General features: G+C 36.7%; 1 protein-coding gene across 5 annotated transcripts; it reads right to left on the bottom strand.

The window, feature by feature from the left end:
- Window positions 1-3,977: 3,977 nt before the first annotated feature.
- Window positions 3,978-54,478, bottom strand: NBN (nibrin). Of its 5 annotated transcripts, none has more exons than XM_039240570.1 (16): window positions 54,353-54,474; window positions 52,379-52,509; window positions 51,102-51,250; window positions 50,499-50,658; window positions 47,827-47,930; window positions 37,794-37,911; window positions 36,336-36,529; window positions 29,831-29,928; window positions 26,624-26,750; window positions 24,610-24,882; window positions 22,017-22,461; window positions 16,497-16,568; window positions 14,687-14,842; window positions 13,030-13,143; window positions 5,304-5,353; window positions 3,978-4,112 (listed from the first exon to the last, which is right to left on the bottom strand). In XM_039240570.1, exons 1-16 carry the CDS (start codon window positions 54,387-54,389, stop codon window positions 4,082-4,084), a joined length of 2,259 nt encoding a protein of 752 aa, XP_039096501.1. In that variant the 5' UTR covers window positions 54,390-54,474; the 3' UTR covers window positions 3,978-4,081. The 5 variants fall into 5 exon arrangements, with proteins under 5 accessions (XP_039096501.1, XP_039096505.1, XP_039096502.1 ...); XM_039240574.1 differs by lacking the exon at window positions 54,353-54,474 and adding an exon at window positions 54,175-54,242; XM_039240571.1 differs by lacking the exon at window positions 54,353-54,474 and adding an exon at window positions 53,186-53,271.
- Window positions 54,479-64,481: the final 10,003 nt, after the last annotated feature.

Raw genomic sequence — 64,481 nt, 5'->3', positions numbered from 1 at the left:
AAAAAAAAAAAAAAAAAAAAAAAAAAAAAAAAAAAGAAATGCTAGCTAGAGCAATCAGGCAAGAAAAAGAAATGAAAAGGTTTCACAATTGGGAAAGAAGAAGCAAAATTGTCTCCATTTGCAGAAACATGACTTTATTAAAAAATACTAAAGACTCAACCAAAAAACTTATATTTAATCAACAAATTCAGAAAAATTACAGGATACAAAACAAAATTAACTTACAAAATCAGTAGCATTTCTATACAGTTAACACAAATTTTTCTGAAAAATAAGTAGATCCCATTTGAAATGGCACCAAAAATACTTAGGAACAACATTAAGGAGGTAAAAGATCTCTACTCTGAAAACTACAAAACACTGAAGACAGAAACTGAAGATACAAATAGAAAAGTTTATGGACTGAATAATTAATATCGTTAAAAATGTTAATACTACTAAAAGGCATCTACAGATTCAATGCAATTCCTATTAAGATTCCAATGGTATATTTACAGTAGAAAAAGCACTGCTACAATTTATATGGAACCACAAAAGACCCCAAATAGCCCAAAAATTCCTTAGAAAGAGCTAAACAGTAGGCATCACAATTCCTTATTTCAAGCTACAGTATAAAGCTATAGTTAGCACAGCAGTGCAGGGGACCAGCCTCTGCAAGCCAGGGTTGGCCCGGAGAGTGATGGTTGGCGTCGGCAAAAGAAGACACAGAGCCAGCCTCTTCAGGTGGACTGCTCAAATTTATTTTTCAGCTTAGGGTTTTTATATAGCAAATTCAAACAATCATGCTTAAACAATTTATATTTTTTGAGTACAGTCATAGGAATTAACATTTTTAAGTTTTCTTGGCAACAGTGATTTCACGGTACATAATTTCTACTTCAACCAATAAAATTTAACCAGGTAGTCATAAGAAGTTTTATATATTTTTTATTACATATGACAGAGTATCTAAGGATAAGTGAAGTATATTGCTAGAATACATGAGATCACAATGTCCTTTGTTTAAATTCAGTGGGCATGCAAAAATAGGATATACTTGTACCCGTGGTGTAGGTAACAAGACTCTCACAACTCCTAAGAAAGAACAATGTCAACATTTATCATAGATGACGTATGGACATTTTTACGTGGATAAACTAGAATTTGGTCTCTGCATTTACCAATCTCATTCTTTGGCCAGAACAATCCATAAGTTGCCTTACAGGCTTGAGGTCAGCAGGCAAATTTTTCTCTAACACTTTTTTGAGAAAGCCCTCCAAAACTATTAAGTCTTGTTTTTGTCTTTGCTTATGGCATATGTATTCGTACTGGCAATTAGACTCCTACAAGGAAAATGAATTCTATGTCTCTTATAGACCCAATGCATACTGGACTGTCTCCAATTTTGATAATTGCTACAATATTTATTAGACAACATCTGATTGAGGGGGCGGACATGATATTTAGGTACATTCCATTTTGGAGGAAGGGGGGAACTTTGGGCGATTCTGGTTTCATATTAACCCTAGAATAGACTAACAGCAGAAGTGAGAGTAAAAAGTACAAAGTAGAGAAGAATTCTTCTGGGGGTTCTTCTGACTGCACTGCAGTCTCTTCCCTGGGCCTTGCCATCAGGGATGATCTGCGCAGTCCTTTCACACAGGTGTTTCCCTGGGCCTTGCCATCAGGGATGACCTGTGCAGTTTCGGTCTCCGGCACAACAGTATGGTACTGGTATAAAAACAAATACATCAAGACAAATACAGAATCAAGAGCCCAAAAATAAACTCAAGTATGTATGGCCAACTAATATTTGCTAAGGGAGCCAAGAACACTCAATGGAGAAGGGTCTCTTCAAAAAATTGTGCTGGAATAATTGGATAGTCAGACGTGAAAGAATAAAGCTGGACCCATACTAAAACTCTTCAGAGCCAAAGCAGTCTTGAGAGAGAACAAAGTTGGAGGCATATTTCCTGATTCCAAAGTATATTACAAAGCTGTATTAATAAAAATTATTTGCTATTGGCATAAAGACACATAGATCAAAAATTATAGAGAACCCAGAAATAAATGCATTTGTGCTCAATTTTTGACAAAGGATCCATGAGTATATAACAGGGAAAAGATAGTCTCTCCAAAATGATTGTAGGAAAACTGAACAGCCCCCACACACATAGGAATGAAACTGGACTATCTTGCCCCATATACAAAAATCAACTAAAAATGGATTATAGACTTAAATGTAAGGTCTGAAGCCATGAAACTCCTAGAAGAAAACAAAGGAGTTAATAAGTTTCTTTGTATTAATCATGACAATGATTATTTTTGGATTTGATACCAAAAGCAAAATCAACAAAATAAAAAACAAGTGCAACTACATCAAATTAAAGAGCTTCTACACCTCAAAAGCAGCCATCAACCAAATATAAAGGCAGCCTAAAAAAAAAACCAAACAAACACAAAGGCAGCCTATGGAATGGGAGAAAATATATACAAATCATGTATCTGATAAGAGGTTAATAACCAAAATATATAAAGAACTCCAACTCAACAGCAAAAAGCAAACAATCCAATTTTAAAAACAAGCAGAGGAACTTAATGGAGGGACCATAGGGGAGAAGGGNTTTTTATTTTATTTTTTTTTACAAATAGTTTATTGTCAAATTGGTTTCCACATAACACCCAGTGCTCATCCCCACAAGTGCCCTCCTCCATGCCCATCCCTCCCTCCCCCCCACATCCATCAGTCCTCAGTTTTTGTCAGCATTCAAGAGTCCATGAGAGACTCTTGAATGCTGAGAACTGACGGATGTGGGGGGGAGGGGGGAGAAGAGCATGGAGGGGGGCACTTGTGGGGATGAGCATTGGGTGTTATATGGAAACCAATTTGACAATAAACTATTTGTAAAAAAAAATAAAATAAAAATAAAAAAAAGGGAATGCCTGAGCAAATAAATAAAAAGCAGAGGAGCTGAATAGACCTTTGTTCAAAGAATACATGCAAATGGCCAACAAATACATGAAAATGTGGTCAATATCAATAATCTTCCATGAGGATCTAGCAATAGTACATACATTTATTTTTTTAGTTTTGAGATCAGGGGGAGCAGGAGAGGGTAAGAGAGGGACAGAGAATCCTAAGCAGGCTCTGCACCAGCAGCACTGACCCAATACAGAGCGTGAATCCACAAACCATGACCTGAACCCAAACCAAGAGTCAGACACTTAACCAAATGAGCCACACAGGCACCCCAAGACTACTATAATTCTAATGTATAGTCAAAATTGTCTTTATTACAAAATTTGAAATAAAGACATTTTTTTCTGTCTCCCTTTAACACGAAGACAGTCCTCTCTCTTCTGCTCTCCAGATAGGAAAACCAGGGCTCTATGAAGCTCAAAACACAGGTACACCCAGCTCAATAAGATCACCAAATAAGTCTTCTCATTCTAGTAAGATCTACCCTCAAGCTTGAAGAAATCTTCTATATTGTCTTTTCTAGTACTAGAATGGTATGTGGGTGACATCTTCATCACAGAAATCCTTTTCATTTGGGTCACTTCAGCTCAAGGAAGGCTACAGTATAATGTGGGGAAAGGTATGCTCCAAGTGTATAATCTTCCAATCTAGTCAGCAAGATGCAGAATACTGTATATGTTCTCATTTTTGTAGGAAATTATTGAAAAATTATATGCATAGAAATTTTAATAGGAAGCAAAAATCTCCAGAAAGACTCATAAGAAACAAGGACCATGGAATTTTATTTTTTTTAGGGGAATCAAATAGCTAGGGACTTTAATTTCTTATCCTTTTGTAGTTTTAGCATTTTGAATTGCAACTATATTAAGTACTCAATAAGTAAAAATCCACATTTAAAAATAAAAAAATTGCCATAAGAGATGAGATGACAAAGACTGAAAACGGAATAATACTGTCACACACAAAAGAAATGGAGTTTTATGCATTTTATTCAACAAATTTAGGCCAAAAACATTTGTAATTTAAATCTCTTCTGTATACTTTATTCATTTATCCCAGAGGAAAAGGACATAAATGCTTGATGGGAAATGTTGTTCTGTGGCTTCTTTATAAAATCCTCAGTTATCTTCTCCTTCTTACATTAGGATTGTATCTGTAAAGAAAGAAATAAAGTTAAAGAATTAGATAAATGATGGTATATCTTTCACTTTTAAAGTTAAAGGGCTTTCAAAATATAGTCACACTTTGGCAAACAATGAGAATGCCAATTTTATCCTTAGGATCAGATATTAAGCACTGATATTTTTACTTTATCATTTTGATGTTGGCTAGATGAATATTTGGTAAAAATAAAACATCAACAATAACAAAATGTCCCGTAAAAGCATTAATTAATCAAAACAGTTTAAAAATAAATGTTTCCACCTTTGCCCGTATGGCTTCAGACTCCTCCAACTCCCAACTACAGTATAACATCTGCGTAAGAGTGTATAATGAGTCAAAAAGAGACTTATTTATAAAATGTTCTCCTACAGTAATTCAACAAATTTAGCCAGTAACCAGATATTTTCCTTTTTCCTTAAGAAAAATCAGCACTGTATGTCACCATTTCCACCAATGATATATACTGTCAATAATAAAATTAAAGAATCAAATTAGCTGCAAAACAGACTCAAAGTACTTCTCGGTTCTGCCTTTAAGTAAATTTGGGAAAATGTTATTCTCCCCTAGCCAGCATCTACCTAGAAGTAGGTAAAGTAATTTTATTTTATACTATTTGTTAGTATTTGAGAGCTAATTATTATAAGGTTTTGGGCCGGCAGGAATGCTAAAAATGTGTTAAGTCAGAATTAAATTATAATCGCCCATTATAAAGCCTCTAACCCTCCCACAAAAACCTGATTTGAAACTCTAATCCAGCCTCTTGTTTTTATGCTTGTGCCAACTAAAACTAAACAAATGCTCTGGTATTTTATTTGTCTTACCTCAAAACCCACTCATTCATAATTCTACTCAGAGCTGGAAATCTCACAAATGTACCAGCCAAATTCACCAGTGCAGGACTCTTCTTTTGCATGAATGCCCCCATAGAAATTTTAAATATACTGTGATACAGGTTCAACTGAATCAACCTCAAACCTCAAAGAAATATCCAGCAAACCTAATTGAGAGGTGCTCAAAATAAAAAAAAAAAAAAATACATACATTAAAAACAAAACATTCTTTAGGTGAAGGCACTAAATGTCTACTTCTAAAGGCAGAAGAAATGAATATTTAATCTCCACGAAAACAGTATTTTATATACATCTCAAAGATTCAAGAGAAAACTGAAATTAAACTTTACCTGAAGAGATCGTCAGCAAGAGACTCTTCTTTTGCATGTTGATTTTGCACCTGTCAAAATTGACACAATTTCAAACATTTGTTCAATGATGAATGTATGGTGAACCAGCTGCTATATACTGGGTAGTCACAGTCATCTTTGAGATTTCAACATCCATCCAGAAGGTCACCACGTTTATGAGTTCTTGCCTCTACCGATATCTCCCCCATTCACCAGATTCTCTCCATTTTTACTTCTTGCCAAAATTACTGCAAAAATTCTCTAATTAAACGACCTTCTCCAGTTAATCCCTTCCCAAAGGCAACCAACATAAGTGTATATTGCTAGCTTGTTGAGTTTTTAACTATTTTTTTTTCCAACAGAACCCTTTAAACAAAGTACGTGTTTTGAGGTCACAGGACTAATGAAGGGGATGAGATGACAAAATCTACCCTCATCTTCAACCAGAGCAGCTTCCATATGACATAGTTTGCTTCCCCAATGTCCCAAGTCAGGCTCTGAGGCTATGTTTAATTACTTCAGTGACAAAAGTAATTTCAACACAAACTTGCCAAACTCCTAATGCACCATTGAGAGGTAGGAAGAGAAAAACTCTGTGCTGGATGCACCTTTAAGTGTAGCTATCATGTGCCATTCAAAACCCTTCAGTGACTTCTTTCACCTAGCAAAGAAAACACAAACTCTTGAGTTTGACCCCTAAAATGAGAAAAACCCTTCATAACCTGGCTCCATTCTACATTTCCCTCTTCATGAACCCTGTGAAGGCAGTTAAAACTGAATCACAAACCAACCACCCAACCAGAATCACCTCCTAACAAACATCTCGTCTCTCTCTGCTTTTGTTCATATTTTTCTCTCTGCTCAGAAAATTACCTGTTTTCTCTTCTCTTCCTGTATCTGACAATCTTTCAGTGTGCATTCATTCAATAACAATTTAGGGTCTACTATGTGTCCAAAATCATGTTCACCTCTTTACCAATGATTATCCAATTGTCTTCATTTAAAAATAACGTCTGCTGTGAAGAACCCCCGTACAACTTCAGCTCTACAACTCATCACAGACCTATCATATCACTTTCCACCCTCTGTTATAATTCTCTAGATCATATCTTCCCTAAAAGACCATAGATTCCTTGAATGTATATACTGTTTATTTTTACTGTTAATAACTCACATTTATTTCCAGACACTATCTTACTACAGATTATAAAAAAATCTCAATCTTCATATAAGTTCATTACTACTATTAGACTATTATCCCAGTTTTAACCACTAAAGCAACAAAGAGTTAGGTTAAGTAATGGAAGGCTGTCATATGAAGAACAGGATTTGACCAGGTCTTCCTAAGTAAGAAGAGCACCACCAGGTCTTAATGAGGCTATTACAGTGTTTCTGAATCCCTGGAAAGGGCCTAGAAGAATGACTTGCAGGGAATCTTCCAGAATGATTTTCTATTCATACAGGGAAATATCAAAATGAAATTATGTCTCTCCATATTTTCTAATAGGTATAACAGCACATAAATGGGAAGACAATGATTTTTATAAAGCAGCTGTCAAAAAAGCGGCTGACATCATTATTGTAATTATCCTTAAAGGCTTTCTGGCAGGGGATACTAACTTTAAAGTTATAATAAAGAACAGTTGTAAGGAAAAATCAGCTTTATGTGTCTTAGTAAAAAAAATTAAGTAAAATAGTATTAAGATAAAGAAATCCTCATATTACTGGCTTTTTTTTTTTTTTTTTAAAGGTTTGGGGGCATTACATCTCCAGTCTTTCAAAATTCAAATCCGGATGGATAGTGTCTCAAAGAATTATTATGTTTAATGCACAAAATGAAAATAACCTAAACTGAAGGAAACTTCAGGAGGAGACTCAGTGATTATGAAAACAAAGACTGGACTACAGCAGAGGTACCAAAAGAAGAACTGAAAAAGAACAAAAGGCAAAAGATGCGTAAGAACAGGAGCCGGGACAAGCCTGGGGCAGGAGGAGTGAAAGCAGTGGTGTGCCTCTATACAGACGCTGTCCCTGCACAACGAAGTCAACTCCATTGTCTTCAGAGGTGAATCCAACCTAGTGCACCTAAAACTGCTCTCACGTAGGAATAAATCTAGAACACAGACTCTACTAATTCTAATCAAATAAACAAAAGGCTGAAAAAAGTCAGCGGCTACACTGTCAGTCTCTCAACCCTCCCGATCCAAGAATAAACAAAACCTTACAGCCGTGATAATTAAGGAGCCACAGACTTGAAAAAAGTGGCCTGCAAAGAGCCAAAAGATTGATGCAACTGTTTCTAACACTGCCCCAGAGCATGAAACAATGCTACAGAACTAAACTCAAACCCGGGAATGCTTACTAATACTCCACTGTAGGGAAAAGCAGCCTGACGAGGCACGAGAGAACACTGCAGGTGGGCTGCCGGGAAGGGACAAGTGGCATGGGGAAGTGAGTGGGACCGACACTGAGCAGGCACAGGCTCCACACATCCCTGTCAAATCAGGTCAACGACCTAAAATGGCATGTGACTGCCATGCGGGAGAAGATACACTCCCTGGTACACATTTAATTCCAACCCCAGGAAGGAGCCGCACAGGCCCTGCTGAGCCCCTCCTTTCCTGGATTCAACGTCTCAAGTCAAGGCAACGGGAACCAGACGGGAAGTGCCCTGCACCTGTGGGCGCGCTGCCACACTGCCGGTACGGAGGCACCAGGGGCTTTCTGTTCCCCACCAGAAAGCTAAGAGCTTGGGTGGCGGTCATTTCAATTACATTCACTTTTTGCCTCACAAAAGGTCTTTAGATTATAATCCCTGCATAAAATAGCACCGGGTGCTTCACACAGCAAACAGTATCTGGACAGGGTGTTTTACTGCAAACAGCTGCAAGACCAAAGAAAACCGCAAACTACTCCATATACTAAAGGGAGAAAAAAGACAGCAACTGGAACAGAATATGCAAAATAAATGAAGAACCTAGTCTGCAAGAAGTAACAATCCAAGGATAAAAAAATGAAGTGAGTAAGAACATGAAATCAATAAAATGAGAACCAAAAAGTCAGATGACAAAACACAATGACAATGAGAAGGGAACAAACGCTAACAAACTGAGACCTATTAATAACTCCATTTCAGAATCCGTTAAATTAGAAATTGCTAACATTACCTCTTTCCACTGTTATAAATGCTTTATAAGTAGCATCTTACTTAATCCTCACAAAAATTCTGGGAAACAGAGGTACTATTATTGTTCCCATTCCACACAAGAAGAAACACAAGCATAAGGCAATAAACTAATTTGCCCAAGATCACATAGCCGATGAAGAATGAAGACACAACCGAAATCTGAATTTCTGACACAGTGAAAAGAACTTAAGAAACCCAAGGGAGTGCAGGAGAAATGGATACAGAGGGTAAAGGTGATCTAATAAAAGGTTAGTTACGTCTTAAATGTAGAGAACCCAGCAAACAGAAAAATGCTCTCAAAGATATAACACAAGAGTTCCTTGAAATAAAAAGAAACGCGTCTGCACACCAAAACAACATACTGTGTTTGAGGGAAAACAACGCAGCACTGGTGAGCACGGAGACACATCTGTTTCCCACTTGGAAGCCTACGAAGGAATGCTGCGGGCGCGCAAGTCACCTTTAAAAAGGGGGGAAAGAAAGGTCTGTCAGAAGATGCGGGGCTGGAAGAGGCCGAGGACAATGGAGGAAGTAACAGTTCCTCACTGTTGACAGCAGGGAGCCAAAATATAGATCTACAATCAAACAGGCAGTTTGAAACTGAAACAAATACGGATTCTAATCGGATAGTGGCTTTTTGTTTTTTTCCTATTTATCACCCTTCGGTCTTAGAGGCATCTCAAAAAATAAAATATCTTGAGAAGAAACATTTGCAAAAATTCAGCAATGCTTTCAGCTTTACTTCCTTCTCTCGCTCTCTCCCTCCTTCCCGCTCTGTCCTGGCTATTACTCCTCCGCAATAAAGAGATGTCTGGAACAATTTACTGAATGGTTAAATGGGTCATTTCTGGACTTTAGGATTTTAACCTCATCATTCTTCTGGGCACTACCATAATTCTTTGACATGTACATTTTAAACAGTAAAGCCATTTATTCTTTCAAAAAAGAAAGGAGACAAGGATATGATTTCTAGTTTTCCATTTTTTGACACTACATAATCCTGAGTGACCTTAACAACCTAACTTTTTTTGGTGATCTTTGTAACAGTTTTTTGATTAAAAAGCATTTTTAAAAACAAATTGCTGAAGACTGCATTAAACCCACAATGAAGCAAAATAAAAACGCTGAGAAATTAAGTAACACAGCCAGCTTTTGCCCTCCGGTATCCACAAACCATAAAAAATCTGGGCTCAGCCCTTGGTGTCTGTATGGGTGATGAGTGTTATGAAAGAAAATCAAAGATGAGGAATCTAAGAAAAGACTCTAGCATTAATGGGAGAAAGAGGAATAAACTCTACAACACAAAAGAAGGTAAGAAAGAAACTTGTCTGCCTTGACCCTAGGACAGGGTAAAGGAGAAAAAAACTCTCAAGTTTATAATGATAAGCTGGCCTTCACTCAGGTTTTTGAGTATCTTAGGTGATCCTAGGTGTTAACTACCTAAGTAATCCAAGAAAATCACAAGCTCAGGCTAAAGTGGTCTCCTGTTAGTAGAACAATACTGGCGGATACAAATATATCTTTTCTGGAGGAATAAACCTGAACTTAGGACTCAAGGAATTCCCAGAGATCAAATTTTAAGGAAAATGAACGGTTCACATAAAAAGATCATAAAATATATACTTGGAAACAAGCTCCATAAGAGATGACTAGCAGAAACCTATCAACAAGCACATTAGGCAAAGAATACAAAAGAGGAGCTTAAAAATATCAGCAGGGAACAAGAAGGTTTAGAAATGAATGAAACAGACATCCAAAACTGAAAAAAATACACAGTCTAAATGAAAACTCAATGAATGGGTGGGAACCAACTAGATAGAGTGGAAGGGAAAAGTATCAAACTGGAAGATATCGTGGAGAGATATAAATTTCTTCCAGAAATAAATTTCAGAGAAAAAAAAAGAGATAAAATATATAGACATAATAAGAGAAGAAAGTGATTATCAAATTGTGGGAGTTCAAGAAAGAGAAATCACCCTCACGCCTCAACTACTAGGCGGCCCTACTTCAAACAGCCTGCTGAGACAACTTATCTGGAGCCCACCTTTGGTTTCCAGGAGCACTGGACAATCAGGCAATACAAAGACTAAAAAGAAAACATTCTAACCCTGGAGGAGGCCTTTGATTGTCTCTCAATTCAACAGTCATATGTTTCTGAAATCTTAACGTCCATGCAGTAACTTCCTCAATGGCAAAAAGTTATCCACTTTACTGAGTTTTATCAAATTCTCCAGTTAAAACAAAAGTAAGGGGTTGAAAGAATTATGAATCAGGTAGATGGTCTTTTTACACAATATCCACTAGGACTCAAAACACCTAGGGAGAAAGTAAAAAAAAAGAGAGAGAGAGAGAAGCATAGGGTGCCTGGGTGGCTCAGGTGGTTGACCATCCGACTCTTGATTTGGACTCAGGTCATGATCTCACAGTTCATGAGACTGAGCCCCATGGGACTCTGCACTGACCATGCAGAGCCTGTTTGGTATTCTTTTCTCTCTTTCTCTGCCTCTCTCCCATCCCCATGCACATGTGTTCTCTCTCAAACATTTAAAAGAAAAGAGAAGCTTATTTGTATCATTTTTCTTGTGAGTTCTCATTATAGTAGTATATAAATATATATAGTGTTTTATGCGTAAACAATGAGTTCTTGAAAATCACATTCTAACATGAAAAGCTGTAAAGCAGTTCTTATTTTTCCAAAAGAGCAATGTTATAACTGAGGTTTGGTTTCCTGAGACTTAGGCAACATATTAGTTGTAGATATGATCAAAGACATGCCATAAAGCAAGTATGCAAAGTTATACAACTGTAAAGCAATTTCAAGGATAAAAATTATGCTGCTGGTCCTAGTCTAGGATTTGAACAACACGAACTGACTATATTACTGTACTCTACTGTACAGTACCTAGGAAGGCACACTCTGACCATAATATGTAATTGATCAGAAATCTGTATGTTTGAACACATAAATATAAATGAAATAATAAATTGGGATTTGCTTTAAAATACTCCAAAAAGAAAAATATTTCAGAAAGAAAAAAAGTTGAGAAATGTAACAGATAAAGCAAGATGTGCAAATGCTGGTATTTGCTGAACCTGTGTGTTTGGGGTTTGTTTCACTCTTTACATTTTGTGTTTGAAAACTTTTCATAATTAAAAGTTTAAAAATATAAACTAAATGTAAATAATTACTACTTAATAATCAATCAACATTATTTAACAATTTATCTTACATTCTTAAAACTTAAAGACTCTGGGGAAAAATGAGATAGATCAGTAACAACTGCCCATGGGAGGAGGCATTAGGCAAGGTTTGCATAGCAAGAAGGTGTCAATAGTATAACTGACTTGAGATTCTCCCACTTCACCTTCAAGATGGTATGCTCATGTATCACTGAAAAAAAGTGTGAAAGTGTAACTAAAGAGAATGAAGTTAGACTCTAATATTACACCCTCATGAAAATTAACTCAAAATCAATCAAAGATTTAAATATTAGAGCTAAAAGTATAAAACTCTTAGAAGAAAAAAGGGAAAAACTTCCTGATATTGGATTTGGGAATGATTTCTTAGATATACTACCAAAGCATAGGCAAGCAACAGCAATAAAACTGATAAACTGAACTACATCAAAACTTAAAATTTCTGTGCATCAAAATACACAATCAACACAGTGAAAAGGCAACCCAGAGAAAGGGGAAATATCTGCAAATCATACATCTAATAAAAAAGACTAATATTCAAAATATACAAGAAACACCTAGAGTCCAAAAACAACAAAAGATAAATAATCTGATAATGGGAAGAGATTTTTGAATAGACATTTCTTCAAAAAAGATATACAAATGGTCAACAAGCATATGAGAAGATGCTCAACATCATTAATCATTAGGAAAGTGCAAATCAAAACCACATTGAGATTCGTACCAGTTAAATGTGCATTATCAAAAAAAAAAAAGTTAAGAGGATGTGGAGAAACTGAAACCTCTGCACACTATTATTGGGAACGCAAAATGGCATACTTGCTATGGAAAAATTACGGCAATTCCTTAAAAAATTAAATATACACTAAAAAGAGATACAGGAGAAAAACAGGTAAAAGGTAATAATAAAATAATGACTGAGAAATTCTGAGAACTACTGAAAGATAATTTCCAGATTTGGAAAACCCAGTCCATTCACATACTATATAATTGATATTACTTGTAATATCCCCCAAATGACTGTACAACCATCTTTTAACAGTTATGCTTTAGTGTTCTTTTACATTTTGTTGGTTAAATCTCTTTTCTCCCCTTTACATTAGAATGTAAACTTAATTCATTTGTTTGTGTGCCACTTTTTTTGACTAATAAATCTAAAAGTTTCTTGAAGAAGCATTATGGAAAGATAGAAATTAACCTTAATGCTCTGTAACTAGGGAATTTTCTGAATGAATGACCTTAGGTCAATTAAGTTTGGTTTTATGAAGGATTTGCTCTAAAGAAACCACAAGGGACCAAAATGTAAACCAAACAAGTTAGTAGGCCTCACTTCCTACTAACCTCCATTTCCTGCTTGTACCACTCTTCTAATTCTGTATTCTTCCGAGCATGATGAGCTATTAGATCTGATCCTCCAATGATGTGTGGAAGTTTCCCTGCTCCAGGAAATGTGGCCTGTTAAAAGGTTAAGGTTAGTAAGATTAGGGGCAACTGGGTGGCTCAGTCAGTTAAGTGTCTTGACTCTTGATTTCAGCTCAGATCATCATCTCACAGTTATGAGACTAAGCCCTGCATAGAGTTCAGTGAGGAGCTTGGAGCCTGGTTGGGATTCTCTCTCTCTCCTTTGCTCTGCCTCTCCCCCATTCACCCCCCTTCAAAATAAACTTAAAAAAAATTGTTTTTTAATAAAATAAAATTTTTTCCAAACTATTTCCCAAAAGTTTATACTACTTTATAGTTCTTTGCTATCCCCGGGCCCAAAGGGATTGCTTTACCTTTGGTAACTTCATTAATTTTAAAAATATATTAGAGGTGCCTGGGTGGCTCAGTTGGTTAGGTGTTCGACTCTCTGATTTCAGTTCAGGTCAAGATCTCGCAGTTTATGGGTTTGAGCCCCATGTTGGGCTCTGAGTTAATGGCACAGAGCCTGCTTGGGATTCTTTCTCTCTCTCTACCCCTTCCATGTTTGCAAACTCTCTCAAAATAAATAAACATTAAAAAAATGGTTTGTCTTTTGAATTTTGATTCAACAATGAGTCTTGGTAACATGACACTGAACATGAAATAACCATGCGGTTAAGAATAACCCTGGGGTGTGCATGAGCCACACCTGTGGGATGGGAAAGAATAAGTGGATGCCATCTAATCGAAGTATTTCCATCTTCTACTCTAAGTAGAAGAGATAGGAGTTCAGAACCTTTTACACATTGTCATAGTAGGCAAAAAATTAATTTAACTAACAAATATTAATAGTAACTCACATTGGAGAGGAAAAGCTACAATCCCCCATAGTCACAGCAAGAATCAAACAGATCATATTCTAGTGAAAGGAAGTCTTCCACAGAAATCACTTTTGAAAAAAATTAACTGTATTCTGATTAACTGCTTAAGCAAAAGGTAGAAGTAGTAGATATGGAACAAGAAGCAAATATCCCAGAACAGACAACAAAATACAGACTAGACCGGAAATATCCTTTTGGTCATACTGACAAATTAAATATCAGTTCCTTAAAAAAGAAGAAACTCCGGTCTAATGATAATACTCAGATATATATTTCTATTTTTTATATATACACGTGTAACGGTAAAATGCCTACTTTTCATTATTTAATGTGCTCAGTTATTTTAAACAGATCTGTTATCTTCATAAAGTCCTGAGTTAAGGAACCCCTTTAGGTAGCCACAGATCATTAGAAGAAGAGCCTTTCCAATATAGCCCAAAGCCTGTCACTTAAGGTGGGAAAGACGAGGTAAACAACACCCTTTAACGAATTCAGTCTTAATGAAATTTGTTTCCATGTATTCATTATATATTCAGCATATATTTATGTACTCATTAACTGTCAGTTCATGTTCTTACTAATTTTAACTGTTTTAAGCAGAAGAAATAGTATCAGTTTTCAGCATCAATTGCTTTTACTGTTCAGCATCAACGGTATTTCTAAAAACATTTCAAACACTGCCCTCTGGTGATATTTTAGTTAAAGGAATACCATACCTTTTTGAATTTTTTGAAATTCTTTAGTTGACCATAATCACTATTGACACTGGATGCTTTTCTGGAGGTAAAGTTACTAACCACCAGTGATCTAAATTCAATCAGTAACACCTTCTTTGGAAGCAGATCACCATCATCCTGAAGTTCATCTTTGATCTTAAATGGGGTTATGATGGATACATAAGCAGAAAAGATAAGGAAAAGAAAATTACTTATTTAATATCTACAGAAAAAGTTCAAATACTTGAAGAAAAAAAAAAAAACCCAGTAAAAAAGGTTTATTTCTGGCATCCAAACTCTGTATTTGGAAATCAAATCAGATCTACTTCAAAACCAGATTATGTATTCAAATAATCTGTGCTTTTATTTTTAATGTTTTTTATTTATTTATGACAGAGAGAGAGCGAGCAGGAGCAGGGGAGGGCCAGAGAGAGAGGGAGACACAGAATCTGAAGCAGGCTCCAGGCTCTGAGCTAGCTGTCAGCACAGAGCCCAACACGGGGCTTGAACCGTGAGATCATGACCTGAGCCGAAGTCGGACGCTTAACCAACTGAGCCACCCAGGTGCCTCAAATACTCGGTGCTTTTAGAAACATTTATAACACACTCATCTATGACAGAAGACTAAAACTGTTTAGCATTTTTAATTTAGTAGCTATTCCAATAAATATCATCTCAATGAATACTTTATCTTGTATATATTTTCTCAGCAAGAAATGTCAGTTCTGTCTACTTCTTATCATTAAAACCATCAACTAACAGTGTAATCTGTTCTACAAGTTCTCATCTACTATATTTAAGCTTTTCTTGGATTTTCAATAATTATTTTTGACATCTCCAAAAACCATTAATTCTGGACACATTCATTACTCATTAACTGAAAGCCGCTCTTTAATTGCAGGTTGATGGTATTAAATCAGCCTGAAGAGGGGCGCCTGGGTGGCTCAGTCGGTTTAGCGTTCAACTTCAGCTCAGGTCGTGATCTCATGGTTCGTGGGTTCAAGCCCCACATTGGGCTCTGTGCTTACAGCTAGCTCAGAATCTGGAGACTGTCTTCAGATTCTGTGTCTCCCTCTCTCTCTGACCCTCCCCTACTCATGTTGTCTCTCTTTCTCTCTCTCAAAAATAAATAAAACATTAAAAAAAAAATCACACTGAAGATTCCTTGCTGTTACTGGTTAAGATTCTTTAGGTCATTTACTATTAACCAAGTAGTTAGTTACAGATCAGCATTGTTAGAACAACTCAAGGCTGGCCATCTTAGTTTTTTAAACTCTTTTACTCCCTATTCAAATAGAAGTAGCTAACAGGACTAAAATAAATAGAGTCAGGAAGAGAAAGAAAAAAAGTGAAAAGTCAAAAGACAAGGTTCATCTATTAATGACAGAATGTAATTAGGAACTCTAATAAATTAACAATGACTTAATACTTTTGTAATGTGCTTTAGCATTTAGAAATATTTCACATTCATTACTCTATCTGATATAAATGATCACCCTGTTGGAAAAGTGTTGACCTGATTTTATAAACTAAAGACATGAGGTCCATAAATGTGAAAGTGACTTGTTCAAAATCACACATTTATGCAGCAGAAGGCAGGAATTATACTCAGGCTTTTCTCTAACCTCTTTTTGCTATATCATGATTATAATATATCAAATTATTTCCAGAGTAAGTATAATTATGTAAAGGATCAAAATTACAGAAAGGGAAATAATCAATCCTAAGAATGTAAACTGATAGTAATCGATCAAATGTTGGTCATTAAGTCAAATCTTTATTAAAATTAAATAAAGAAAAATTTCCTCACAGATAGTTCTTCTTTAGTTGACCATAGTGAATCTTTCTTGAGCTCACATTTCTTCCCAATTTCATTTTCTTGCTAAAGAAAAAAAAACATTGTTCATATAAATTATAAAATGGCATCTTTAAATGTTCCTGACCCAGTTATTTGATTTTTAAGTATCTTTCCTAGAAAACTGAGATAAGAATAGAAATCTATGTAAAAAAAGACACTGCAGTATGAATTACAAGAGCAAAGAAATGGAAACAATCTAAGTTCATATAAGTTATTTTACAATAGGAGAAATGATTATAGTATAAGTGAATAAAAATGGCTAGGAAATTACATGAACGGTTGACTCTAAGTTTGCAGAATAAGAATTAAAAAATACCAAAATATTATCTCTGGTTATCTACAGATGGTAGGATTATCAACAAATTCTTATGTTTTGATTTTCTATATTTCTACATAGTTATGTACTACTTCTGTGCTCTAAAATAGAAACATTTTTAAAGGATTCTATATAAATTTACATTTAGTATTTAATTTTGAATGGTCTTTAATCCAAGAAAAAAGAAACAGGGTTACTTTAATTACTCAAGACATATGTCTGCAAAAAAATGGAAACTGCCTTGTATACAATCATACTATCCTTCACATTCACATATTCACATCAGGTTCCAGACATCAGCATATTACATATATGGCTTTCTGACACTCAGCAAAAATTGTAATTCCTTGGGTAAACTAGGGGAGCATACGATTTTACATCAAATTAACAATGATTCAATATTAAAAAATCAGAAAAATTATAATAAGAAAGATGGAAAGAAAGGGCAGAAAAACAAATGTGCACACTTTGTGTTTGCTTAGGGACTAAATAGAATGCTTTTATTTCTCAACAGTAAGATTAAAAATTTGATACTCTAAGCCTACCATGTGCCCTTTCAGTACTTTCATATACATCAGTCACTGCAAGTTAATCACAATCAGAACATTTTACTCCCCTGGCACTTTCTCCCTGTACTGCCCCACCCCCTCACACTTGCTCCTCCTCTTGAGCAGTTTTTATTTCTTAGCTCAGAGAATCATACTACAATCCACCCAGACACTCAAACTCTAAGCTTGAGAATTATCCTATACTCTTTCTTCTCTCTCCATTTCTCATGGTGAGTCAATCACCAAGTCCTGGAAATTCTTTTCTTTTTTTTTTAAGTTCATTTATTTTGAAAAGGAAAGAAAGTACAAGTGGGGGATGGGCAGAGAGCGAGACAGAGGGGGGACAGAGACAGAGAGAGAGGAGACAGTCCCAAGAAGGCACTGTACCGTCAGTGCAGAGCCTGACACAGGTCTCAAACTCACAAACATGAGAACGTGACCTGAGCCAAAATCAAGACTTGGATGCATTTTAATGGACTGAGCCACCCAAGCGTCCCTGGAGACTACCTTTCAAAGGTCTATCAAACCTATCCTCTCAGCCTCTCCTGTTAGCATGCCCAATGCCTAGAGTAACTGGATAAATAAATGTCATTCTGAGAATGCTGACAAAAGAAACTGCCAAAAGAGAAGAGTAGCCCTAAGTTTTTGTCCCAGTTCAAAACCTAGCTAAGCAACCTTGCCAAGTTACTTAATACCTCTTCATGTCAGCTTCCTAATCAGTTCAATGTGTATAGCACTGCTTCACTGCAGGATTGCTATAAACAGAATGATGATATCCAATAAGTGGTAGGTATTACTACTAGGCTTTAGAAGATACTATAGTTGAGAGAGAAGAGGAAACCTTAATTTAGAACAGGAGGGAAGAACAAGGTGAAGAAAAGATGCTCTGCAGACAGTGGGTGCTATTAAGAAGAGGAATGTTAACAAGGATGAGTCATGTTTGCATTTTGCAGAGACTGGGAAATTTTAAGGCCAAGACTCAGGCACAGCTGAGTATATATACGTATATATACGGATAAACTTGTACCAGGAGTATCTATTCAAAAGCTTTCTATTTCAGCTTATAAAGTCTTACAGATGTGCTAGAATCTATATTTAAATCCCAAAATAGAAAAAGAGTGGTTCTACCATCAAAAGATTAGAAATAACCTAAGGAATCCAATGTCAAAGAGAAGTTTCACATTTTTGCCTTAAAATTATATTAAGTTTTTTAAATGAAAAGATTAAGAAATTTTTTCCTGATAATCACCTCCACAGCTAGAAAAATTAAGTGCAATTCCTTTAACCCATGTCCATCTCATCTACAAGGACTTTCCAACAACAAATTCTTAAAATAATAAAAAATTTAAAAATTAAAAATAATCTCGCAATGGGGCATGGAGGAGGGCACTTGTGGGGATGAGCACTGGGTGTTATATGGAAACCAACTTGACAATAAACTATTTGTAAAAAAAAAAATAAAAAAAATAAAAAAAATAAAAATATATATGTATATAAAAAAATAATCTCCCATTGCTTGAATAAGGTTGATGAACTGCATTAATGTCACTTTCCTGGTTGTGATAATGTATTGTAATTATACAAGCCATTATGATTAGGGGAAACAGGATGAAAGGTATACTGGATCTCCCTATATAACTTCTTAAAACTGCATGTGAATCAACAATTATCTCAAAATAAAAAGTTGTCAAAAATTATCTTACATTGAAAACAAAATAACAGGCTCTTACTAAAAACATAGCACTAGAATACAGTGACTCAACTTTTAGTATACTCAAAAGTATATCACAATCAAATCACTACTCACTCTCTAGAAGTCATCTGCAACGTATTTATTTTACACTGTAATTTTACTTAGAATGTTATGAATTCTAAAATAGTAAAGTAAGGACAAAGCAAATTATGCTACAGAACCACAGAACAAAATAAAGTAAGTGTATGCCCTGGTATCAATATACAGCATTTATATTGATATATATAAGCATGTAAAGCTTGGCTCTTAAATGAAAGGTCTTTTCAGATACACAAATACTGTTTAATGAATCTCATATCACTGGTGTATAATGATCACTTCCTGTCTCTCCCACTCTAGGATCTAATGCCCAACCTTGAGTGACCATGAGCCCAGGGAAAATGTGTAGTCAATGCAGAGTATTTCAGAATATTAATAGCCATACAGGAGAGACCAAAGAGTTCTATTATTAAAACCATAGCCATTTCAGACAGAGCTGTAGCCACTGTGAACAGTGGACCAATCTGGGATAGAATTTAAGAAAAAAAAAAAGGCTATTAAAAAAATTAAAGCATGTAATAGGACAAGAAGACTAGAGAAAGAAAATAAGAACATATCAGAAAAACTGAAAATACAGCAGGAAAGATACACTGCAAGGGAAATGCATTTCCAAGGTGTAATCAAAAAGATGTAATCAAAATAATACAGAGTCCAACTTCCTAAAGATTAAATGCTTACAGTATTAAGTAGTCTGAACACAAATTTTGGAACAGTCTGGAGCCAAAGGAACAATGTAAACTAATAATATAAGTAAATACACCTTTATAAAGAAATATAAATTTATTAAATGTAGTTACGAAATCATCCCTTTGACTTCACCAATACCACATTAAACCAACCTAAACTTCCACTATAATAGAAACTGCTGAACAAATAACTTCTAGAATATATAAACCATTTGGTTCAAGTAATCTCTTCTGTAAAGTGACAGCTAATCTTTGATAATAAAGAACTCCCCTTTCTTTGAAGTTCTCAATTTGCCTAAAAGGTATCTCAATGTATTGTTTCTTCCTTACTTACCCAATGCTAAGTTTGTTAGGGACAGCAATGTGCCAAACTTAAAACATTTCCCATACTTTTTTTTTTAAATTTTTTTAATTTTTTTTTATTTCTGAGAGAGAGAGAGAGAGAGAGAGACAGTGTGAGCAGGGGAGGGTCAGAAAGAGAGAGGGAGACACAGAATCCAAAGCAGGCTCCAGCTCTGAGCTGGCTGTCAGCAGAGCCTGACGCGGGGCTCGAACCCACGAACCGTGAGATCATGACCTGAGCCGAAGTCAGATGCTTAACCGACTGAGCCACCCAGGCTCCCCAACCCATACTCTCTTACAGACTGAGGGTGAGGGATAGAGAGTCATGGAGACCATTACTAAATTGTGGCTAATAACCAAAGGAATGAAGTGAGGTTTCTGAGAACATTCCTTAGAATGTGAGGCCTTTACCCTGTCCCCTGTTCCTACTTGTTCTTCCTCCCTGGAAAGTTGACATGATGGCTAGAGGTGGCACCTTGTAGAGAGAAAAACAGACACCTAAGAAACTAATGTCATGGAACTTCCAAGCAGCTTTCGTTACCTACTTCTGGCCTTCTTTTATAGGAACAAAATAATCCTATCTTATTTAACCCACTGATTTTAGAATTTTTAAAGAGAGCAAAAGGATTTCTTAACTCCTAAAAAGAGGGAGCATTCTCTGGGAATAAAATTGGAGGTAATGCATTAGAATCTTTTGGAATTCTGGTCTGGGTATTCGTATTTTTTAAAAAGCCCACCAGCTGGGGTGCCTAAGTGGTTCAGTTGGTTAAGTGTCCGATTCTTGATTTTGGCTCTGGTCATGAGCCCTCTCCCTCTCCCTCCCTTTGCCCCTCCCCTGCTCATGTGTACCTTCTGTAAAAATAAAGTTTAAAAAAAAAAAAAAGCTCACCAGCTGATTCTGATATAGCTGGTCCACAGAAAGGCATTTAGGATTCGTTCAAAATAAATTCACAAAAAATGAGGATTTCCTCTCATATAAAGATGCCAATATTTAGGCTAAACAGGACATCTACTTTATTTTCTCAACAGCAGTTATAGATTTACAGTGCTTGATACACACTAGGTTCTCAACAAATATTTATTAAGTCGTTGTACCTTCCGATCACTTAATCCTTATCCTTTCACTCAGTCCTGTGCCTTATGCAGTAGTCATTATAACAGGAGAGAGACCACAACCATGAACAAAATGGAGCTAATGGACCTGTATGAAAGACCAGAATATTATATTTTTACTTCATCAGGTCCATGCTCTCACCTAATGACCTAACTATTCTGCAGTCAACTTAATTATGCATAAAATAGGAAATAATCTGAAGAGTTTTCTTAGATCAAAGTGGTAAGAAAACTTATCAACATTCATGAAAATAGGATATTAAAGACCCAAATGAAAATAAAAACTCCTACTGATGTTATACTTGATTTATCCTAACAATTATTTAATAGTTTGTTTTACTAACTCTTTTCATTCTTCTGTCTGCTTACTCTGTTAAGGCATCTCCTATACTTACCATCAAGGCCATAGGTCTGATATAACAATATAGTAATACAGCCTGGAAATCTACTAATCATGAAACAGTTTTGTTTGTTGCCATTTATTATATACTATCAAAGAAACACTGCATTTTTAATACTGACCTTATCAACCAACAAATCCTTATACTTAATACTGGGTGCTGAACCCATTAACTGTTTCCTCAAGGAAACACTGGATACTTCTACTGTATTAAATTTCTTTTTAACATTCTAAGTTTCTATTTGTAATACTTCTCATTAAAAAATGTTACTTACAGATATTCTGCTACTTTCTGGTATTGCTTCATCATTAAAAGTGCCATTTGTTTCTATATCCAATCTTGGTCTTTTCCTAATATTGACATCTTCCTCTTGTTTTTGAACTTTCACTCCAATTTCTAACTCTGATTCTGTGTTCTTGAGTAACTCTTCCAATACTTCATCTTCAATGGCTAAATCATCAATTACTTTTCTTTTTACTGATCTTAGTTTTTCTGTAGAAAGAGAGTTGCTGGTAGAACTGTTCACAGTGGATTTTAAATCTGTATCTGTAACTAAGTTATCTGGTTTCTTTTCGACAGGCTCGCTCTGAGATAGAGACTGCTCCTTATTTTTCCATACTGAAGGTAGAATAGGCTGTGTCTGTTCTAACAGAGAACAAGACATTTCTATTCTTGCTGATTTGGGTGAAGAAATTTCTTGATTTTCTTCATCTCTTTCCCTTAGATTTAAAAAAGGAAAGAAGAAAACAAAAACAGAAAATGAATGCACCAATATCTGGCAATATTCACCTCCCCACATTTAATGCACAATATTCCTGATTTTATTAATATTACTGGGAGTAAAAAAACAGGACATCTGAAAAAAGCACATAGTTCATATAGACTACTGTTTTCAGAGGACTGTCAACCCAATGGCTAAAACAATAGGGAGAAGTCTATCTTCTCTGCTAAGGCAGCAGTAGCTAATAAATGGAGAGGAAAAGGTAGAAAGATATAAAAATATGGATTTGTTACCAGGAAACAACAGCTTACTTTATAATGTAGGGAACTTGTAGGCAAGGAAAAATTACCTTGGGAATACAACCTGATGGGTTAAGGAGAGCTAATTCATGATAATAAGTCAGAGTGGCTATATCCAGAATACAGTACAGACTATATATACTGCAAGTAATATGTGAATACATGACTGGGGCACCTGGGTGGCTCAGTCGGTTAAGCATCCAACTTCAGCTCAGGTCACGAACCGTGAGGTTCGTGGGTTCAAGCCCTGCATAGAGCTCTGTGCTGACAGCTCAGAGCCTGGAGCCTGCTTCGGATTCTGTGCCTCCCTCTCTCTGCCCCTACCCAGCTTGTGCTCTCTCAAAAATTAAACATTAAAAAAAAATTTTTAAATGTCAATATATGACTTAGAGTTTTCTTAATGAAATACGGTTTCATTAAGTACTCATTAGTTTATTCATTTATATATTGTACTATTAAGGCCCATAGGGAAAATAAAAATGTGGATCTCTGCTTCCCAGAAGTTTACTGAATTCATGGTAATTTGGAACAATCAAGGTGATATTTTAATAATACTAATCTAGTATCAGGGTACTGGACAGACTTATCAAGAGGTTTTTGTAATAATTTAGGTGGTCAGAGTTTAAATACAAACAGATGAAAAGAGAAGACTTCAGAAAACAATGAAAATAAGAATCAAATACTGTTTTGGGGGAGGTAGTAGAGAAAGAGTCAAAAGATTCTGACAAAGTAAACTACTAACAGAAAAAATACATATTCAACGACAGAGGAGAAAAGATTTAGGCAAATTATTTGGGGAAACAGCAGAAAATTCTTGTGGGAAAGTACAAGAGAGGTTTAAAGGGTAAGTTAAGGCCAAATATATGGATCATCTGTAATAAAGTCATGAAACTCAGAAGGTATAATATATAACACATATAAAGCAGTAGTATGAAAAGAGAAAGAAGTCCTCAAAGGGGGCAGAGAGGCAAAACCAAGCCACTACTATAACAACCGAGAAGGCACTGTAAGGAGAAGATTCAAGAGTTAGGTATCACCAAAAGGCCACTAGAGCTGGCAACTGTGTCAGTGGCTACTTTTCAAGGGCATCATGTCAAGATGAAATATTGCTGGTTAAGAATTATTTCATACAGCAAGGGGAGCAGTAACAGTAATCTCTTTGAGAAGTTAATAGTGATTGTGAAAGACAAAAGGCAGTTGCTAGAAGAACGAACGAAGTCAAGGAAAGGTTTCATTTTTTTTTTTTTTTTAATATTTTTTATTTATTTCTAGGAGAGAGAGAGAGACAGCGTGAGCAGGGGAGGGTCAGAGAGAGAGGGAGTCACAGACTGAAACAGGCTCCAGGCTCTGAGCTGGCAGTCAGCACAGAGCCCGACGCGGGGCTCGAACCCACGAACCGCGAGATCATGACCTAAGCGAAAGTTGGACGCTTAACCGACTAAGCCACCCAGGCGCCCCTCAAGGAAAGGTTTCAAAAAATAAAAGGGAGAGAGCACTTTTGAATAGGTAAGGACCTAGAATAATTAAAGTGCTGGAAACTGAGATAATAACTGGGAGAGCTTGGTCCTAGACGAGGTAAGAGAAGTGAAAGAACGGAGGTGTGGGAAAGCTCTTCTTCAAAAGAAGCGCGGCAAAGTGAAGTAACAGATAAGCTAAGGTATACAGAAAAAGTATCTACAAATGACCTTAGTGAAGGAGAAGATTTGGACATTTCTAAACGGGCATGAGGTCAAAGAATCAGTTTCCACAGAAGCATTTTCAAGCAGAACACAGACTAAATGCCATTCTTTAATCATAGGACATATATTAATATTTTTCAGAGATATAGGTATTATTTTAAAATATACCGTTTTTTGGTAGAAGGCTGAAAATAGTTTTTGATGGAGTTGGTCTGCTGCTGAGAAGCCCGATCTCTACTTTTATTTACACCTGAGAATTTATTTGGTGAAAGCTGACAGGTTGGAATTTTCATCCTAACCAGAGTATTTGATACTTTATTATTATCATTAGAGCTTATTTTGGAGAGTTCCTTCACAGTGGATATTTCTTGTGAAGACATTCTGAATTTTTGTTCCACTCTGGAGATTGTGGTTTCTTTAGGTCTTTCACTGAAATCCATACTGTAGCAAAAGAAATGAATGCAAGGTAAGCCATCAGGTTTAGAGCAATTTTTATCTAGAAATAAAGTCCTCTAAAAGGTACTAATGTGATAGCTTTAGAACATAATTATCTTTAGATAATAAATGAATATATTTCAGTATCTCAAAGAAAGTCACTCCTTTTTCAGCAAAGTTCCCTAAAGACAAATAACTTTCTCTTCTTCATCTCTTATAGCACACAATGCCCAGCATACTCTATTATAAAAAACTGCCAAACACACATGGAGTATCAACCTAGTATTCTATTAAAAATTAAAGTAGGTGATAACCTAGGTAATTTTTGCTTTAAAATCTTAGAATTATTTTCATGCAAAAAAATTAAGTAAAAAAAAAAAGGAAAATCAGAAAAAAAAAACCATCTTCTACAATTCCAGCATCATATATAAAGGAGATATTTAGATCCCTTTTAGGTCTAAATTAGATACATTTAGATTCATATGAACTGATATGGTTATATTCTACCCAGATGGCAAGAATATAGATGAACTGATAATGGTTATATTCCAGCCAGATGGTAGCTGCTAGAATAGAAAAAATATTTACACGCACATGGTTCTACAATATATGGTTAAACATATACTGCCTTTAATATTCTTATTCACAAAAAACAACTAACGTGGTCATACACGTGACACGTGACTTTCAAAACATTAACAGTTTCTCTTTAAAAAGTTACACCTGGGCTGAGGTGCCTGGGTGGCTCAGTCGATTAAGCATCCGACTTGGGCTCAGGTCATGATCTCACAGTTTGTGGGTTCAAGCCCCATGTTAGGCACTGTGCTGACAGCTTGGAGCCTGGAGCCTGCTTCAGTTTCTGTATCTCCCTCTCTCTGCCCCTCCCATGCTTGAACTCTGTCTCTGACTCTGTCTCTCTCAAAAATAAACATTAAAAAAATTTTTTTAAGTTACATCTGGCCTCAGTATAAGAAATGGATGTATTAAAATTTTAAATACGATCCAATATAGTGATATCATAAATATCCTTCAATATGAACAGTTCATTACGGATTATTTAAGACAGACTATCTTAAATGAAAAATACCATTGATTATGTAGAAGCTGCCCTTGCTCAAAAAAAAAAAAAACCAAAAAAACAAAAAAACAAAACCCAAAGAACAAAAAAGGCTTCTTCAAGTAGAGAACTACTAGAAAACTATCTTTATGAATATTCATTATTTAGACAGCCATGTAGACACACAGAAAGTATCTCCAAAGCTATTCAGGTAAAACCAACATCATACAGTACAAATTTATTTCAAAGTTATTTCACTAGTCACAAAGTATATAATTTTTTATAGTCTTCAATGTACATTTGTAAGAAACAACAACAAAAATCTTTATCATAAAACAGTGGTTTGCAAACTACGGCTTACGGACCAAATCTGGCCTGCCACTTGTTTTCATAAATTAAATTTTATTGGAACACAGCCACACACATTCATTTACATGTTGTCCATGGCTGCTTCCATGCTACAGTGGCAAAGCTGAATAGATGTGACAGAGATCAATGACCCACAAAGCCAAAAATATTTATTCTCTGGTCCTTTATAGAAAGTTCACCAATCATTATCCTAAAATATGACATCCCATTCTCCCATACTTTATCTCCTAAGAGCTGATATGATAAAGGCACTGACTTTACTTCTTGAATACACTATTTACTCATTGATAGGATATGTGTCTGTTAACAATGAAGCTTTACCATGTATCTGCTTGCTCTGATTCCGTTTCAGCTACGTATGTTGTAGTGTTCACTGGGGCACTTATCATTAGTTTTTCATTGACTGACAAGCCTTGGGAAAAGCTTGGCCCTGGAGTCTTCTTCAATGCTGTAAATTACACAAGCGAAAGGAAGAATCACAACTGTTCATCACAAGATGAACAATCTGTCACTTAAAATGGTTAGACTGTGCTGTGCCGAGAGAAGCAAGCAGGTAACAGAACACAGTTATCTTCAATCAGTGGACCCAACAAATACTTAATGAAATAGCCTTTAAAAGAAGCCTGTTGGCATTTGTAATGGACTTATCTGAATCAAATCATTTGAAAGCTACATCAAATCCTTCATGAAGTATTATCAACTTAAATAAAAATAAAATCAACAAATTATAGGGGCACCTGAGTGGCTCAGTCAGTTAAGCATCCAACTTCGGCTCAGGTCATGACCTCAAAATTCATGAGTTTGAGCCCCACATCAGGCTCTGTGCTAATAGCTTGGAGCCTGGAGCCTTCTTCAGATTCAGTGTCTCCTTCTCTCTCTCTCTCAATCTGCCTCCTGCCCCTAGCCTGCTCTGCCCCTCTCTCAAAATATTAACAAAAAAACAATTAAAAGATTTTTGAAAATCCACAAATTATAATTCAGATTATGCTTTAAGTCAGTAGATGAAAAAATTGAATCTCTTCCCCACAGAAAGAGTATCGACCCTACTGTCTACACAAATCAAAATTAAAGTGGGTTTGACTTTCTGAAGGAGTACTATTTGAAAAGAAGACACAAACAGTTTTAGGCACAACTTCTGTGGCCACTCCAGAAAACCATGAGTACTTTATTTCTTCATTAATTAGAATAGCAACTTATTTCAAGTGCCACTCTTCTGGCATACTTTCCTGAACCTCTCACACTGAATTAGGTATCTTTCATTTCAGCTCCCATGCCACTCTTTACATCACAGTATTAACTTTTTACGCAGTTATCACTAGCTATATAACCTGAATCAAATTATTTAACCTCTCTATGCCTTAGTCTCCTCATCCATTAAATCTGGATCATTGTTTTGATGGCAAAATGAATTGATACATGGACAGCACTTAGAAAAATGATTAGATCACAGTAAGTACAATGCAAGTAGTGTATTGGCTGTTATCATCATCACTTTATATTATGCTTGTTTACTTGTTACTTTCCCTTATTAGACCTGGAATCTCGAGAGTAGGAACTGGTTGCTGTTCATTTCTAAATCTGTAGTACCTGAGCAGTTTGAGACATGGTGGATATAAATAAGTTAATGGAATTAAATAACTAACAGAAAATTTTAAAAAGTTGACATCTACTAAGTATCTAGGTTAAATTATCACTTGTTAGGTCCTCATGACATAATGTACTAAATAAATGTTTATTACTGATTCCAAATTCAGGTATATTAATGACTTCTGTCACTCTCCGTATATGACCTCCTTAGAAGCTCACTGGCATCTCCTTAACCACACATATTTCTAGAATTCATTTCAGTGTGCACTTCAGTTTGTAAAAAGTAGTAATTACAAATGCTTATTTTATTTTTAAAAGAAACTGTAAGTAGAATCTAAAGACCCATAATAAGTGATGTTTGTCAACAAAAGATTTATAATGTTCTCCTTGCTTAAAATGCTATTCAGGAAGTGATCTGATGGACTCACCTCTTTATTCCAAGTTATTAGAATAATTACAGGTAATAACAAATATTAAATAAATACTTACTGAATTAATAAATGAACAAATATGGAATGAAGAAAGTAAGGAGGGGAGAAAGGAAAAGAGACATGCATTTCGTCTATTCCGTCACAACGGGTTGTAGTCTAAAATGGTTTATAAGTCACATGTCTAGAACCTGGACTCTACATAGACCCACCTATGAGTATTTGCAAGAAGTAATACTACTAACTGTAATGTTGATTTTTACTCCTTATGACCCTGTTTCTGTATGAAATGATACAACAGAAAGATACTGATCTTAGTGTTCAAAAAACCCAACACTTTAGGATTGGGCTGGCCATGAAGTGCTTATGGAACCTTAACTTTTCTCAGCCTTGAGAGCTCTCTTACCTTTTGACAGAAAGACAGATTAGATGATCTCTAAGGCCCTTTTGGCCATAACACATTTCCAACAGTGGATGATAAAACTTTGTTGCTCCACACTGGCAAAAATAATCCTGTGTACCAATAATTTAGTTTAATTAAGCAAATATTCATACCTAGTACAAACAAGTACTATGCTTGGTGCTGTCAGGGAACCCAAGATTAGTAAGGGATTATACTTAATCTAGTGGCTAAAAGAGACATGAAAACAACTGGTTACATTTCAAAGTAAGAAGAAACTCCAACCGGACTGCAAAAAAGCTACTGGGGTATAGAAGACGCAGTAATTCTGATTCGGAGAGTTATGGGAGAGAAAAAAACTTAGAAAAACTTCATGAAGGAGGTAAGTATTTACAGAATAAATCGAATTTTGAAGAGCAGTATTGACATTCTAGAACAGGAACTATGATGAGCAAGACCAAGAAGCATGGAAACTATTAACAATACGGCACATATATACATACTGTAGGGAGATGTACTTTTAAAAAGATGAGGATTGGAGAAAGGCTTTATTAGCTAAACTGCTGAGGGCTCAGAACTCTAGATGAAGGCTCAGGGTTTTATTTCATAAATAATGAGCTAGTAAAAGGTTTAAGAAAAAAGGTGATTCTATTGGCAAAGTGAAACATTAACTGTAGAGATGGGTATGAAGACAGGACCATCACTGGGTGCAACTGTAACAGCCCTCAGGAAAATCAGACCACAGAAGGTTCAAATGGAACACTGACTGTGAGAAGGAATGGCAGCAGACCTCGTGAGACGAAGCTGAAGAGAGAGAATTTCAGGTCTTGTTTTAGCTTTCTCTTTATACTCGGCCTATTAACTGAATCCTGACCTTTAGAATATAAAGTTCACAAGAACAGAGATCCTGTTTTACTCTATTCACCACTGTATCCTCAGCACTTAGAAACAGTGCCCAGTACATGGCAACCACAAATATTTATCAAATAAATAAATGAATGGATAGATGAGTTTTAAAAGATGATGAAAATGGTCATCCCTGATAAGTACAGCCTATCATCAAATTATGAACAAAGTTGTTAAAAAAAATCAAGAAAATAATGCTTTAATTACCTGTACTTGGCTGGCCCCGAGGATCACAGTAATTCTCTGTAGTCATGAAAATGACTGCCAATCCAATTTCTGCTTCAGGAATAGATCTAAGACCTTGCCTATGAAAATAAAATAAAGTATGATAATATATTAAAACTAACAACTCTTCTTAAAATGATGCCAAGTTGAATCTTTTTATTCCTTCCTCAAAGAGGTATCACAATTTTATGGTATGGAGACAATTTCAAATACACTGAGTACTGTCCTAATGAACTGGGGCAATGCTACATTGGGCAAGTCCACCACCTTTTAGCAACTCAGTTATTTCATCTGTAAAATAAAGGCCTAGAGTAAAGGATATAGAGTTCCAGTTCTGAAATCCTGTAATTTTCAGAATAAAAACAAAAAACAAAAAAACTGTAATACCCCAATGAAGCAATAAAATAAATTTTGTAAGCAAACCTAATACTAGGATCCAAACTTAAGAGACAGAAAAGAGTAGACAGGGATGGAGAGAGAAAAGTATAAAGAACAATTGTAAGCTGTATCTATGTATGTTTTATAATTTTAAGTTTAGTAAATAAAATTATTTTAGCAAATTTATATGTATTAAGGAATCTTATTAAAGGAATTGTACACTGAACCTACCTTCTGTTTTCTATGTGAATGAAACAGTAACTGCCATATAGAAACTATACCTCAGACTTTAAGAACTATAAAACTCCTCTAAATGCTTATTGTAAAGATGTTTAAGTGGTTGTAGTTTAAAAGGTCTTTTTCAAATGCTTATTTGTTTTTCTATGTTTTCGGTTTACGTAAATAAAATTCAACCGTATGTGCAATTATGATAGTATTATATTAAAAAATATTTTTAAAGTCTTTTTTCTCTCTCTCTCCTAGAAATTAATAAAAAAAAAAAATAAAGTCTTTTTAAAGTTTTTATTTATTTCTGAGCTAGAGAGAGAGAGACACACACAGCATGAGCAGGGGAGGGTCAGAGAGAGGGAGACACAGAATCCGAAACAGGTTCCAAGCTCTGAGCTGGCTGTCAGCACAGAGCCTGATGTGGGGCTCGAACCCATGAACCGTGAGATCATGATCTGAGCCGAAGTCGGAGGCTTAACCAACTGAGCCACCCAGGCGCCCCTAAAAAATATTTTTAAAGGGGTGTCTGGGTGGCTCGGTCAGTTAAGCATCTGACTCCTGGTTTAGGCTTGGTCATGATGTCATGGTTTGTGAGACTGAGCTCTGTGTTGGGCTGTGTGCTGACAGTGTGGAGCCTGCCTAGGATTCTCTCTCTGCCCCTCCTCTGCAGGCATACACTCTCTTTCTCAAAATAATAATTTTTTGAAAATAAAAAAATTTTAAAAATAAAGTATTATAATCAAGTGATCCCATATATGTATAATTCAGGTAATTCAAAATTGGTATTTTATTACCCTACTTTTTTCAAACTATAATAAATTATATTACGTAAATTAGTTATAAAGTTTAGCTCCATAAAATAAAAACATTTTTAACATGTAATTAATAATGTTACACAGATACTGTATCATCCTAAGCGGGGAAACACAATCCTCTTAAAGTCAATAGTGAGATAAATGTGGCTACTACTACTAATTCTATTCAACACTACTACTCTAGAGGTTCCAGTAGGTATGAAACAGAAAGACAGAAAAGGAGACAAGTATCAGAGGTATAAGGATTAAAAACCAAAGCAGAAACATTATTTATAGATAAGGATTAAAAAAATAGAATTGCAGATACATTAGAAATTAAAGAGGAGACTAACAAAGGTAACAGGTTATAAGATTAATATTTAAATGACTATTGGGGCGCCTGGGTGGCTTAGTCGGTTAAGCGTCCGACTTTCGCTTAGGTCATGATCTCGCGGTTCTTGGGTTCAAGCCCTGCGTCGGGCTCTGAGCTGACTGCCAGCTCAGAGCCTGGAGTCTGTTTCAGAGTCTGTCAGTCCCTCTCTCTCTGACCCTCCCCTGCTCATGCTGTCTCTCTCTCTCTCCTAGAAATTAATAAAAAAACATTTAAAAAAAAATAAATGACTATTGAACTTATAATAGAAAATGTAGAGATAACATTTATATTCTACCTACCAGACACATAACACCTACCAAAAAATATGTAGTACTGAGGAATAAATCTAATAAAAGGCACTCATGAGGTATACAGGGAAATATAAACATTGTTAATTCTCCCCAAACTGATTTATAAATTCAATGTCATTCCTAATCAAAATCCCAACAAGGTTTTTGAAAAGATGACTCAAAATGTATATGGAAAAATACAGAGCAAAGAATGGACAGGATGTTTCTAATGAAGAGCAGAAAGATTTGCCATAGTAGATTATGAAGACCTAATTAAAGCTACAGTAATTAAGACAATGTGGTAAATGTGGTGTTGGTACAAGAACAGACATACTGACCAGCTGAATAAAGCCAAAAGCATTCCTATGCACGTATGCAACTTTGGTATAAACAGAATCAATTCCAGATAGATTAAAAACAAATTTCAAAACCAAAATATCAAGATAATAGCAACAACTTAGTAAAAAGCAGAGGTGAATAGCTTTTTAATTTAAGAATAGAAAGATTTCTTAAAATACAAAAAGCACTAAGAAAGAAAAGGTGTAATTTTTAGTATATTAAAATTAAGGGCTTTCATGTATCACCTGTAAAACGCTAATGACAAAGTGGTAAAAGATTCTGCAATACATACTACTGAAAAAAGGAATAATATTGAGAAATATAAAGAACTTCTACAAATAAAAAAGAAAAGCACACAAATATGCAATTACCACATGATCAAGGAATTGCACTCTTGGGCATTTATCCCAAAGAAATGAAAACTTATATTCAAAAGAAACTTGTACATGTATGGTTATAGCGGTTTCATTTAAGACAAAAACTGGAAAAATGCAGATGTCCTTCAATGGGAGAATGTCTCAACAAACTGTAGTATACACACAGATTTATACATAATACTACTGAGCAATAAAAAAGGACGAATGACTGATACACACAACTTAGATGGATCTCCAAGGAATTATGCTGAATGAGAAACCCAGTCCTAAATGGTATAGGCTATATGACTTCATTCATATAACATTCCTTTAAAAGACAAAATTTTAGAAATGGAGAGTAAGTTAGTGGTTTGCCAGGATTTGCGAACAGGGAGTGGAAAGTGAGGAGGGAGAGAGGGAGGGAGGGAAGTGGGTGTGGTTATAAAAGAACAACAGGAGGAATCCTTGCGGTGATGGAACTATTCTGTGTCTTGACTAAGGTGGTGGATATATGAACCTACAAGTGTGATAAAATTGTATAGAACTAAAACATGCACACACACCTCAACTGAGAAATCTGTATTTAAACAAAAAAGCCATAGGAAATGAGGTAAAAGACATGAATAGCTATTTCATAATAGGAAAGACAGATGTCCAATAAACATTAGAAGAAATGTTCGGCATCACCGGTGATGAGAAAAATAGAAATCAAAATCCTAAGACATGAATATATATATATACAGTTTTATATATATATATCCATTCAATTAACAAAATGGTAAAGTCTAACGATACCAAGTGTTAAGAACAACATGTATGGGGCGCCTGGGTGGCTGTCAGTTAAGCCCCCAACTTTGGCTCAGGTCATGAACTCGAGGTTCGTGGGTTCAAGCCCCACATCAGGCTCTGTGCTGACAGCTCAGAGCCTGGAGTCTGCTTCAGATTCTGTGTCTCCCTCTCTCTCTCTGCCCTTCCCCTGCTTGCACTGTCTGTCTCTCTCCCTCTCAAAAATAAAAATAAAAACATTAAAAAAAGAACAATGTGCATCTACTTGATCTCTTATATACTATGGAAGTATAAAGTGGAAAAATACCACCCCTAGAGGCTGAGTGTTTGCATGACCCATGACCCAGTAGTCCTAACCCTAAAAATATTCTCCAAAGAAAATCCTGCATAAGAACCACCAGGAGGGGCGCCTGGGTGGCTTAGTCGGTTAAGCGTCCGACTTTCGCTTGGGTCATGATCTCGCGGTTCGTGGGTTCGAGCCCCGCGTCGGGCTCTGTGCTGACTGCCAGCTCAGAGCCTGGAGCCTGTTTCAGAGTCTGTATCTCCCTCTCTCTCTGACTCTCCCCTGCTCACGCTGTCTCTCTCTATCCTAGAAATAAATAAAATATAAAAAAAAAAAAAGAACCACCAGGAAATATACAAACATGATCTTAGTAGCAATGTTTACAAAAATAAACCCGGAAATAAGATATTTTTCCATGTGTAGTAAATGTATGAACTGTGGTATATTCACACAATGAAACAAATGACAGCAACATGCAACAAAATGAGTGAATTCTTATCAGCAACATGTCAAGTGAGAAAAATCCCCAAAGATTACATGCACTATGAGGACCAGGTTATCAGTTAAATCAACTAAAACATACACGTATTTTAGGAATACATGAAGAAACAATAAAACTGTATATAAAATGATGAGCAAAGGATTCAGGAAGATAGTTATCCCATGTAAGGGGGAAACTGGGCTATGTGTATCATACTGTTAAAGGCAGGTTATTTTCAAGTACCTAGCTTGTATTTTGCAGGGCAAATTCCTAGACATGTATTATATAATTTAAAATAATTACTGAGGCACCTGGGTGGCTCAGTCGGTTAAGTGTCTGACTTCGGCTCAGGTCATGATCTTGTGGTTTGTGGGTTTGAGCCCCGTGTTTAAATAAACATTAAAAACATTTTTTTAAATTAATAACTACTTAACTAATGAACAAAATTAATGTGTGTTAGTTATGATTCTATAATAACAGTGTATCATGAACCGAAGATTATGATTAACCCAATTTTGCGCAAAACTGTGCAACAGGTGAAGAGAGCAAAAGGATAAAGAGAAGATAACTAAATTAGTAACAGGAAGAGTTCCCAAATTTGAGCTAAGACACTGGGAAAATATCTTAGCAAGGATAAAAATCATTTCCCTTAGACTTTTAAATTTTCTTCACAAGATGTTAATTTAACTTTTATCCAATACCCACTTTTCACAACTAATCAATATAACTATGGCAGTAGTGAATCGCAATGCTACCTTGTTGTCTGAAATTCAGTTAATAGCTGGCTTTACTGGCCACTTGCCTGATCTAACTGCACTTTCAATGACTATCTAGTCTGGACTAAGTGGACACATGTTACCTTAAGTGACAGTCTTTCTCAAACTATAAAACTGCCTTCCCTCCAAAAACAAACTGTAATAGGGCCAAATGTCACCGTATGATGAAGGCACCAGCCTCTGGTCAACTCTGTGCTCTAGCTACTTCCTTACCTTGTGGTCACAGTATATGCTGAAAGGCAGTGAGATGTAGGGGTGAAGAGCATGGACTCTGTAACCAGACTGCCGGAGTTCACATCCTGGCTCTGGCTCACACCCTGTGTTCTACCCCTTTTGTCTTATCCGTACAATGGGTACCATAACAGAAAATAACACACAGAGTTGTGTGAGAATGAAATGTCTTTATATACATAAAACTCTTAGAACGGGACCTGTTATACGGTATTCTGTAAGCATAGCTTTTACTGCTATTGTTTTGCCTGGCTCTTTCAAAGACGGGTCATAGGTAAAACATTCTGTAAAAGAGGCCTTCTTTTCTTTATTCTATTTAGAATACACTTCTTCCCCTTCCCCTGTTATTCCACTTCCTTTATACATATTTGTAATTATCTGTTTGTCTGTCTTAATCGGGCTTTCTCTCTAGACAGTAAGCTCCAATGGTGGCAGGGACCACAGCTAACTTGTTTACCACTATATTCCCACTGCCTAACACATAAGAGAACAATAGTAAATTCTAGATGTGATAGTAAGACATCACCTTTTTTATACAGGTATTTTCTTTTTGTAGCCGTTAAATACATCTCCATTAAGTAAAATACTTACGGGACAGATGACTGAAATATTAACTTTCTGTTTCAGCAAATATATAAATAAGAGCAATCCCAGTGGTCAGAAGGACTATTGGGACAGGAAAAATGAATACTGTAGGGAGTAGCCATGGACTTTTTAGGCATAGAAATATCCTACATCGTAACTACTTTTTGATAGGTAAATAGAAATTTGGTCAGCAGACTGCCAAGCCTGACACTTTTAAACAATACTTTTAAGCTTCAATAATGCTAAGATCATGAATACCAATAAAGAGTTTAGGAAAAAATCCTTTGTTTATCTCTTTCACACCCTCTCTTCCCACTAAAAATCCTATTACTGGATATATAGCATTTTTTTTTTTTTGCTTTTGCATGATAGCGTATATGACAGGGCTTAAAAATTTTAGATGCATTCTTAATGGGTAATAATCACCAAAGAACAAATACATTTCAGTTCTAGGCAATTTCAGAAAATTGAGTTTTGTTATAAAGATATTGTTTCTAGCATACTAAGCTACAATAAATTTTCAAGTTACAGATAAAATTGCTTTTTTTTTTTTTTTTTTTTTTTTTTTTTAAAGAATCATTCTGTACCTTTGGAGCATATCCATAATTGAGTGAATCCATGTTTTCTGAGAGTCAGGAATTGGAGTTTGTGAATTTGTTATTCCTACATCAACAACACAAATTCCAGGAGCTGTAAAGAAATTTTCTTCTTCTTCATTTTCTTCTGTTATCAATCTAGCATCTCCTCCTCCAAAAACAACTGCTGAACTTAACTTTTTATGCTAAAAATGGAAATAGAAAAAAGTAATGAAATAGCCACAATTCATTACGTACATTCTTTTTTTAAATTCATTTTAATTCTAGTATAGTTAGCACTGTTATGTCAGTTTCAGGTGTACGTGATCCATGCACCACTCAGTACTCCTCATGGCAAGTACACTCCTTAGTCCTCCATCACCTATGTCACCCCCACCTCCTCCCCTCTGGTGACCATCACTTTGTGCTCTATAGTTAAGAATCTGTTCCTTGGTTTGTCTTTTTTTTTTTTATTTGCTCTTTTGTTTGGTTTCTAAAATTTCACACATGAATGAAATGATAAGGTATTTGTCTTTCTCTGACCAACTTATTTTGCTTAGCATTATACTCTAGATCTATCCATGTTGTTGCCAGGGGCAAGATTTCATTCCTTTTTTTATGGCTAATATTCCATTGTACATATATATACACACACACATATCTGTATGTATATACATTTTCTTTATTCATCTCTATTAGGGAAGTAACATAAAAGTACAATTGGTTCTATTTTTTGAGAAGACAATCTGAGCTCCCACTTAGAAAATCCCTAGTTTCCCAGGTATCTCTTCAGCCATGGAATTGTTACCCTCTTTATACTTCTTTTTTTTTAATTTTTTTATTTTTTTTAATGTTTTTTATTTATTTATTTCTAGGAGAGAGAGAGAGACAGCGTGAGCAGGGGAGGGTCAGTGAGAGGGAGTGACAGACTCTGAAACAGGCTCCAGGCTCTGAGCTGGCAGTCAGCACAGAGCCCGACGCAGGGCTCGAACCCACGAACCGCGAGATCATGACCCAAGCGAAAGTCGGACGCTTAACCGACTAAGCCACCCAGGCGCCCCATACTTCTTTATTATGCTTAATTCACAGTGCTCTTACTGTGAGTTTGCTTGCATTTTTCCACCTACAACTTAAACTCCCTGAATACCCACTGTGGCACGTAGAAAACATTCAACAGCCTTTTACTAACTAACCATACAAGGACTTAAATCAGTTTTCTGTCCCCACTCCCCTACTTATATATAAATATAATCTTAGTTATCCAATTAATATATGTCAAGAAATACCATAACCATATACAACAACACTGGGAAAGTTCTGGTGCCTGGGCAGTTTTTATTTTCACTTCGCACTTCTATACAGAATCTTAAAAAAAATAGAAAAAAAAAAAAAGCATTAACTACTGTTAACAGTATTAATTTATCCTAGTTTGTAACATTTTCTTCAGGAAAATTTAGCCCATAACATTACCTGTTTGGCATTTAGAAATACAAATGTTTTCCCTTTGAAGATTTTTTTTCTCTCCTGTCGTCCTGACAGATCAATGTTTTTATTTCCAATAGCTGGTTCATCAACAGGGGGGTAAAAGCTGTGAAAAATATTTTAAAGCGTATTCTAATTATATACTCTTCTGTATGTGTACTGTTACATTTGTAAGCAGATTGGCTATCTAGACATGAGAAAGGTTTAATTTCTGTAACACCATTAAATTATTTTTTTTAAGTTTTATCTGGGACGAAAAGACAAAAAACATCTAGAAAAATTGTGACACATGCCACATAAAATAGCAGAACTGTTCCATATTTTCTGAAGAAATACATTCCAAGGGTAGACAGTCATAAAATACAATTTAATACACATGAATCAAACAAGTTATGTGAATTACAAAAGGTTGAAAAAGACACTGTCCATAAAGATCAAATTCTATTGGCATCTCGTGTTTCCTGGGAACCAATGTGTTTTAAAGCCAAATTACCAGCCTTTCAGCTTATCTACCTTCAAGTAAAAATTACCCATTACTAATATTCATAAGATGACTCAATATTGTCAAGATATTAGTTCTTCCAACTTGATCTATAAATTAAATATAATCCAAAAAAACCTCCCAGCAAGTTATTTTGTGGATACTGACAAACTGATTCTAAAATTTACATGGAGAGGCACAAGATTCAGAATGCCCAACACAATTTTAAGGAGGAACAAAGTTGGAGTACTAATACTACCCGAATTCAAGATTTACTATAAACCTACAGTAATCAAGAGAGTCTGGTATTATGAAAAAAATAGACCAAATAGAATAGAGAATCCAGAAACAAGCTCACATAAATCTACTCAACTGATCTTTGACAAGGAACAAAGACAGTACAGGAGCTGTCTTTTTTTTTTTTTTAATGTTTTTAAAATTTATTTTGAGAGAGAAGGAGAGAGAGGAGAGAGAATGGGCAGGAGAGGGGCAGAGAGAGAGGGAGATACAGAATATGAAGCAGGCTCCAGGCTCTGAGCTGTTAGCACAGAGCCCAAAGCAGGGCTCTAACTCGTGAACCCCTAAATCATGACCGGAGCCGAAGGTGGACGCTAAACTGACTGAGCACCTCAGGTGCCCCAAGCTCAGTCTTTCCAACAAAAGATGATACTAGACATTCATGTGCAAATAAACCAAATCCAGACTCAGGCCCTACAGTCTTCACAAAATTAACTCAAAATGGATCACAGACCGAAATATAAAAATAAAGCTACTAGAAAATAACATAGGAGAAAATACAGATGGCCTTAGTTATGGCAATGACTTTTTAGATACAACATCAGACATGATCTATGAATGAAATAATTGATAAGCTAGACTTCATTAAAATTTAAAATTTCTGCTCTCTGAAAGGCAATGTCAAGAAAATGGACGACAAAACCAGTAACTGGGAGAAAATATCGGCATAAGACACATCAGATAAAGGAATGTTATCCAAAATATACAAAGAACTCTCAAAACTCAACAGTAAGAACAACCTGATTTAAAAAATGAGCCAAAATCTTAACAGCTACCTCACCAAGGAAATATACAGGTAGCAAATAATCATGAGATGCTCAACATAATGTTACCAGGGAAATGCAAATCAGAGCAGCAATGAGATCCTATTACCCACATATGAGAATGGCCAAAACCCAGAACACAAACACCACCAAAAGCTCATGAGGACATGGAGTGACAGGAACTTTCATTCATTGCTGTTGGGAATGCAAAATGGCAAAGTCACTTTGGAAGACAGTTTGGCACTTTCTCTCAAAAACTAAACCCATCCTTACTGTATGATGCAGCAATCACATTCCCTGGTATTTATCCAAAAGAGCTGAAAACTTATGTCCATACAAAAACCTACACATGAATGTCAAGAGCAGCTTTATTTCTTTTTTTATTTTTAACTTTATTTTGAGAGAAAGGGAGTGTGCATGTGCCTGCACAAGTGGGGTAGGGACAATGAGAAAAGAGAGAGAATCTCAAGCAGGCTCTGCACCGTCAGCACAGAACCCAATGTGGGGCCTGAACTCACAAACCATGAGATCGTGACCTGAGCCAAAACCAGGAATTGGATGCTTAACCGACGAAGCCACCCAGGTCCCCTGATGCAGCTTTATTCTTAATTACCGTAACTTGGAAGCAACCAAGATGTGCTTCAGTAGGTGAATGGATAAATAACCGTAGTACATTCAAACAATGGAATACTATTCAGCACTAGAAAGGAATGAGCAACCTAGATATGAAAAAACTTTAAATGCATATTACTAAGTGAAAAAAAGGCATTATGAAAGGGCTACCTACTATTTTATTCCAACTGTATGACATTTTGTAAAAGGCAGAACTACAGAGACAGTAAAAGATCAGTGGTGGCTGGGAGCTGGGGGAGCGGGAACAATGACCGTTTTCAGGGCAATGAAAACACTATGACGCTATAACGACAGATACATGTCATTACACATTTATCCAAACCCACCACACGAACAACACCAAGAGTAAACCCTAATGTAAACTGTGGACTTTGGGTGATTATGATGTGTCAATGTAAGCTCGTCAACTTTAACACATGTGCCACTTTGATGGGGAATACTATTTTTTTTTTTTTAATTTTTTAATTTTTATTTCTAGGAGAGAGAGAGAGAGACAGCGTGAGCAGGGGAGGGTCAGAGAGAGAGGGAGACACAGACTCTGAAACAGGCTCTAGGCTCTGAGCTGGCAGTCAGCACAGAGCCCGATACGGGGCCCGAACTCACGAACTGCGAGATCATGACCTAAGCGAAAGTCGGACGCTTAACCGACTAAGCCACCCAGGCGCCCCTGATGGGGAATACTCTTAACGGAGGAGACACTGCATGTGTATGTGGGAAACCTCTGTAGCTGCCTCTCAATTTTGCTATGAACCTAAAACTGTTTTAAATAAAAATAAAACCTTAAATTAAAAAAAAATTACCAACACAGCATGGTGATCATAAGGAGACAATGCAGGACGGGAAATTCCTAAACTGCACAATTAGTCACTACACAATCAAGAGTTAACCATCTGCAGAGAGCAAACAGCCAATGTGGTAAAAATACTTTGGTCATGAGAGTCACCATCCCACATTAAAAGAAAAATTTTTTTAATGTTTAGTTTTGAGAAACAGCGTGATCAAAGGAAGGTTGGGGGTGGGGAGGGGAGGGAGACACAGAATCCCAAGCAGGTTCCAGGGTCTGAGCTCTCAGTGCAGAGCCCAATGAGGGGCTCGTGCTCATGAACTGTAAGACCTGGGCCGAAGTCGGACATTTAACCGCTGAGCCACCCAGGTGACCCCTCGCCATCCCTTCTTTACATTTTTTTCGTCCCATAGTTTTTTCCTTGGCCACATACATATTTCACAAAGACAGCTAAGTCATGATTAAGCAATTTTTTTTTAATTCTGATAACTGATTAAAACTACAAATGCACATGTTTCAACCTGCTACAACGGATGTTGTACATATATTCTAAAATAGTGATTCCTAGAACTTGCAATCTCAAATAAATGAGCTATCTACAGGCAACAGCTGACTTAGTCAACAGGATAAAATGGAGCCCATTGCATTATTCTGATTTTTCTAAACAAAGGATTTTAAGATTCTATTTATTTACTTTTAAAGTTATACTGAGAATAGTGAAAACTATTTTAACTGTTAAAATTAAATCTACAGTAAGAAAATAATGCTAGAAAATTAGTATTCTATCTAATTCAGAAGATAAATTTTTTTTTCTTTTTTTTAAGTAGGCTTTATCCCCAGCATGGAGCCCAACATGAGGCTTGAAATCACACCTTGGGATTAAGATCTGAGCTGAGACCAAGAGTCAGACACTTAACTGACTGATCCCCAGGTGCCCCTAGGATAAATTTTTAATATGCCTTTTATCTTCTCCCTTTTAACGAGAATTCTCCCATATTTCACTCTTCTTTCAGCGTGAAAGGCAACTAAGACTTCACTTATACACAAATGGCTAGTTTACAAATGAGTGTACACAGTAATGTACACTGGATGATGGAGCCATACCCAGGCAAAAGTGGTATGTACATTTAACACATACATATGACTGAGGAGGTGTGCGAGTCTTACAGCTTTCCAATGACACTAAAATGATTTTTAAATTATCTACACCATTGTGTTATTCATACTGTCTTTTTTTTTTTTTTTTTTTTTTTATTTCTGTGAGAGAGAAAGAGAGACAGCATGAACAGGGGAGGGTCAGAGAGGGAGGGAGATACAGAATCTGAAACAGGCTCCAGGCTCTGAGCTAGCTATCAGCACAGAGCCTGACGCAGGGCTTGAACCCATGAACCGTAAGATTATGACCGGAGCTGAAGTCGGAAGTTTAACCGACTGAGCCACCCAGGCGCCCTCATACTGTCTTTCTTAATTCTGCCACAAAGAGTGGTTTATTTTACCCAGAGATCAGTTAACTGTAGTTTAGTTCAACCGAGTGAACATTTGTTGGAGCACCTGGGTGGGTCAGTCCGTTATGCATCCATCTTTTGGTTTTGGCTCAGGTCATAATCTCACAGTTCATGAGTTGGAGCCTCCTGTGGGGTTCTGTGCTGAAAGGGTGGAGCCTGCTTGGGATTTTCTCTCTCTGCCCCTCCCCTGCTCAAGCTCTTTCTCTGTCTCTCAAAATTAAACATTAAGCAAACAAATAACAAAAAAAGGAGTGAACATTTGTTAAACCGTGAACCAGGTTCCTAAAGACAGGAGCAAGATATACCTACCCTTTGGTTTCCTGGATGGTCCCACCAGAGTTCTAACTTTAACGTGCATGATTTTTTCAACGTCTGGCTCTTCTACCAAGTGCCATGAAGGCAGAAACTGTAATGCTTTTTGGCTCATCACTATATCCTCAGGTCTATCTTGCTTAATTTGTGGTAGGCATTCAGGAATATCTGTTAATAAATAAACTGATAGTGCAAGATCTAAATTAAAACTTCATCTAATAAATTAAAAGTATAAACATCCCTCAATATATAGACTTGACCATTAAGATTCTGGGACTGACGGGGTACCTGGGTGACTCGGTCGGTTGAGTATCTTATGGTGGCTCAGCTCATGGGCTCATGGTTTGTGGGTTCAAGCCCTATGTCGGGCTCTGTGCTGACAGCAAGGAGCCTGCTTTGGATTCTGTGTCCTTCCCTCTCTGCCCCTCCCTCAACTGCACTCTCTCTTGCTCTCAAAAATAAACATTAAAAAAATAATAAAATAACATTCTGGTACTGAAAAAAATGTATTTTGGTTTTCTTTTAAAAACACTGGTAAATTTGAGCCACTAAGTCTGATCTTAAAAAAAAATACATTACTGTATTGTGAAGAATCTAACCAAATGTTGGAGTCATATATATACATATATGTGTATGCATACGATATATATGTATATATGTATAAATAATTGATAACACAGTGATAAATAATACACTATGTTCTGAACTTTATACACTCAGACAAGTCTTTTTCTCTTAATAACGTAAGGATGAGAACAAGAAAGGAAACTAACAATAAATGTGAGAAAACATCACTAAACATCAGTATTTGTGAAGCAATACATTCTAGAAGTTTTAAAGCATTTCTGAGGTTACAGTGGTTTGACAGTTAGTAAGAACTAATTAACTTGGCAAAGACCAAGGTTAGAAGCACACTGCCTGACTACTAGGCTACCACAAATGCAATCTCCCATTTTCTATAATGAAAAAATTAAAACAATTTTTGGCTCACTTATATAGAAACTTCAAAAGCTACAAATGATTATGTTTTATTATATAGTAACTATTACATATAATTCACAAATTCTATAAAGTATTAATCAGAAATACTGACTTTTCCTATGCACATTTTTTTCTTTTTAAATTCTTTACATTTACTTCAATAAATTTCATCTAATTCAAAGCACATCATCTTCATTTGTCTCAAGATTATCCAAATACATAATTTTTCTCAATTCACATAGAATTCCGGCCAAAGAAACTGTATTTCAAGCCACAATGTTCATTTGCCCAACATCTGGATAGCTTGCTATCTCATTAGTCCTGTGGGCATGTTTATGATTTGTATAAGAACTTACTATACTGCTTTCTTTTGGTGATCTTTAAAAGGCCTGAATTACACTGACATCCACACCTTGTAAATGTGAGGTTATATTGCCAGTAAAAAATTTCTGCTATATGTTAAATTTCTTTGCCTTGAATTTTGATTGATTACATACAGTCAACTCCATAAACTTCTTAAGCTAAGATTGTTTCAGACTAATGTGTTTCTTGGGTCTCATATCTGATTACAAGCCAAGAGCCTGTTCCTGTTTCTTGGATGTGGGCAGAAGACACAAGACTCCTGGGTCAGAGACAAAGTGAGCGGCAAGCCTCACCGAACTTGTGGCAGATCTCCTCCCTGACCAGTCCCGTGGGCATGGTATAAAAGGCACAAACAGTAGGTAGTGTTACAGGAGAGAGAAACACTGAACTTAAGAATCCACTGAGTTTCATAGCAAGCTATTAGGAGGCCTGTTCTTTGTGCCTGGAGGGACATTACCTCTTCCTCAAGGCTTCTCACTGCAAACCAGGAGAAATGACCCGGGTATATAGGGTGGTCAGGCCTTGTTATCTCAGCACATTCAGCAACTTGCGTATAAATGCATATACTAATTTTCTCCCAACGGTGTTTTCCCAAAGAGAATGCTTGTTATTTGAACTACAGTAACTGAAAGAGCAGTGCACAATATAAGACTAAAATTTCAAATAAAAGGTAACTCCTCTTTTCTAAGGGATATCTCTTTACACTCAGAAAATACACAATTATTTTAATGAACTTCCTTTAATAAAGTATAAATTATCAAAATTCAATACTTTTAGATGGAGTCTTCTAAAAGTGACTTCATCAACATTAGTATTTTGATGACAATATAGGCAAATGAGATCTCACAAAACATGTCAGGCACATGAAGGTTAAATTCTGTCTTACCCTGTCTCTTGGTAACAGAGCAAAGATGAAGATATAACCGCACTAAACAGAATTGTACTTTTTGTTAGGTTAAAAATATACCTCTTATTCTATTTTTTTTTCAAAGTTTATTTATTTATTTTGAGACAGAGAGAGGAGGAGGAGGAGGAGGGAGGGAGGGAACAAGTGGTGGAGGGGCAAAGAGAGGAAGAGAAAGAGAATACCAAAGCAAGCTCTGTGCTGTCAGTGCAGAGCGCAATGCAGGGCTCAAACTCACAAACTACGAAATCATGACCTGAGCCAAAACCAAAAGTTAGATGCTTAACAAGACAAGCCACCCAGACACCCCCAAAATATCTCTTATTTTAAATCCAGTGATAATGCTTTTTCAGAACTAAAAAAAGAGGTAGTTACATTTTATTAAAGAGCCACCACAGTTTCATAAACCTTTTGTAACCCATCCTATTTAATATTTAAATTTAATCCTTTTTCTATTTGACAGTTGAGTAGTCAAATAAGACTTCAACATGGGTATCAAAATGGATCCCAATAGGTACTCAAATCTAGTAGGGCAAAAAACTACACATTGTAAAATAGTATTGAAATTTGATCATCAGTTGCCAATATCAAACATGGCTAATATAAATGCTTTTCATGCTTAACAATGAATTAGAAGTTACTGAATAACCTTATAGCTGTTAGATTATAGTCATCTAAGTTAATACAGTCATAAATTGAAGCCAGCAAAAAATTATGAGGAACCTACATTCAAAAACAGATCCAGGTTAAATATACTTGAGTGAGTCTGAACAGTAAGTAGAAATCAACAACTAAATCTAAAAACCTCAAGACCATAAATCATATATTATCAGCAGTAGAAACCTATCAGACACCTCTACTCCCAAGTAATGCAGAATTAACAATCATTTATTATCTGTAGCAAAGGTCATTATTTATAGGATTTATTGGCTTCCACAGGAAGGATCATGAAGAGGCTTCAGAGGAAAATGTAATTCTGTTGAGATACTATGCAAGTTGGTAGTCCGTAAGTGAAATTTTTAGAGTAAAGACTGTGTTTTCCTGCTCTCACAGGAGCCTAGGATTCAAAAAAGGTTTTAGAAACACTATTTTAATATCTGAGGACCTCTTTGTAGAGTCCAAAAATATACATTATGAGTTAACCTCAATATAAAAGAAACCTCCCATGTGAAAAATAAAAACAAGGAGAAATATCTTTCAGTTACTTTTAAAAGCAGATACATAACAAAGGGGCACCTGGGTGGCTCAGTTGGTTAAGCAACCGACTTCGGCTCAGGTCATGATTTCGCGGTTTGCGGGATCAAGCCTCGCGTCAGGCTCTGTGCTGACAGCTAGCTCAGAGCTGGATCCTGTTTCGGATTCTGTGTCTCCCTTTCTCTCTCTGGCCCTCCCCTATTCATGCTGTCTCTCTCAGAAATAAATAAAACATTAAAAAAAATTTTAAATAAATAAAAGCAGATACATAAAAAAAGCACACACACATTATTATGTATAAATTGTACCTAAAACAGATGCGCGCGCGCACAGAGACACACACACACACACACACACACACACACACACACACACACACACAAAACCTGCACTGGGCAAAACAGTTTATGACAGCTAACGATATTTTACAACTAATATAATTCTTAACGTACATAACATTTTAGATTTTTAAAGCTTCAAATATTCAAAGTTACCCTATAGAGATTCAGATGAACTTATAAAGTATACCTACTATGGCATAAAAGTTATAATCATTCGACATATATTTTAACCAAACATGTTCTGGGGCACCTGGGTGGCTCAGTCAGTTAAGCATACAATTTTGGCTCAGGTCATGATCTCACGGTTTGTGGGTTTGAGTCCCGCATCAGGCTCTGTGCTGACAGCTCAGAGCCTGGAGCCTGCTTCAGATTCTGTGTCTCCCTCTCTCTTTCTGACCCTCCCTGCTCACGCTGTCTCTCTCTCTCAGAAATAAATAAAAACATTAAAAAAAAAAATTTAACCAAGCATGTTCTTATGCTAAGTTGACTAAAAACACTCACCATTTTAATAGTCACCAGCAATTCAACCATGAAATCTGAAAATAAAAATCTAAACATCTTCCTCCTCAACCATAGCTTTATATTACTTCAAAGCATCAGAAATACAATATATCCAGTAGATAGATCCTTTAATCTGGTGGTTCACAAATTTAGCAGTTATCTCAAATCATCATCGTAATAAAGCTACTATGGGTCATACCAGACATGATTGCAATTAGGAACATTTCTTTTAACAAGCACCTATTATGGTGCCAGGGCATACTCAGACTGTGTATACTGTTACTTAAAAAAACACCACTACTAAATACTTAATTACAGGACAAGAATTCATCTCATTTTTCAAAGGAGGTAACTGATGCTCAGAAGAAATAAGCTCCATTCCCAAGGCCACAGTGCAATTAATATTCTAGCCCAGGACTACGTGACTCTACACAATGACGTTGCTGCCCCACACAATTCAGGGGGTCCTGCTTGCATGACGCCAGGCATTGGAATACGGGCCTCTGACTGTACCTCTGTGCCATTTGCTGTCCTTCAACTTTTTGGTTTAAATATTGGCATATATGTAACATTTGTTTCATTCACTGAGATCGGGAACAACAAACTCTTCTTTATATACTAACAAAAAAAACTTTGTAAAACTGAACACTACATCCTAAAACAGTCTTAAAGAGGTTTTATGTTTTATATTTTATGTTAAGCCTACATAAAATCAGCACTATCAGATTCTGTATGTCATATTAGATTTTCAATGCACAATGTAGGAGTTTCCACGTAGGTGAACATACGAATGTACAGGGAGGGTAGTGTGTCTGCAGAGGGCGTGCAAGCTGCTTGCCCTTTCCCCATACCTTGCCCTGTGCATGTCTTCATTTGGCTGTTGGTTAGCATCCTTTATCATATCATATCATATCATATCATAAACCAGTGTAAGTTAAAAATATATATATATAGGATATACCTTTCAATTTGTGGAGGCTGTTTATTGGACTCAACTGCTTTAAGAAATTCAGTAAAATATTCTGGTTTTACAATTGGACGTCCACAAATGAGGGCACATATTGTCTGAAAAGAAGAAAACATGTGAATACATATACTCATGTGCTAGTTGTTTTTTTTTTTTTTTAAGAAACTACAAAGAGGCTGTTCTATTATGTTTTTCCTTTCATCTCTCTCTAAATTTATAAAAGAGCCACAATATACAAAATTCAAGTCAATATTTGGCCACTAACTTAGTTTTAGTACAAATCTGTATAGAATGATTTGGTTTTAAGAAATCATCAATTACAATATTAATTTAAAAACTGTTTTGGGGAGGGAGCGCCTGGGTGGCTCAGTTGGTTAAGTGTCCAACTTTGGCTCAGGTCATGATCTTGCAGTTGAGTTCGAGCCCTGCAGCAGTCTCTGTGCTGACAGCTCAGAGCCAGGAGCCTGCTCCGGATTGTGTGTCTCCCTCTCTCTCTGCCCCTCCCCTGCTCGCGCTCCCTCTCCCTCTCAAAAAATAAATGAACATTTAAAAAAAAAAAAAAAAAAACTGTTTTGGGAAGGGTTGAACAACATAAAATATAAATCAATTTTAAAATGTATTCCAATGTAAAAGACATTAAATGTAAAAAAGTAGATCATAGAATTCAGTAAGTCTAACAACTACCCGAGAAGACTTATTAAGAGATAAACATGAGTTTTAAGATCTTTTCTGCCTAATACCTTTTGAGAACAGATTATAACTGTAGAATCAAGTATTTTTGAGAAAGTAAAAAAAAGCAACAGTTTCAGCTGGGGTAAAAGCTCAAAATAAATATACAGAGATCAGGGAGAGTGGGGGTAGAGAAACCTCAACCAGCAAGTGAACTAAACTATCAACATCAAATATACCATAAAATCTGAAAAAGATTAGAAAGCACCACCACTGAATATAAAGATTCACCGTAATTTTAGGAAATAATCCAACTGAAGAATTTCTAACTATGTTTCTAACAACACGAGGTAGTACTTAAATATGAGGAAGCAACTTAGGGTGCCTCTCAAGAATGAACTCTGAGCACACTAACGTGAAATATGAGTGAAATAACTGAATTCTGGCAGGAAGCAGCCATGTGCAATTCAACACTGGACCGAGTAAGCGCCAATACATGTGATCCTGGGTAAGGGCTTTAACTGGTCAAGCCTTAGTTTCTTCTTCAGAAAATAAAAATTTCTTAAGTTTTCTTTGAGTTCTGACATTTAATGATTATAAAAACATAAGGCAACCTGTACTTTTGGATAATTTACCCAAAAATAATACAATAACTAGGTTTTCTTTTTTGGCACATGACTGATGAAAAGTACTGAAAAGGACTGCTAAAACAAGTCATTGCTGGTGTGTATCCAGAGACTCTCTAATATCCGCTGCAATTAGTACCCCAGTCACTGGAATAGTGTGGACTCTGATGAATGAATGCTAGTTCCAGGTCTGTCACAGACTCAGCACAATACCTCTCAAGGAATTCCAACTGCCTTTACTCTTATTTCATAACCACCAAGAGAGTGCATGATTACCTAAATTTCACTTCTCAGGTACCTTAATATCTTCAAGACTGTGTCCCCTTATTATCCTTAAGGGGAGTCACACATAAATATGTAGTCACTAAAAAGGTGCATCCCTACTATAAGCTAATAAATGGACATTCTGATTTATTAGCAGAAAGTAGTACTCAGGAGGTTCATCACTCTGAATTTATAAATTGATTTCATTAACCTGCAAAGATAGAATGATCCTTGATCAGAGATAACCCCACCAACATACAAGTTTAACTTGAGGTTCAATCTGAACAGCAAGCCTTTCTCTATGATATCTGTTTAGCTAAAATATATACATTCTAATTATATTAGATATTAATGGATATTTGTATCATCTAATAAAAGAATCTAAATATGTGTTGTTTTTCACTACAGATACTAACCTAAAGCAACCTCACATTATCTATAGTCAACCTGTTTAAAAGGAGACAAATCAACTCCCAATGTCATTCTTCAATTAGCTTTGGATACAACCGAATCTGATGAAGATGCAAAATGTGAAAACACACCAAAATATATCACTGCTTTAATGAAGAGTCAGTACCTTCTAATAGTGTATATCTACGAACATATCTCTAGATTGTTAAGATAAATAAAGACAATATTAAGCAGTACGAACTTAAAAGTTCTGTGATTAGGGCATTAAATACCAAACAGAAACTAAGTAAGAGAGCATGAGACCATGAGATGAGCTGGAGGAAGACAATTTGATAGAAGAGACTAGAGATGCTAACTTTGGAGACTGGCAGTTGACTTCCAGCACTTTGCTTTAGACTAAAGATACCAACTATGCACTGTAATAAACTTATTGGTGAAAGTATACCAGAAATCATTTTCAAAATGCCAAATCAAAACCTGAAATATAATTTTATGTGCTGTTGCTTGTCTCAAATAATAAACAAGTTATCTGAAAAGTCATTCTAGCCTAAATGGTACACAAAGGCATGCATTAACATATATAAATCCACAACTAACAGTTCTGATAGTTTTAAAGTAAATGGCTTATGTATAGTGGGGAAGTAAGCTTAAATTCACAGAACTTATTTTAACATAATATCAAGGCATTCAACCTACTTTAATGGTAACTTTGACTGATATCATGACAAGATGAGTACATTCTTCTGTCCAATTATTTACAGTAAGTCCTCCAAGTTGCAATATAGCTTGATTTAAAGCAGTTTTCCCAGAAGCATCTAAACAAGAAGAGCATGCAACCAAAGGCTCATATTCTACTCTGTAAATGAGAATAAGGTAGGTAAAGTTGTGTTACCATAGCTCCAGAGATGGCAACTTCTAGTACTTAAAGCTCATGTCACATGCTGTTATCTTAACTTTTAAGTGTTATTAAACTTTCTAATTTATAAAATTATCACTTCCTAAGTCTTAAGTTGCACTTAAAAAAAATAATGATCAAAATTAATGTTATACTTTTATCTATATGGAATCAGACAAACGTAGCTCCCATCAAGGTCCTCAGAGACCATTCAAACTCTTATTCACCCTTGGCACTAGCTATGATGGGCAGAGCACTAACCACACAGGATGCAAAGTTTACTAACGTGCTAAGAAGGAACTAAATAAGATGGTCTTCATTATCTATAAATACCATATCCTTTAAAATTTGACTACTGAAAAACAAAGCCATCCATTTTTAGTATCAACTTAAAAAATTCTTACCTGAATTTACTTTCAAACACTCCAAAAGTAACTCTGTCCCCTGTCTTCAAAGCTTGGGAAAACCCAGTCTGCATTTTTTCCTCATTAACAAAGGTACCATACTTAGAATTATCTTTTATTGTCAATATAGGAATTTCATCTGTTTGACTCTGGGGAGGAAAAATCAATACCTAATTTAAAGACTTTTACTACTCAATTCCTAGGGGAAAAGGTTTCAAAATAAAACGCTGGTAACTTTTTGAATAGGCAATTGATAGATGTCTAACTTCTCAACACATTAAGCAATAGTTATTGTTTTGGTTACCTGCATAGAATCATCACTCAGCTAGAAATTAATGGCAAATGTCTTAATTCCATGATCACCCCTCTTTGAACATGCATTTTATTTTCTGAAGTCAGTGGAGATTTTTCTGACCCCTCAATTTCACACATTTGACAAATCCTTATTTTCGTATAGTCTGTTTCGTGCATGACAGCTTCCTTCCTAAGGGTTTTTTTTTTTTTTTTTTACATTATCAAAATAACATAGTAAAAAATGGTCCAATGAGAAAAGGCTAGAGTGTCTGACCTGCAGTAACAATTTTATTTTTCCTTTAGGAATTTTAACAATAATCTTCTTCTATATTTAAAAGAATACAGACACAAAGCATAAATGTTACTGAACAGATCCAACATTTCACATATAGTCTTTACTCAAAATAATGGTTTTTCTTTCTTATCATCACCAGCATTATCATGAGCACTGTCGTTAACATATATACATAATAATTTTAGTACCTACTGTTATAATTAAAATAACTAATAAACCAAAACAAACGGAAAGCCATTCAAAGGAGCTATGGGACATAAGCAACAGCTGTTTTTCCTAATAAAACAAACCAATTCCCACTGTGGAAACCTACATTATAAAGTAAATGCCTGTCAGCTTACAAACTCTTTAAATAAAGGAGGGTGACAGTCTGGTCACTGCTCTACTGTCAGGCTTGGCACAGTGAAACACACAGTAAGTACTTAATGCGCATTACGTAAGTGTAAATGTGTTCTACTTTCTCTGAGTTTCTAAATTACTACAAGAGAGTAAAACATGGGAACAGAAACTTCAAATACCAAACTAAATAAGTATCAGTGGTACGACTACCAAAATGTTAAGTATTTAACATTTAAAGAACACCTTTATTTAATTAAAAATCCTACAATCTCTCTTATATAGACACCAAAGTAATCCTATAATTTCAACCCCCTTCCTATCAGCTAGTAAAATAAAATTAGTAACATACCGGGATGGTTACAGAAAAGTTAGCAGTTAACACAGCATGATTTCGACTGATCGACTGATCACCTTCAATTAGAATGCCACAGTTTTTCCTTCCAACAACATACTCAACATTGGTCAAAAGTCGGAATGGTTCTAAGAATTAAAAAAAAAATAAACATATAGACACATAAATATACACATATATAGGTACGAAAATACTTAAATATTTTTATTCTGCTATTTAAATGTTAATAATCAACTTGATATAAATCAAACTTATTTATTTTTTTCTAGTAAAGTCTCACTGAAGGATCCAAAAGATTATATAAATAAATGGAAAACTCGAGCATTTTCTAAAGAGAAAATATTGAAAAGTGTCAGTGCTTGCTCAAATAAACATATATATCATGCATTACCAAATAAAAATCACAATACTATGTCTGGAACCTGATAGATTAAAAAATCCACTGGGAAATTAATGCAAAAAATTGTAAAGAAAAATCTGAATATTATAGGAACTTCCCCTACCAGATGGTAAACTATGTCATAAAGCTAAAGTAATTAAAACGTGTGATATCAGGAGTAAACAACATGGATCAATGCAAAAGTTCAGGCCTGATTTAAGTGTATATTTTGAGGAATTTTGCTTTTATGTTAAAGGTAGCATTTCAAACAAGTGAGAAAATGTTATTAGTTTTTTTTTTTTTTTAATGTTGAAATCACAAATTGTTGGTTTAACAGCATACTTATTGGAGCGTAGTATAGTTTAGTATGGGAGCCCAGGAGTCCATCACCAGAGTGGTAGGGAAATTAAAGCGGATAAACTCACCAGTAGAAAGGAACCAAGGAATCCATGTTTGGATCATATTTTGATCATCAGAAACTCTTAGCTTAAGAGTGGGGCTCTTTCAAGGAAAAAATCTGTGCCTTGGTTTACTCACTTTTTCTTCTAGAGGAATGGGCCCGCAGTGTCCATTAGATTCTGAAAAGGGTTCACAACGCCCTAAACGTTAAGAATGCTGGCCCCTGCTGCTAGAGGCATTTTTCTACTGCTTCCTATCTGGCTAGGGGAACTGAGAGCCAGCCACAGGCCACAGCTGCTCCTGGAAAGCAACTGACTCGCACTTGACCCCCAACAGCTTACGTTCCACCTCAGCACTGCTCCAAGTTCACAGTGAGGCCCTGAGCTTTAGTCTCGATAGTACTCGTTTTCCTAATCATTCGTTTGGCCTAATCTTTCTACACTGTTAGTAAACTGCGCTTCGAGGTAGATCTTTCGAGGATCATAATGTAAACGCCTGGTCACAGGCTACATCTGCTTAACAAGGTCTCGGACGCACTAGGTAACCAATTAACGGGAGCTAATAACCACCTGCCACTGCTGAAAATACAGAGCAGGAAAAAAAAAATCTACTTTTTCAGTTCTGATGAGGAAAAAAAGGCTCTAAAAACAAAACTGAAATTATGCATTCCTGTGGTTGCCACGTATCCAAGTCATGTCCGGTTTTTCACAAAATTAAACAATGTGCTGAAGACAAAGTCATCTGTTGCCGTCGTGCGGTCTGGCCTGTGATAACTTATTCTGGTGTTTCGCCCAAAGCTTAAAAGCCTGAAGGACACAAGGGGCAGCCAAGATGCAATTCCGCAGGGCCTGCAAGCCGGGTCAGAGCTGGTCCCAAGCCCCCAGCACCAGGCGGAAGGCGGGGCCGGGACGCCGCCGCCGCCGCGGACAGGCCCCGAGCCCCACGCCGCTGCACCGCCCGGCAAAACCGCGTTCAAAAGCACCGCGCCGCCCAGGAAGACACCGCGGTCCCTCACCCCGTACGCGCGGTCCCCGCACCCCGCTTCCGCAGCCTCCCGGGGCGGAGACGAAGGCGGCGCCGGAAGGCGGGGAGAGGGACAAGAAGGACCGGAAGCCCCACTCCTCGGCGCCCCTCTCCCCACGGCAACTGCTCCCGGGGAAAAGAGTCCCGGGGGAATCTCCCTTCGCCCTTACCTCGGGCCTGGCCCGCAACCGGGAGCAGCTTCCACATGGGTCCGGGTCCTCTGGATGGGGTACCACGTGCGGAAGCGTTACAGCAGCTGACCGACGTGCGCGGCCACAGCTCCCGCCACCGGCGTGGACTCTCGGGCGTGCGCGCTCCCGGGAGCTGGGCAGCCTAGGAAGAGGAGGGAGAAGCAGGAGTGCGACGTAGGCTGCTAGTCGCCACCTGGTGGCTAAGGAAGGAACAGCTCAATGTGTATTGAAATGTGCTGTATTAGGTTGCGAAGCTCGGACCCCATTGTAAAGTGTTCAACGAAAATAAGATTATCTAACCTTTTGTGATTATGAATGGAAATTTTAAAAATTAGCTACAAAGCAACATTCACATACTAACCAATCATGTAATTTCATGCATTTGCGATGATTTCTTTCATGCAAATGCGATGATTGCATTTGCAATTTCTTAAATTGCAGTCATTCCTTTGTATGGATTCAAATGATGGTGATAATTATGATGAAGATAAAGATTTTACTTCAGCTCAACTCATTATTTTTGCTCTTCTCCAAGCCTTAATCAGCTTCTCCTAACTTGTCTATTTCACAGTGTTACCCTTCTAACTAATCAGGAGCTAACCACTCAGTCTATGCTTCCTTTTCATTTCCACTTGAGCCAAACTAGTCCAAGCTCTTCTCTTAACACTCCAGTAGCCCACTAATCCTTCACCACCCCTTTCCTACACGAATCCGTTCTACATCCTGTACATTACAAAATAAACCCCCTAAAGCACCCTTCGCATCATATAATTTCTGGTTTTCTAAAGCATTTGTAATGAGAAGGAAAAAAATGTTACTTTATGAAGCTGGTTTATCAATCTTTATTATAAACATATATGCAAAAATCCTAAACACAAAATCAACAAATTTAATCAACTGGTATATAAAATGGATAATCATAACTAAGTGAGGCTTATTCCAGAAAAGTAAGGGTGGGGATTGGGGGGGGAGGGACGGGATGGAAACTCCAATGTAACTCATCAGAATAACAGGGAAGAAAAGAAAAATCATATGATCATCTCGGTAGTTGCAGAAAAAAGAATTTGATAAAATCCAACATCTGCTCATGATAAAAGACTCTCAGAAAAATAGAAATAGAGGGAACATCCTTGATCTGATAAAGGGCATCTATGAAAAATTACAGCTTACGTTATACTTAAATTATTGGGGCACCTGGGTGGCTCAGTTGGTTAAGCGTCCAGCTTCAGCTCGGGTCATGATCTCGCTGTTTGTGGGTTCGAGCCCCGCATCTGGCTTTGTGCTGACAGCTAGCTCAGAGCCTGAAGCCTGTGTTGGATTCTGTCTCTCTTTCTCTCTCAGAAATAAATTAAAAAAAAAAAAAAAACATTGAAAAAGGTAAATTGTTGAATGTTTCCCTCTGACATAAGGAATGATACAAGGACATATTTGCTATTACCACTTATTTTCAACATAGTATTAGATACCCTAGCCAATGCAATAAAGGAGAAAAAGAAAAGGCATAAAAATCATAAAGGAAGAAATTACATTCATAAGACATATGACTGTGTACAGTCAAAATCTAAAAGAATCTATCAGCAACTTAAATTAATAAGTGAATTTAATAAAGTCACTGGATACAATGACCATATGCAAAATTTATTTGTATTCCAGAAAATAAATAGAAAATGACACATAAAATAGACAATCATAATAGTACCCAAAGTCATCAAATACCTAATAATAAATCTATAAAAACATGTGATTCAAAACGTTACTGGCTGCAAAAAATTGACAGAAATGGAAATAAATCCTAAATAAATACAGCTATATCCATATATATGGATTAAGATGTCATTTCTCCTAAAATTATGTATAGATTCAAAACAACTTCGGTAATGTTCCAGAAGATTATTTGAAAGGAAATTGATAAGCAGATTCTAAAATATATATGGAAATTCAGAGGCAGAGAATATCCAAGGTAATTAAAAGAAAAAAACTGGAGTACTTTCCCTACCAGATACTAAGATCGATTAAAAGTTTTATAGTTATTAAATCAGTATTCTATTGGCACAAAGATAGAAAATAGGCAAATGGTCAAGAGAGAGAGACCTAAGAAAGAAGCACAGATGTAAGGTAATTTGACTTTTCAAAGGTGATACTATAGAGCAATGGAGAAAGTTGTTTTCTTGGAGGCAGGAGTTCAATAAAAGAACTTGGGGATATTTATTAATACTACAGAAGAAATGAATGCTTACCACTTGCCTTACCACATACAAAAAAATCAATTCCAGATGGATCATAAGTCTAAATATGAAAGTAAGATAATAAATATATTATAAGAAAACATGACTAAGAAATAGGCAAATATTTCTTGTTTAATTTTTTGAATTTTTTATTTACTTTAGAGAGAGAGAAAGAGATAGCAAGTAGAGGAGGAACACAGAGAGAGAGAGGGAGACACAGAGTCAGAAGCAGGCTCCAGGCTCTGAGCTGTTAGAATAGAGCCCAACGCAGGACTTGAACTCATGAGCTGTGAGCCGAACACAGACATTTAACAAAGTGAGCCACCCCAGCGCCCTACAGCAAATATTTCTTAAATAGGACACAAAAATTATGCTCTGGACCTCATAATTCTTTACTGATTTGGTGGACCCCTAACAATTTGTAGGGTTTTTCTTCTTATTTTTCTGGAGTAAACATGTTTCACCAAGGCTTCCAATTTTTATCAATCTAACTTGATTAGCATAATGTCATCAATGCAGTAGACCAGCACTGTGTTTTGTGAGATGTCCAAACATTTCAAGGCTCTTAGGACTATATTATGACAGAGGGTAGAAGAGACAACATAGTCTTGGGAGAAGATCATAAATATTTTCTATTATTTTTTTCTAAGTGAGTGCAAACACTTTCTAATCTTACTTTCTGATAAGGTTGGGAAAGAACACATTCATCATATCAGTCACCTCAAGCCAGTCCCCTGAGGGCATGTTCCTCTGCTCTTGTAGAGATACTACGTGTGGCTCAGCGGCTCCAGTTGGGGTTATGACTTGGTTCGATTGCAGCAGCCTCCTATTTGTTCTCCGGGAACTGTTGGGCCTTTGCAGGGACACGAACGATAAATTAAATGGATATGATGGGAACCAAAAGTGGCATTAATCTCTACCCTTCTCCTATGTTGTTTTTATTTAATATATTGGCTGTGCAATTTCAGAAGCTCCCTGTGGCCTTTCACACTTTCATAACTCATCCCATAGGCCAAGAACCGATGTGGGTGTTAGACTAACTACCGAGTATGTCCTTTTCAGTTATACATTTAGGACTGGGGAGATGACCGCCACGTTGGCCCATGTGCTCAGTGGATCTGGGCAAAACTCCATTCATTATCTGGCTCCTGTATACCTCTACCCTAATTGGGGCCCATAATAATAATCAGGGTTTCTAGGTATCAATAATAATTGTGTCCAACAATCTTCAAAACGTCTGGGCATTCTCTTTTCTTCAGTGTATGGTTTCCCAAGAGAATGGCCACAGGTCTCTTTGGAGAATTGCTGGGGGGATGGGTGCAGGAAAAGGCATCACCGTATATTCTCACTGTGGTGTTGCAGGGTCCTCCCTCTTGGCCTTCCTGCCTCTCCTTCAGCCACTGGGTTCTGAAGTGACAAACTGGCTCAAGTTTCTTCAGGGGAAGAAACTGAAACTTTATGTTGAGGCCGCTGCTCTCAGTCTTGTGTTAATCCATCCTTGATTTTTTGTTTTCATTGAGTATGCTTTTATTGGCTACCTTCTGTCTTTTCCCCTAGGGTGTCATGTTCTATCAGTCATCTTTAGAGCTCTCTGAAGGTCAAGGCCTCTGGCTGCCACTCCAATCTTGCCACTCAGTAAGTGGTTGTACCCTTCTGATGGTTACGTGTTGCTACCTGTTCTCTATTGTTTCAGGATTCTGTTATCTTTGTTGTTATTTTTGAACCTATTTCAGTAACAGCATCTTTCATCATCGTTTGGAGTGAGGAGGGCCCACCAGTGATGATGGTACCCCTCTCACCAGAGAATTCTTAGTCCCTTTCATAAATGGAGCATCTGAATCAGCACTTTGTCATGTGGTGGAGCTTCTAGCTTTACATGGTATAACCACTCTAGGATGCCACTTTTCTATGCATTTTGCTCCCTGCTTCCAGCATCTGCCATGACAATTTTATTTCTACTCTCAACGTGGGCTACCACTCTCTTCAAGCCTCTAAGAGCCATCATGGAAGTATGATTGTCATATTTCCCAGGGTCTTCACCAGGGCAGTCATCCCTCTCTTCCTGGCAAGTGCTCCCAAATCAATAAACTCTCCCTTATCCAAATGTATTTTCCATTTGTCCCTTGTTCACATCCTCAGGGTACAGTCCCAAAGGTACTCTCCTTGCTGCCGCTGATACACGTTAAATGGCCTTACAGCTGCTTTACTGTAAAGTCACATCTTCCCTTATCAGACCAAGTCCTTCCACGGCTGGGTTACACTATAACTTAGCCCTATGTATTTTCTGATTGCCAGGAGGGGAGATGGTGCAGTGTTAAAGTGATAAAGGGAAGTTCATCTGTTGCCTGGCAACTGCACAAGACTGATTATCAGAGCTGAGAAAAATTTACTTCTTTTAATCTTATTTTTTTTTCAATTTTTAATTCATTTATTTTTTTATTTTGGTGGGGCAGAGAGAGAATCCTAGGCAAACTCCACCCCCAGCACCAAGCCCTACTTGGGGCTCCATCCCATGATCCTGAGATCATGACCTGAGCTGAAATTGAGAGTCCAACACTCAACTGACAGAGCCACCCAGGTTCCCCTAGAACTTAAGAAAATTTTTTTTTAATTTTTTTAATGTCTTATTTATTTCTGAGAGAGAGAGAGAGAGAGAGAGAGAGAGAGAGGCAGCGTGAACAGTGGAAGGTCAGAGAGAGAGGGAGACACAGAATCTGAAGCAGGCTCCAGGCTCTGAGCTAGCTGTCAGCACAGAGCCCGATGCAGGGCTTGAACCCACAAACCGTGAGATCATGACCTGAGCCGAAGTCAGATGCTTAGCCGACTGAGCCACCCAGGCGCCCCAAGAAAAAAAACTTTTTAATATTTATTTATTTTTGACAGAGACAGAGCATGCTTGGGGGAGGGACAGAGAAAGAGGGAGAGACAAAATCTGAAGCAGGCTCCAGGCTCTGAGCTCTCAGCACAGAGCCCTACACAGGGCTCAGGCTCATGAACTGTGAGATCATTGACCTGAGCCGAAGTCAGGCACTCAACCAACTGAGCCAGTCAGGCACTCCTAAAGGGGGACACAAGGCAGATAGAGTTTAAATTGGTAGCAGATTGGTCTGCTTACTATTCCATGCCCCCTGCTTCATGTAGCTTGCTGGCATCTACTCTCACCTCCTCTTCTGCTGTAAGGAAACACGGCTAGATCTTTCCTCTATGTCTTGAAAACTTTCCTCTGTGTCTTGCCTTAAATGAAACATGGCTCTCACCATGATCAGTTTTTCTCAGCTGGTTCTGGATAATTGTTCTGAAGCCTCTCCCATATTCACTGACCAGTAGGATATCCACCATACTTATTGGCCAAGAGGATTACTATTTCCACCTAACCTACCCTTCACTTTCCATTTTAGTGTATTACTCTTTCCTGCCTTGCAAAATCTCTCCTAGGTCAGAATCATTTTGTGTGAATATCCACTCTCTATAAATACTGTAACTGTTACCTAGTGCAGGTATGCCCATGTCACTTGTCCATATTCATTGAGGACACTGTCACCTACATGAGAATTTTCTGCTTCATCCCAACTCCTGCCAGTATTTTTAAGTAACTGTAAGACACAAATTGGAAAATTCTTCCTACCCACTAGGCTCCCATTTCTTTGACTTTCTCAAACCCTAGGACTTTCACCTCTACTCCCCACTCACCACCTCTTCAGTGGCCACCCTTTAGATCTTTTCATTACCTGACCCTTCCTCATCTTTATCCTACTTTCTAATAAGCTGCCTGGACTTTTAGGTTTCTTTTATGCTCACCCCATTACACCTGCTTTTAGCTTCATTTGGGTCTCTTGGCACTTGATCCCTCCACTTTACCCAGGTGATCAGTCTCCTACCCTCCATCGTATCCTGGTAAGACTGGTTTCCAGAATCGTAGCTTGAACTACTTCTACTCACAGCTCTGCCTTCAGTCCTGGGAGAAGCTCTCCACACTACTTTTATTCTCAGAGTCTCTGTGGCTCACTGGTCTGAGAGCCCTAACAAACCCCAACCATGAGCCAATTATACAACCACCTTCTATACTGAAGCTTCCGGATTAAATCTGCCTACCTTTGAAAATGTGAAACCAATGAAATTTCATAAGTTCTAGTATCAGTTGAACTATAGAGCATGACTCATTAGTCCCACCTCTTGCTTTTAAAAAGAATCCATTCTTGAGGCACCTGGGTGGTCAGTCAGTTTAGTGTCTGACTCTTGATTTTGGCTCATGTTGTGATGTCACAATAGTGACATCCGTGCTGACAGCTCAGAGTCTGAAGCCTGCTTCAGATTCTGTGTCTCCTTCTCTTTCTCCCCTCCCCCACTCATGATCTGTCTCTCTCTGTCTCAAAAATAAATAAACATTAAAAAAAAGAAAAAGAGTTTGTCTTATGATGGGGATAAAAGCAGACTTCAACATAAATTATAAATAAATCCTTTATTTATACAGGAAATTTACAGAAATTTCTTCCGTAAGATATGAAACACTATTTTTTGAAGGAGGACAGGAGATGGCCAGATCTGAGGAGATCTGAGGCAAAGGTATAGAACAGTTGTTCAGGATTTCAGAGAACAGAGGTGTTTTTTTTTAATGTTTATTTATTTTGAGAGAGAGGGAGAGAGACACAGAACCCCAAGCAGGCTCCATGCTGTCAGTGCAAATCCTGACTCAGAGCTCGAACTCAGGAGATTATGACATGAGCCGAAGTTGGACACTCAACAGACTGAGCCACCCAGCTGCCCTGAAAAACTTCTTTTTTCTTTTCTTTCTTTTTTTTTTTTAATGTTTTATTTGTTTTTGAGAGAGAGAGACAGAGTATGAGCAGGGGAGGAGCAGAGAGAGAGACACACACACAGAATCTGAAACAGGCTCCAGGCCCTGAGCTGTCAGAACCTGATGTGGGACTTGAATTCTTGAATTGCGAGATCATGTCCTGAGTGAAAGTTGGACACAACCAATTCAGCTACCCAAGCACTCCTAAACTTCTTTTCTTTTAAAGTCTATACTTACACTTCATCCTTACCTATTTATCTCTGGTTTCCAGGTATGATTTGACTCTTCAGTTGGAGATCAGTTCCTCATTTGTGCTCAGTTTAAACCTGTCTCATTTCTCCCAAGGCTTGGCATTATCAATTACCTCCTTCTCCCATATATTTTCAAATTCTTTCTTCGGTTCCTTTACCTTATCTTAAAAACATTTTTTTCAATTTTTTATGTTTTATGTTTATTTATTTTTGAGAGAGAGAGAGAGAGTGGGGGAGAGGCAGACACAGAATGCAAAGTAGGCTCCAGGGTCTGAGCTGTCAACACGGAGCCTGACACGGGGCTCAAACTCATGAACCATGAGATAATGACCTGAGCCAAAGTCAGACGCTTAACCAACTGAGCCACCCAGGCGCCCCTCTTAAAAACATTTAAAAGATCATCTTGCACATAGATCAATGTAACAGAATAGAAAACCTAGAAATGAACCCACAACTATATGGACAATTAATCTTCAATAAAGCAGAAAAGAATACCCAATGAAAAATGTCTCTTCAAAAAATGGTGTTGGGAGAACTGGACAGCAACATGCAAAAGAATGAAACTGGACCACGTTCTTACACCATATTCAAAACTAAATTCAAAATGGATGAGAGACCTAAGTGTGACACAGGAAGCCATTAAAATCCTAGAAGAGAACACAGGCAGCAATCTCTTTGACCTCAGCTGCAGCAACTTCTTACTAGATATGTCTCTGGAGTCAAGGGAAACAGAAGCAAAAATAAACTGTTGGGGGGCTCCTGGGTGGCTTAGTCGGTTGAGCGTCTGACTTTCACTTAGGTCATGATCTGGTGGTTCGTGGGTTCGGGCCCCGCATCGGGCTCTGTGCTGACTGCCAGCTCAGAGCCTGGAGCCTATTTCGGAGTCTGTGTCTCCCTCTCTCTCTGACCTTCCCCTGCTCACACTGTCTCTCTCTCTCCTAGAAATAAAATAAAAATATTTAAAAAAAAACTGTTGGGACTTCATCAAAATAAAAACTTCTGCACAGCAGAGGAAACAATCAACAAAACTAAAAGGCAACCTATGGAATTGCAGATGATATTTGCAAATGACATATCTGGTATAGGGTTAGTATCCAAAATATATAAAGAATTTATCAAACTCAACACCCAAAAATCAAATAATTAAGTTAGAAAAATGTCAGAAGAATGAATAGAAATTTTTCCAAAGAAGACATACAGATGGCAACAGACACACAAAAAGATGCTCGACATCACTCATCATCAGGGAAATACAAATCAAAACTATGATGAGGTACCACTTCACACCTGTCAGAATGGCTGCAATGAACAACAGAGGAAATAATAGCTGTTGGTGAGGATTGGAGAAAGGGGGACCCTCTTACACTTTTGGTGAGAATGCAAACTAGTGCAGACACTTGAGAAAATAGTATGGAGTTTCCTCAAAAGGTTAAAAATAGAACTACCCTAAAACCTAGCAGTTGTACTACTAGGTATTTACCCACAGAATACAAAAAACTGATTTGAAGGGGCACATGCACTCGATGTTTATAGCAGCATTATCAACAATAGCCAAATTATGAAAAGAGCCCAAATGTCCATTGACTGATGAATGATAAGCAAGATGTGGTATATATACACAATGTAATATTACTCATCCATAGCAAGAATGAAATCTTGCCATTTGCAATGATATGGATGGAGCTAGAGTGTATTATGCTAAGCTAAATAAGTCCAAGAGGCAAATTCCATATAATTTCACTCATGTATGGAATTTAAGAAACAAGATAAACGAACATAGAAGGAAAAATAGAGGTAAATCAAGAAACAGACTCTTAACTCTTAGAGAGCAAACTGATGGTTAGCAGAGGCAAGGGGGAGGGGGATGGGTTAAATAAGTGATGGGCATTAAGGAGGGCATTTGCTGTGATGAGCACTGGGTGATATATGGAAGTGATGAATCACTGAATTCTACACCTGAAACTAATATTACACTGTATGTTAGCTAACTGGAATTTAAATAAAAACTTGGGGAAAGAAAGATAAATAAAATGACTATCCTGTCATCCCCTCAAATTTCATTAACTTGACCATCAATTTCTAACTGATGTTAAGCTAATAGGTTTAGTAGAGATAGGATTTCATTGTCTCAGGATCACAACAGGTAACAATAAAGATAGCTCAGTCTCCCCTTACATATATAAGTGGGCTTAAATTATATTTACTTTGCAAATTTGTTGTTAGCATTAAATGAGATACTACACTATACATCATGGGTATCAAACAAAAGTTGGTTTCCTTTCCTTCTTTTCTAGTCCCTTAAGGGTAAGGGTTGCGTCAAAATCATTTTGGGTCCCTACTGTCTAAATCACTTTTTTATATCTCATATTTACCATAGTGATGAATACCTGATGTAACTGTTTATTAAATTTAACTACTCAATGAAACTCTTTTACACCTGTTTCCAATACTTATGTTGAACTGTGAAAGCAGGTGCAGTTTGGGGAAATGAGAAGCACGTGGAGAACCAATGTTGACTCAATGTGTATCTTTTTTATTCTGAAGATTATCTGATAGTAAGGAACAAGTGGATTCTATTTTTATAGCTCGACCCTAATTTCATTTTGCTAGAATTATTTTATGGTAATAATTCTATCTTATATTTTACTAGAATATAACATTTGACTTCTATGTGTCTTAATTGTTTTATATTTATATGGGAGTGTATAGTATAGATCAAGTAATCAGTGAATTATTAGTAGAGTTACCCAAAGTATCAGTGGATTACTTGAATCAAATTGGCTGTTTAACTATTATTTATGTATTAATGTTTATTTATTTTTGAGGGGGAGAGAGAC

The sequence above is a fragment of the Hyaena hyaena genome, unplaced genomic scaffold, assembly GCF_003009895.1.
Source record: "Hyaena hyaena isolate Hyena2069 unplaced genomic scaffold, ASM300989v1 scaffold_177, whole genome shotgun sequence".
NCBI lineage: Eukaryota > Metazoa > Chordata > Mammalia > Carnivora > Hyaenidae > Hyaena > Hyaena hyaena.
Note: the sequence above shows the minus strand (reverse complement) of the source record. Positions and strands in the feature narration are given on the sequence as shown.

Coding starts and splice junctions, on each gene's coding strand:
- NBN (XM_039240570.1), bottom strand. CDS start 54,389: ATGTGGAAGCTGCTCCCGGTTGCGGGCCAGGCCCGAG. Junction 37,912..47,826: donor CAGCCTCCACAAATTGAAAG/GTATATCCTATA, acceptor TATTTTTCACAG/CTTTTACCCCCCTGTTGATG. Junction 22,462..24,609: donor CAGCCTTCTACCAAAAAACG/GTATATTTTAAA, acceptor TTTAAATCTAAG/GGAAAGAGATGAAGAAAATC.